This window comes from Rosa rugosa, chromosome 1, assembly GCF_958449725.1.
Source record: "Rosa rugosa chromosome 1, drRosRugo1.1, whole genome shotgun sequence".
In the NCBI taxonomy this organism is placed as follows: Eukaryota; Viridiplantae; Streptophyta; class Magnoliopsida; order Rosales; family Rosaceae; genus Rosa; species Rosa rugosa.
The window spans coordinates 30,801,311-30,873,399 of record NC_084820.1 but is presented as its reverse complement, the minus strand read 5'-3'; the positions used below and the strand labels follow the sequence as shown (position 1 = coordinate 30,873,399).

The 72,089-nt window shown below is 38.1% G+C and overlaps 5 protein-coding genes and 1 long non-coding RNA gene across 6 annotated transcripts in view; 3 read left to right on the top strand and 3 right to left on the bottom strand.

Moving 5' to 3' along the window:
• LOC133724626 (pyridoxal kinase) overlaps nucleotides 1–1,298 on the top strand; it is a 9,290-nt gene extending 7,992 nt beyond the window's left edge. Inside the window, exon 12 of the mRNA XM_062151391.1 lies at nucleotides 792–1,298. Within this exon, the coding sequence (XP_062007375.1) occupies nucleotides 792–932 (141 nt within the window). The 3' untranslated portion in view covers nucleotides 933–1,298. The remainder of the gene's footprint in view (nucleotides 1–791) is intronic.
• Nucleotides 1,299–7,354: 6,056 nt separating this feature from the next.
• On the top strand, nucleotides 7,355–8,393 carry LOC133718756 (uncharacterized). The gene is made up of 3 exons (XR_009850556.1): nucleotides 7,355–7,468; nucleotides 7,600–8,164; nucleotides 8,257–8,393. It is a non-coding gene; the product is annotated as an uncharacterized LOC133718756 (long non-coding RNA).
• A 22,330-nt stretch (nucleotides 8,394–30,723) lies between these two features.
• On the bottom strand, nucleotides 30,724–33,017 carry LOC133724625 (RNA polymerase II transcriptional coactivator KIWI-like). Its single transcript, XM_062151390.1, has 4 exons — nucleotides 32,775–33,017; nucleotides 32,557–32,662; nucleotides 31,078–31,100; nucleotides 30,724–31,002 (listed from the first exon to the last, which is right to left on the bottom strand). Exons 1-4 carry the CDS (start codon nucleotides 32,910–32,912, stop codon nucleotides 30,943–30,945), a joined length of 327 nt encoding a protein of 108 aa, XP_062007374.1. The 5' UTR covers nucleotides 32,913–33,017; the 3' UTR covers nucleotides 30,724–30,942.
• Nucleotides 33,018–33,686: 669 nt separating this feature from the next.
• On the bottom strand, nucleotides 33,687–37,104 carry LOC133724624 (probable aquaporin SIP2-1). Its single transcript, XM_062151389.1, has 3 exons — nucleotides 36,705–37,104; nucleotides 34,270–34,530; nucleotides 33,687–34,148 (listed from the first exon to the last, which is right to left on the bottom strand). Exons 1-3 carry the CDS (start codon nucleotides 36,987–36,989, stop codon nucleotides 33,996–33,998), a joined length of 699 nt encoding a protein of 232 aa, XP_062007373.1. The 5' UTR covers nucleotides 36,990–37,104; the 3' UTR covers nucleotides 33,687–33,995.
• A 1,073-nt stretch (nucleotides 37,105–38,177) lies between these two features.
• Nucleotides 38,178–44,057, bottom strand: LOC133724623 (farnesylcysteine lyase). The gene is made up of 5 exons (XM_062151388.1): nucleotides 43,461–44,057; nucleotides 43,198–43,371; nucleotides 40,379–40,738; nucleotides 40,085–40,260; nucleotides 38,178–38,715 (listed from the first exon to the last, which is right to left on the bottom strand). Exons 1-5 carry the CDS (start codon nucleotides 43,953–43,955, stop codon nucleotides 38,451–38,453), a joined length of 1,470 nt encoding a protein of 489 aa, XP_062007372.1. The 5' UTR covers nucleotides 43,956–44,057; the 3' UTR covers nucleotides 38,178–38,450.
• A 4,147-nt stretch (nucleotides 44,058–48,204) lies between these two features.
• On the top strand, nucleotides 48,205–52,740 carry LOC133726038 (mechanosensitive ion channel protein 1, mitochondrial-like). The gene is made up of 7 exons (XM_062153485.1): nucleotides 48,205–48,280; nucleotides 50,141–50,241; nucleotides 50,878–50,985; nucleotides 51,250–51,450; nucleotides 51,537–51,630; nucleotides 52,524–52,543; nucleotides 52,654–52,740. Exons 1-7 carry the CDS (start codon nucleotides 48,205–48,207, stop codon nucleotides 52,738–52,740), a joined length of 687 nt encoding a protein of 228 aa, XP_062009469.1.
• The last annotated feature ends 19,349 nt before the right edge of the window (nucleotides 52,741–72,089 follow it).

Genomic DNA, 72,089 nt, shown 5'->3' with positions numbered 1-72,089 from the left:
GAAAATTCAAAGTATTCTTGGGCTTCGTTGCTTCATCTTCAAGCCTTCTTATTTTCCAACGCAAAACACTTCATTTCTTTCATTTCTTTTCATAGTTGCGTTGGAAACTTCATTGGTAAGCTCTCCTCCAGTTCGCAGGATTTCCTGGTTGCACTAGGAAAGCTTGTTTATTCATTTCTGCTCAAATGTGTGGTTCAATGTTCTTCATTTTTGTTCCCCTTGACGTTCGCAAGCTCCTCTCTCCACTCGTGTGCTCATTTCCACTTTTTAGCTCGGAGGTCCTGAAAATAGAAACTAGTATGAGAAATAGAAACTTTCCTAATTTGAAAAATAGAAACTTACTAAAAAAATGAAAAATAGAAAGTTACTAAAAATGAAAAATAGAAACTTGCCAGAAATGAGAAATGAAAACTACAAGAATAGAAACTTTCTAAAAATGGAAAATAGAAACTAAGAAAAATGGAAACTTTCTACAAATAGGAACTTTCCCAATCAAAGAATGGAAACTTTCCAAAACAGAGTTTTACTAAGGAAATGACGCAAGAAATGTAAGGAAATGCAGTTAAAACGTCGCATTAAAATGTTCCTATCATATACTTATAACTTTATCTGGAGGACTAAGGGTATATATAGAATTACAATAGCTTGAGTGATTGTTGTAATTTGGACACACTGCCTGTGCACTCAACCTGGTGGTGAAAGAAACTGTTACTTGAATATACTTTCTAGTGGTTTAATCTTATTCCTGAATTGTCTTGTTGACCTATTATTATGTGTTCCAATACTTGCAGGCCCTTCTGCAGAGAACAGTAAATGATTATAAAACTGCTGGCCATGATCCCCAGTCAACCAGTTTAGAGATTCGATTAATACAAAGTCAAGATGACATTCGTCAACCTGAGATTAAATTCAGAGCTGAAAGATATGCCTAATATATGGAAAAGAAGTTTAAGAGAGAATTTGAAATTTGTTATCATTTGGAGCTAGAAATGGCAAGCAGTAATAACGATGTTAGATTAATGCTAACCATTTCTGTAAACTTTTGTAAGGGAAGTTTAATTTTGTTAGTATTTTTACAGAAACTATAAAAAAGTTTTAAAAATGAAAACAAATTGATTTAGGAATTAGAAAGAAGCCAAACTGTATCCAGGTGCTGATTGTTAAGTTTTCTTGGACTAATCTGTTTCTGTTGGTGTATTCTCTTGGGAAATTACAGTCATCTATAGTTCTATATCTTTCTTGGGCATCTTATTGCTTGAGAAGAAACTCTTGACCCAACAAATTTTATTTACCAGTAATAGTTGGCTTTATTCATGTGCATCCATAATGGATATTTAAGGGATAATGTGAAGATAGTTTTCTTTGGGTTTATCACTTGATTAGGTTCTGAAGCTTGTAAAGCTCTCTGAGCATCAAGTTTGATCGACAACCCAATTGGAAATGACTCTTGACGCTGCTAAAAGTTTTTGATAGGTTTCCATGAAAATTTAGAACCTTTAGTAGTGTGATTTAAGGACAATTGGATATTTAAAGGGCAAAAACATTCATTGGGACAATAAATCATTTGTTAGAAATACCGACTGTAAGAACTGGATCAATCCTAGAATTGTAAATAGTACGTTTAGAAATTTACAAATTTTAAAGATAAATCAAAGTTTACATATCAATATATGGACAATAAAGATATGGCTGCAGATATATAGTCTTTATATTATAGATATACAAAATTATTAAAGCACAATTCCAACATCATTTCCTCTAAAAGCACAATCTTGCAATGCAAGTCATATAGATGTATCTACCAAAGCTTTAACTCGTAATTCGGAAACTTGTAGAGAAGTGTAATTATGAAACATTCTTTCTATATGTTGAGATTGATTCATCAAATCCAAACATACTGTCTATATTTGAACAGATTTATAAAATTTTCCTTCATGATTCACCAAAGCACAACATTTTTCTCTAACTTTTTCCCAATTTCGAAACTCTTTAACGGTAAATACAGTCTATCCATAATTATTAAAGAGATAACAAGGTAGACAAAAAGGTTCATATTTTATTTTAAGCTTAATGCCCCCCATTTTAACCAATCAAGAGCAGACACATGTACAACAAAAGGAAAGTAATTTAAATAGAAAGGCTGACGTTTTTGATGGTCACAATTATTATTTTTTATTTATTTATTATTATTATTTTTTTTATCAATCCCAAAATGGGGTTCAATTTCATTCATCACAAGCCAAAGTGGTCATTACATATCCTTCTGCTGCTTTCTTTCCAGACAGATCAAGAAGTTGTGGTAGTACCCACGTTGGTACATAGAAATAGGTCCACTTATTATACATCGAATACGTAGACGTAGCGGGAATCCTTTTTTGGTACTACTCTAGAGGCGCTAGAGGTACATAGAGCGCATACAGGTGCATAGCTTCCTAAATACAAGGAAATTATTGTAATTAGACAAAAACTAGAAACATAGAGATGGGCCTAGGGCTAAAAGCCCTAGCCCAAAATTTTGCAGTCCAAAGTAGCCCAAGAGAAGGCCCGCTCAAGGCCCAACAGGCCTGGCTTGGCCCAAGTCCAACCTCCACCTCCAGACCACCAAACCTTCCAGCACAGCTTCACTCTTGTGACAGCACCGCCATGATCTCACCGCCCCAAGTCCAACACGACCTAAAGCACGATGAAACCATGCCGCCACAAGCTGCTTCACCACAAACTCGCCTCGATTTCAGCGTTCCCGATCCACGCCACTACTGATTTTGAATCGCGCCGTCAATCCAAGCCATCATCAACACGAGATCAGCCACCTCCCAGAGATCTCCTACCAGAAACCCGAAACCAAAGCTTCACCTGCCAGAAAGCTTGAGCAACCCATACACAAGGGGCTACTCGACAGACCCATTTAGTCCCCATCCGGCAGAAATACCGCGTGACATCAACGAGGCCAAGGCCAGCCGAGATGCTAGGGTCGTTGTCGGACGAGTGGTTTGCACAATTTGGCCGCCGCTGAGTTAGGGTTTCTCTCAAAGGGAGAGATAATATATTAGACTTAATTTGTGTATAATCATTAAGGAAGTTATTCTATCGGGACCTCCACATTTTCTCATTTGATATCTCTTCTTTTTTATTTATCATTTTCAACAAGCAGAGCTCTCTCTCTCTCTCCCCCCCTTGTGCTATCAAGACCACGATCGGCAAAAAAATTAAATATAAGTAGATGAACGCAAAGTTTACGACAATTTATAAAATTGAGTAAAAAAAATAGTATTGTTCATTCTAATATAGTCTAAACAAATATTTGTTGTGAATTTGGTAATACTAAAAACTAAAATACCGAATTTGGTAAAAATTATTGAATACTAAAAATTTTGGTTGGTAATTGGTAGCTTAATTTTGAAACCAAAAGCTTTGATTTTGAAGTTGGTAATGCTTATAACCGATTCGAACCAATGTCAGTTATACTTGTTATACTTGGGTGACTAATACACTAATACTATCATGATTATACATCTAGTCTCAAAGCTAACCTTTGTGGATCACTTACCAAGGTTGTGTGGTTTTGTTAAGTTTAGGCTAGTACATCTTGAGTATGAGATGTGTTTGAAGTGCAATGTTGAATATAATCTAAATTACTCTTCCTTAAAAAAAATGAATAAATTAAAATTAAAAAAGAAGAAGAAGTTAAAATACCAAAATAATATTATTCAAAGAAGTAGATGACATTGTCGTTTTATGCGAGGCTTTAGTTTAAAAAACTAGCAGTAGCTGGCAAAATGGCTCTTAAATCGTCTGCGTTCTCTGTGGTGCTCTGTTGCTGATTCTGGCAATGGCATCAGAGTGAATCAACAAACATGGCCAATTTCAGCTTCATTGAAATTGACTTTTTTATGTTGTTTCACTTCCAACTCTGCCCTCTCACGGTTGCTCGTCAAGCTTTCAAGCCCACTATTTGCCCACAAATCTCCGGTAAGTCATTTTCAATTTGTATCCGGATAACACACCCAGCATACCCATTACCTTTTAGGGTTTGAATTTATGTTTCATGTTTTCTTTTGGTTCATGGGTACTGTTTTGTTTTGCTTATTTTATTTGATTTTATGCTTTAACTCATATAATTGAATGTATTGAATGACTTGAATTTTCTTTTTATTGATTTACATTTGAGCCATGTGATAGGCCAAAAATAGGCATTCAATTTAAACCGTCTTACTTTAACTCGAAAGTAGGGATCGTTCTAAGCCGGAGATTGAGAGAGACACTTTAATTTCACGTTGGTACCTACAAAAACAAAACAAAGAAAAGCGTTAGAAACAAATCAAAACCCAAATTAACTAAATAAACTAAAACACACAAAAAAACAAAGAAAGAAAACAAACGAAATTAAATTGGGGGGTTTTAAGGTTTAAAAACGAAAATTAAAGTAAAAAGCTTTTGAAATATTTTTGAGATGATATGGATGAGAACATGAGATGAACGAGTTAAGGACAAATACAAATAAACCACCATTTATATATGCAACACTTATGAAAAAAGATATTAAAAACATTCAATTAACATGTGATTGACAACAAACAAGGATAACCAAACACATTAAAATTATTCTTATTACTTTTCCTTAAGTTATTTAACGCCGTGCACATTTCGTTGAAAACATTCTTAAACATAAAAACTAGCATTGAAACACAAGGACTAATAAGTTATGCAAGAATCATTAAGTTTTATGAAAGTTTATTCGTTGATTATATTAACGTTAGTTTGAACGCAATACATAAGGAGATATATAAGTAAATTTCAACTTCACCTTTGTCCAAAGTGATTACTATTTAGTGGAGAAAATAAACAAAACGATTAGGTGAATTGTCTCTTTAACCCTAGCTCTAATTACATGCAAATTAACTAAGTATGCATCCAAAGAAAATAAACATGCAAAAGTTACCTATAAACTGAATTGAAACGTACCATTCACAAAATCAATCAAATAGTTTCTAAGTTAAAAACATTATAAGCATGAACTTAAACGGGGCTTCATAGTGACGCCCCTAATTCATAGAAAGTTAGTTACACATAGTTTTAAAAACAAACATAAAAGTATAAAAATAGAGAAAAGGAAAAGAAGAAAAAGGTGGAGGTGGATGAACAAGAGAGAGAGAGAGATAGAAGAGAAAATGAAGGGTGTGGGTGTGTTATATTGTGAGATTAAATGGCTTTATATAGTACTTTTGCCTTACAAATCCTTCTATCAAACAACTAAGGAAATTCTAAACTACTTATAGAAAAACCTAGTCCATATTGGTTTTGAATAAATCTTTGATGTCTAGAACATGTTTCTAGGTCCTTTTTGAGTTTTCCTTATGCATTATCCAAATCAATACCTGAAGGCCGGAACATAAAAACCAATTCCTATAAATTTTAGGAAGTCTTTCTCCAAAGTAGCTTAGAAATCCTTGTCCAAATAGGCTTTGAAAAGTTAACAAAAACTTCCCTAAAAATTAGGAAAATTATTCCTTTAGGATACATTTTAGGAAAGTATTTTCCTAAAACTTAGGAGATTTGAACTTAACATCATCCCTTGCACATGACAAATTCGAAACACATTCATGCAATGTCACATGCCTTTATTAAAAACGCACATGACACTTGGCTAAAATTTAGAAATTTTAATTCTCACATGCAAAACATGTGACAAGCCTTCAAAAACGTCTCATGTGCCTAGCACACTATTTCACCTCCTCCCATTCTTGATGCCTTACTTTTGTGTAATCACATGTTTAACATATGTCATTTAATTCTTTTGTTCAATACATAGCTCTTATAGACCTATAAAAGTAAAACTAAGTTAAAAAACTATATAGTAAACGTAGAAGCAAAACAGAATATGAGAAATAAACATTATAAATCTCATTATATGCTCCTATCACCGTCACAATGTTTAGACTTAAATTTTCAAGATCTAGTCTTTAATTTTGCCATTGGATTCCACTCATTGAACATAGGAATTTGATTCTTCCACTCTGCCTGAGTGTTATATAAATTAGTGTTTTCAAAGGCAACCTTAGGTGTTTGTGATATACCAAGGAAAAACCATAGTGGAAAACAGCATCCTAGCAGAAACAAAAAGAGATATTTTTTTTGAGCTTAGGTTATGTATGTATGTTTCAATAGGGCTGTATTAGAGTTCTTTCTTTTTAGGGTTTATGTGTTGACACTTTTTCTGGTTTGGTTTATGGGTTTTGTGTTTCGGTCAGTTTTAAGAGTCTAATATTGTAATTGAAAATCTAATGCTTCATAAAATCAAATTACCAATTGAGAACCGTGTGGTTTTCTTAGACCTCGACAGATTTTATTGAAATGAAATCATAACATGCACAAGCATCAACTTAGATTAAATGTAGTAAAAGATAGTGTATTCGTGCATGCATGCACATTCTTTCAAGCAACACTTGAAAATGCAAATAGTTATATATTGGTTTAAGATATTGAAAGGCATGAAAATGATAATGTTAGAGTAAGTGTTGCTTTTGTTTTTTTCCTTTCCCTTTTAAGCAAAAGCAATCGAGTTAGGCCATGTTTAAGTCTAAGCTGAAGAACATGGAGTCTTCAGCATCTCTATAAAATATATAGCATTCGAGAGAGGGAAAGAGAAGAAAATAATTCATCTTTGTGTGTATGTGGTGGTTACCAGTCCTCAATATTGGTTATTAAATTCACTAAAAAATTTCATTTCTCCTCTTGAAAATATAGTAAAATGGCTAAACTTAAAATTTGATTTTGTCTTGGCATGTATCTTCACTAAGTGTGATATGGCTGAGATTTGGGACGCTATTGTAGGAGTTTTCTCTTGGTTCATTGGACTGGTGATTCCACTGATTCTGGGGGGAAACTCTATTATTTGCAGGAGGACGCGCTTTTAAGAAAGGGATGACAGTTGGCGTGTTCCTATTTTTTAAAAATTTCCTGGCCACTGTTGTATTAGCATCCGCTGCCGTCATTTCTAGGTGTCTATTCATAATATATTCTGCTTCAATACATTGTTATAATAGTTTATAATTGGTTTTTTTATTGACGTACGATAGGACTCCACTGCGGTGTGCAGGAGTCTTTTGAGTTCTTCATCTAGCTATTCATAATATATTCTGCTTCAATACATTGTTATAATAGTTTATAATTGGTTTTTTTATTGACGTACGATAGGACTCCACTGCGGTGTGCAGGAGTCTTTTGAGTTCTTCATCTAGCTATTCTTGAGTGAGTGTATAATCCACTATAATACATAATATTGATACAAAAAAGTAATTATGATTTAATAATATCACATATTATATTATATACTAATTATTCATTTTTCTAACAGCGTTGTGAGTCAGCTGTCTTCTTATACTGGTCTTCGATACACATTGGCCAGTTTTTCTTCGTCGTTGACTGCTTATGGTCCATTATTTATTTTTTTAGCAGCATGCATTTGTGGGTATGTTTCAAACTAATCTAAATTTTTGTTACAATCTGATAAAATTTGATGGATGAAAATGATTATTTTCCTCTTAAAACATGTGATATCTATTTTTTTTATATATGTAATCTTTATTGTTTTTGTGTCAGGATGGAGTATGTGCAGTGGACTGCGAGGAGTTTTCAGGCTAAAGTTTTAGGTATGATACTGATGGTGGGCGGAGGCTGTATCGTGGGATTTTTATCAGGGCCCCACCATCAGTATCATGCACTCTCCTGTTGTTAGCCACAGTGGGATGGATACACGAGAGCTTAGAGATGACTGGTTTCGTGGTCCACTTCTAGTTTTAGTTGCATTAGCTGCCTCGGTTTGGTATATTTTTCTTTATGCTTTTGTAATTATGAAGAATCTTTGATTATAATCTTCAGATTGTAAGTTTTTTCTTCTATCTTAAAATTTATATTAATACCGTTGTCGTTCTTTATGCTTTTGTAATTGGTTATTCTATCTAACAACATAATTTATGTTTTATTTTTCTTGTATCTTCAATAGAAGAATGTGGCAGCACAGTATGGATCAGCCATATGGTTGAGTTTCTACATAACTGTTGCGGGTACGCTCAAGACTTTGGCAGCAGCTGGGATGTTAGAGGTGAGATCTCCATTTGCATGGAAGATTATAGCAGACATCATATTGGTCTGCTATACATATTCGGTGAGTTCTATAAAAAAGAATAATAATGTATTTTGTTTTATGCATTACTTCTTTGTTTCAAATGATTTCTAATTTGAAACTTTTTTGTTCAGGGTGTCGTTGTTTCGGGTCTTGCTTCATTTCTCCAAATCACACTCGCTAGGATGAGAGATCTCGTCTTCGTAGCCGCATTGCCCAATCTCATTAGTCTTTGTTATGGTGATGAGTTTGGTAGCATTGAGGGATGTTATCAATGACTAAAATTTTGCCGAAAATATCGTTTTTTTTTTTTTTTTTTTTCCAGTCTCGAAACTTTCCTTACTTACCAACATAATATCGCTCGAATTTCTAAAATTTCGCTATATTTCGGGAAAGATATGATATTTTGAAGAATATTCCGCATCGATCTCTCACTGATAAATTAATACCACTCAAATTTATGCTAAAAAGCCAACAAAGTGGTTAACAAGGTTTAAACCTTGTTTGACCATGAAACACACAAACATCTCAACCAACTCTGCTGTTTGTGTGTTTAAGAGAGGACCTCCTTACTTTAAGAATTTGAGAACTTTCACTATTTTACACTAGTATATGAGTATATGACCTAATTTAATGATGTCAACCGTTGATCCTTTAGATTTCTATGCAAGAATGATGTCTATAAAAAATCAACCAAATTCATAATCATTTGGTCATTCAAAATCGTGTAAACAAATGTAGTTGGTTAGATAAAATTAAAACGAAAATTGTGCCAATCAAACGGTTAAACGTTTTCCGGTTTAGTTAATTTTTTGTAGGATTCATACTTATGTATGTAACTAGAGAATGAATGGTTTATATTATTAAACGACATGCTATAAATAAAAAAATCCTCACTTTTCAAGTTTAAGGAGGTCCTCTCTAGAGCCTCCCTATATATGAGACCCGTTTTAGAGAGGACCTCCTTACTTCAAGAATTTGAGGACTTTCACTATTTTACAGTAGTATGTGACCTAATTTAATGATTTCAACCGTTGGCGAAACTACACTATATATATATATATATATATATATCTATAAATATCTATATATATATATATTTATATATGCAAAACTATAAGGGCAAAAGTACTCATGTAATTTACGATTTGTACAAAAAATATGTATATATGCTTTGATGGCCTAGTCTCACATTGAGTTTCTACCATAAAAAAAAAAAATTTGAGATAACTTTTTAAGAATTGTAGCAATCCAGCATATACTATGTCACTTTAAATTACTACAACTCACTATGTAATAATGTTTATTCAAGATTTTCTTTTGAAATATAGTAGATAATTGATCAAATAAACATCTACAAAAGTTTCATTTAAAATTTCTATGTTTTTCTTCAAATTTTCATCATTTTTCTTGATCTTTTACCGATATCGATATATTCTCGATATTTCCATCGAAATTTCCACTTTTTGTACCATCGATATGTCCTCGACACTCGAAATTTTGGTCATTGGATCTTATACATCTGGGAAGGTAATTTTTTTTTTCTTCTGTTTAGCCATTTTGGTTTTAATACGAACTTATTATTTTGTTCATAACTAATGTTTCTAATTTTTCAATAAACTTGACATTTTGGGGGCGATTTCCATCATGGTTGGGATTTTCGTGTTTCTTGGGGAAAGGTGCATGATCCCACACGCCCGACATTCCTACCTGCACCGCACTCATCACCTCTATCAGCCGGAGCGACGACTGTACGAGAGGCAGATGAGTTATCTGTAATAGAGCCGGGAGAGTAAGAGTGACGATAGCAGCCAGAGGCATGTCAGTCACAAGAGAGGCCAGAGACAAAGTAGGCAGTGCTAGAGGCAGAGATACAGTTGTCAGAGCCAGAGGCAGAGCTGCCAGAGTTGGAGGCAAAGCAGCCAGAGTGGCCGAGAGAGGCAGAGGTGAGAGAGTAGCTAGAGCTGGAGTCATAGTCAGATCGGCTGAGAGAGGCAGAGCTGAGATAGCTAGAGGTAGACACTTCTACACAGGAGAGGATGGAGATAGAGGAGTCAGAGCAGCTAGAGGCTGACGAGTCCTCGGAGACACGGTTAGAGCGGTCGAGAGAGGCAGAGCTTAGAGAGGCAGAGCTGCTTGAACAGGATTCCATACAAGATAGGCTGGAGGCAGAGCAGCCAGTGTGAGAGAGTCAAGGTTGCCCAGACTAGAGCAGCTAGACGAGGAGAGGTTGGAGGCAGAGCAGCCAGGGCCGATAGAGCCAATAGAAGAGAGGCCGGAGGTAGATAAGTTAGATCCTGAGGCAGAGCAGTTAGAGCTAGTGACACCTGCACTTAAGCAGTTGCATCAGCCGCATGCATTCCATCGCCACACTAGTCACAGCAGTGCACTACTTTTGTCTTTGAAGAAATTGCAAGAGGAAGAAATAGTGAGTTGGCACAGAGAGTTTCTCATTCTAGAGAAAAGGACCTATATATGTAGAATTATATATTTGGGATTTACTTTCCTTGAAGGTTGCTCAATTTCCATTCGAGACAACTAGTATATTATGATAAGTTGATGTTAGTAGGTTAATGTGGTAATATTTTCCTATGAACTCCACTTGATGGTAGGTTAATGTGGTAATTGTGGTTCCATTCTTAATTTTACTCACTGCACGGGGCCTGCTTTATAGCTTGGTTTGGAATTACTTTCTTCATATTGCTAGAATACTTGCTTCCTAATGATATTTTTCAAAAAATATAGGGGATTATTCTTCCCTCGTAGTGGAGCTGATAAGCATATCTAAAATTTTACTCCAATGAGAATTTCCTTGTGAAGTCTGCTTATCTATCATTGTTCACAGGTACTGATAACTGGAAATGGGATCTTCCTCCCAAGGTTATAGCCTTCATATGGTCTCAGTGTTGGAGAAGAAAGATCCCACATTGGAAAAGTGACAAATAAAATATAACTTATAAGTGGGTGGATCTCACCCAATTGTACCGAGGCCTTTTGTGATTAAAAAACCCAACACCTAACGGGTGGTTAAGTTGAGACAGTATCAGTACAATGGTGGGCCACGGGCCACGCTTGTCGCTGTTTAACATGGTATCAGAGCGGGTCCTTCTCCAATTGCGTCTCCACGTAGACACGTATCATGAGCCCAAATTGGGGTTCCTTGTATTGCCATCGAAATTACCCAAGTGTCCAATGTGGACCTTGGATTGTATTGATCAAGTCTCCGATATGAGACTTGTGTCCCAATTTCCAATGTGGAAATTGGATTAATTAATTTCACGTGCTAACCTAGAGTCAGGTTGCACGTGAGGGGGCGTGTTGGAGAGGAAAGATCCCACATTGCAAAAGTGACAAATAAAATATAACTTATAAGTGGGTGGATCTCACCCAATTGTACCGAGGCCTTTTGTGATTAAAACCCAACACCTAACGGGTGGTTAAGTTGGGACAGTATCGGTACAATGGTGGGCCACGGGCCACGCTTGTCGCTGTTTAACACTCAGTTGTGTGGAAAAATTGTAACTAGCATTCATAGGTACAAAAAAAAGTCATCAAGCTAGTGATTAAATTGTTCCTTGACGATAGAATCATGTGGAATCACTGGGTCATCTGAGGATCTGTTCTCATCACGGGATTGATTTCTTCCTCCTTAACTCTCTTTCTCTACAATATTTATTCCAACAAAAGACTGATATGCGGTATGATTTCTCTCGTCTCAACCATCTCTTTTTAGATAGTAATTCTACGTTTTATCAAATGGTCCAAAGTTACCAAAAGAGTTGATAGAGCATGGTTGTAGCACAGATGAGTCTGTACAAGTCATGAAAATTTCAGAAATTAGAAGAGGATTTATAAGATTGCCCCAGTATTTGGACAGCTGTAATATCCATGTTTCAGAAATAGGCTCGTCTGACAGCTTCAGTACCTTCATAAACGTAACAGCATCAGCATGCACCAATTCCACCACTCTAAACAGTCCTGATTCCTTTTCTTTCCAAGCATTTTAAGACCACATAATCTCAGGTTTATGTTGATTTTGTGGAAATGTAGAAGTAGCACTTCAGCCTTAACCAAATGATACAGCACAATTTACTGTTTAACCCAAAATGAGTTCTTTCCAATGACCAAAATTTCGAGTATAGAGGAAATATTGATGGTCCGAACAGTAAAAATTTGGACAGAAATATCAATGATATATCGATATCGGTAAAAAATCAACAAAAATGATGGAAATTTGAAGGAAAACATGGAAAATTTAAATGAAACTTTTGGAGATGTTTATTTGATCAATTATGTACTATATTTCAAAAGAAAATCTTGAATAACATTATAATATAGTGAGTTGTAGCAATTTAAGGTGACATAGTATATGTTGAGTTTCTAACAATTCTTAAAAATTCACTTTAAACATCTCAATTTTTTTTTTATGGTAGAAACTCAATGGGAGACTAGGCCATCACGCCATATATACATATTTTTTGCACAAATCGTACACTAAACATTGAATTACATGAGTACTTTCACCGTTATAGTTTTGTGTGTGTGTGTGTGTGTGTATATATATTGTAGTTTTGCCAACGGTTGAAATCATTAAATTAGGTCATATACTAGTGTAAAATAGTGAAAATCCTCAAATTCTTAAAGTAAGGAGGTTCATCTCTAGAAAGGGTCTATAATATGGTTTAGAGGAGATTAGCTATGGGTTTTTGTGCTAATAGTTATTACAAACATTGCTCAATTTTGGCCATAACTATAAGGGTTTTTGTCCATTTACCCCAATTTTAGGGATTTTTTTTCCACTTACCCAATTAAGTTTTTTTAATTCCCCCTTACCCAAAACACCTCTAAGGAGCTCTTACTTAATACCCTTTTAAGTTTTTTTTTTTAGACTATTTTACCCTCACCCCTTTGTTACATAGACTGTCATAGAGAGAGAGAGAGAGAGAGAGAGAATGGAAGAGAGAGAAGACTTAGGAGACTTCGCCAGAGTCCCGTCACCAGCCGCGGGACTCCTGTCACCGGCAGCCAGATTCCGGTTAACGATCGCCATATTCCGATCGCCGGATTCCTGTCATCGGCCGCCGCCCACCGGATTCTCTGAAAACCTCGCCGGAGATCCCTAAAGAGGTAGTCAGAGATCTTATAGGTCGCCGGAAAGGTTTATTGCCCCCAAATAGACCTGTATTGCCTTCCCAATAGAGAGGCAATAAACCTTTATTGCCCCCCAATAAACCTTTATTGGGGGGCAATAGAGGTTTATGAAACCTCACCAGAAGTCCCCAAAGAGGTTGTCGGAGATCACATATGGGGCCGGAGAGGTTTATTGCCCTCCCAATAGACCTGTATTGCCCCCTCAATAGACATTTCGGTCCTACGGAATGAGAACTATTCTCTCTAAAATTAGACAAATAAAACTTTGATTAAGGAAAACAAGAGGAGATTACATCAATTCAAAACATTTATTGTCCCCCAATAGACGTCTATTGCCCCTTAATAGACCTTTAACAGACCTCTATTGCCCCCCAATAGCCCTTTATTGCCCTCCAATAGATTTTTTTTTTCCAGTTTTCTTTCCTTCTGGGCCTTCTGCCCCCATTTTACAAAAAAAGAAAAAGAAAAAAAAGCTTGTATTTTCAAAGCTGTGCATGTATAAAACAAGACAAAATTGTATAAAACTTTTTTTTTTTCGTTTTTCTTTCATTCTCGCCGTCCACAATTTACTAAAAAAAAAAAATGATTTGGCCACTCAGAAAATGCTCTGGCCACCAAATCGGATCAAACCACCCAGAAATCGGGTGCAGCTGAGGGATCCAAGCTTGGCCTCTGTTGCTGATATGCTTCTCCTCAATAATTTCATAATTTGGGGTTTTACATATATGATTCTCCTCGTCGGATAGACTGGTCTTATAGAGTGTGCAGACGCCATCGCAGGGCAGTTAGCCAACGTGAACTCATTCCATGATGCGAGAAAAATTAAATTAACCTGATGATGAAGCCTAACTCCTCCACGCAGCTTCCAACTCCAGTAGCTGAAACTTCAAAAAACCAAAACTACATTATTTCGTTTCGAAAAGATCCGAAGCCGAAAATCGAGTAACTCGAAAGAGAAGCACAGAGATACCTGAAATTCGAACGAGATTGGAAGGCGGAGATCGCAGGAGAACCGAGAGTCTGCAGAGATTGTCGGAAGCATGGCATCGTTGAAATGCAGAAGAAATTAACTGCGAAATTACCCGGTCAGTCGTCCGCCGTGGTGAATAATTTAGGGAGAGAGAGAGAGAGAGAAGTCGCCGTGCCGAGGAGAGGAGAGAGATCGATGATGATGATAGAGGCATATGTAATTCATTAATTAGGTCGAGGGCAGAATTGTCGTTTTACTTTAATCTGGGTATGTGGGAACAAAAATCTGTTGCTGGGGTAAGTTGGATAATTTTTACTTATTTTGGTGCTTTGGGTCAAGGATCTTAACTATAATCATATGTAGGTGTAAAATTTTGAAAGGTTTTTAAACTTTTTATAAATTTTTGAATCATTGAAAATTTAGAAATGTTGGTGAATTTTAAAAATTGCAAGCTAGTTATTGAATAGATCTTTCCCGAAATTTCAATACTTTCGCACGATATTATGTTGGTAAGTAAGGAAAATTTCGAGACTAAAAAAAAAAACAAAAGCCACTAATACATCTAGACGTAACAACATGCACACATGCCAAACACCAACTTAGCCTCAATTGCAAAGAAAGCATGTCATGCAATCTTAGAATAAGATTAACTAAAAGTCTTTCATAAGCTCAATGGAAAATAAATAAGAAAGCATGATAAGTAGTTAAGCTTTTCCAAATTGGCTGTTACTCAAGAATTAGACTTGTTACAGGAAAAGATATAGAAAGCAGATCACGTCTTAAACTTCAGAGCTCAATCATCACTGATATATTAATAATTAATGTTTTGATATCAACACAAATAATGCTATATACATGTTCAACAGAATGAGCAATATCACAAACACATATGAAAATCAGGTCAAAAATCTGTCCGGGCTATATTATCCGGGTGATTCGATGAACAAAAGTTGATTGTGATACCACAATTTGGTATACCATACCACTAGCTTTTTCTAATTTTCAAAAGCCATCTTTTGGAAATCCTATAAACCATGAATTTACTTCCCTAAACAAACAATTGTAAGAAGAGAAAGAACAAGGGGAAGAAGAAAGGAAAATATAAGAGAATACCCTCTAGGCATCTTCGGATGGCAAATGGAAACCACTCTCGGTATATTCCACATTAACCCAAACATAGATACCGATACAAAGTCTTTCTTTCGGAAAGGAAGCAGAAGTTTTTCTTCTTCTACGACAAATGATATGATTGCCAAATGGAGTAGCTCGAAGTGGAAGAATCATTGAAGGAATTCAAAATAGCTCCTCTGAATTGAACTTGTTCCAAGCTTCCTAGTACCGTGCCATAAAAGTCAGTTGAGTATGATTTCAAAAGATGAAATACAAGTTGTCAGACTTGTAGAGTAATACTGGTTCCATGCCAAAATACCCAGACATGTGCAGTAATAACAATGCTAAATCAATAGGTTATATGTTTGTAGCCTTATTAGTTGCAAATTTTCTAATGTAATTCTCAACAAGAATACAGCACAGAAAGAACAAAGGTTTAATGAAAAATAATTATGCTAAAGTAATCTGAGGATGAAGTTAAGAGAGAGAGTTGGGGGTAGTTCTAAAACAGATAAGAGAGAAACAAATGAAAGTATAAAAAGAGATATATATATATATATATATACAAACAAAGAGCAAAGACTAGAACATTCAGGATATTTTCAAAATTCATAGCATATATATCACCAGAATCTTTTAAAAAGTTCATATCAGGAACCACTTTGTAGCACACAAATACTTAATTGGTCGTCACAAATCAACCTGTTGAATCCCGTTCTAAATGAAAATGAAAACAGTGTATTTTGAAGTTCACGTCTTATGCAAACAATCCCAACGTATTTGCATCTTTCATTGAATATCATTCCTATACATGCAAACAATCCCTTGTAGTTTATACTTCCGTATTGAAAACTTAAAGCCCTGCACAATAACGTGTGTTCTGTGCGACAATGGTTGGGTTGATGACTTGATTCCACAACAAATATGGTTGAACATCATAGAGTTCAATATTCCTTTATTTTTCTTACCACATTTAGTATAATAATTTTCTAATTGTTTCTAATTCAAAAATAAGCATTTTTAATACACTTACAATTGCCTGGTGAGTGGTGACATACATTGATACAAAATGTAGACATGTAGTATCAGCTTGAGAGAAAGAGGGAGATAGAGAATAGTATAATACACTCACTAAGAAACAACAAACAATGAAAAGCTTCTGAACATAGAAGTAAGCACTCAAGCAATGAGATGTACACAATTACAAAGCCAAAAATGGATTAAATCTGTATATACGAAATTTTTTTAACAATATTACTTAAGAATAGGAAAAGTTCTGCTGCCTTTGCTTTCCCCATCCATAAACAAAAACTCAAAAATCTACCATAAAACTACTTAAGGATCTTGGCTTCAAGCACTATGAGAATCTATGCAATGCTGTAGTAGAGTAGTACCACAATAATCTATGCAAGGGTTTCATTTTCTCAACAGATTTTGGATCATTGATATCAGTTTTTTATAAATAACTAGAAAACAGAAAGATTAAGTAGTAATACAGACTTTGGCACAGTTTTAGGTTAACTACAACTTGACTGAAATCATTCCGCATATAAAAGAAATTTTTTTTTTAAAAAAAAACAAAGAATAAATTAAGTAATGGCAAACAAGAGTTACTTACATGTCTCTCAGCTTCTTCTATTTGGGCTTGAAGGTCTCGCTCGTTCTTTTCAGCTAGTGTTTCACTTGGAAAACAGAAACAGCAATCTCAACTTCTCAGTAACCATAACAAAAATTAACATGTCATAGGCAGTGAGCTAAAACCAGTTCCGAGTGAATAGAAAGGATAGATCTTTATTTTTTATGAAGGGGCCAAAAGTTTACAAATCTATTGAAAGAGACGCATACCGTACGCTCCTTGGTCCTTTGGTGATGGTAGGTTATAAACGTGGTAATTAGTAGTGTACCATTATGTGAAAAAAAAAAAAAAATATATATATATATATATATATATTATATGAATTTTGATCCCATGTTCATTCATCCCATGTTTTGGCCTTTTGGGTATGCATATCTAATTATATAGATTGTGGAATAAGTTCGATTGCATATATGTATCTCTATGCTTTTGAATAAAGTGGCCAGTATTGTAACATTGCATCTTAGAATTTGAATTGTATCGACACTAAAATGCTTGTCTCAGTTCTCTTTTTTTTTTTTTTTTTTTTTTTTTTTTTTTTTTTGAGAATGGCTTGTCTCAGTTCTAATTCCAATATATTTGTCCAATTGATTCAACAAATCATTCAACTAGAGTTTTCTTCACAAACATTATGCGGTTGGATTTTTCAAAAGTCATATGCTTCGGCTTTAGAGGGCAGTAATATACACATCAGACCATAGGCAACCTAATACTTTAGATAGTTGATCAAGTACTTGCACACATGGATGAGAAGTTCAAGTCCAATTCCAAGCATAATGTCATTGACCTCAATACAGTTATCAATTCTAGATAGATACAAAAGCATCACATATGGTTAATGTGTTGACAGCCTAAACAAAATTACCTTGCAGGCTAACATATTTTCTAGTTAAAGCACAAAAGATATTTCTAACCAGTCTCGTTAACAACCTTGTCAATCTCGTCCACATGACTCCGAAGAACATTCCACTGTACAAGAGAAACAATGATCAATAGGTAATTCTCTGAACAGGTATTGAAATGTAAGTACATCAAGATGCATACCTGATCCGCCGGTAGTGAGATTCCTGAAAACGAGGAAAAGAGTGTCATTCTATGCACCACATAATGACTACAATGCATACTCAGGAGATAAAAGAAGATTAATCATCATTCAAGCATTATAATCTCATAGCATTTTATTCATTTACTCATACAAGTCCTCCGAAAAACAGGCAATAAGAACTTGAGAGAATACAAAGTCACTAGGCTGGTAATACTCTTGCGAAGCTGCTAAACTATAATAATTATTTATCCCACATCAAGTGAAAAAGAAAAATGAAAATAACACTATTTGTTAATGTGTTGGGTAGACATATGCTGGAATTCTCTGAGAAAAATGGGGTGTGCACATAAGATGAGATATAGATTCTTATCTGTAGATAACTGAATATAAAGGCCAAGCAGAAAGAAAAGGTCAATCTATCGAGGCAATCCCCAATTCCCCATCTTACTATCGAAGTGCACTTACTAAATGGTTGGTACTATAGTTTGGAAGTATTTCCAGCTGGTGAGATGTAAATTGAATCATGTAAACGGGACCTATGAAGTCGAGATTACCAAGAAACATATCAGATTCAGAACATGCAGGATCAAGCACAATACTAGTGAACAATGAATTAATAATATAGAATTTTTCTGGTAAATTGTGCCAAATGGATGCTTTAAATAAGTTAAGAAGTATGAGCCATTCACACCTTAAGTGATCAAATGCGATCAGAGTAAGAACAATGCATACAAGGACCAATATTAGAAATTTACAGAGACGAAGTTACAAGGGATTTGTGTATGTGGGACAAAATACAGTAGACCTGAAATAAATTAATCTAAATGCACCAATGCTCTGTACCCAAAAAAATAGCGAAGAGATGTATTCGCAGTCCAATTCACTGATTCAAGTAATCTTGAACTGTAAATAGTTTCTAGAGGCAAGACAAATTTCTAAACAGATTAGTAGCAAGCATGACAAACACAATCTTATTAGGAGGATTAACAGTAGTGGAAAATAAGGTACACTAGATTATCGGAAACAATTATAGTAATGTAAATGTCACGCCCCGGATTTTGAATGATAAATTCAAATCCGAAACCTGAATAATTACAATTTCAAAAAAACCAAATCTCGAAACTTCGAGTTCATTATTACAATTCACTCTCACAATATATTATAAAGCTCAAATGAGCATAACACACCTCACAACTTACAATTGTTGTAAAACTCTAACAATTGCTCTAACCGCACGATCACCGTCCTGGTTCTCCTGTCCTGTAGGATTACCCGCTACACAATTTGAATAGTGTACCGGGAGTTGCAACAACACAAAACCCGGTAAGCTTTTTACAGCCAGTATGAGTAAACAAGAAAGAACTGTTGATTTATTAGATTTCAAGACTACCACAAACCCACGTTACTTTCTCACTCTCATATATATATATAGACACTTATGAGTTACTCTCAATTTAGCTCATAAGATCACTCACTCTCATATATATATGTAGACACTTATGAGTTACTCTCAATTTAGCTCATAAGATCACTCACTCTCATATATACATATAGACACTTATGAGTTACTCTCAAATTCGCTCATAAGATTTCCCAACATTTGGTAGACAGACTCATATATATATATAGACCCTTATGAGTTACTCTCAATTTCCCTCATAAGGTTACCATATATATATTGACACTTATGAGTTACTCTCAATTTCACTCATAAGGTCACTCCACATTTGGCAGACAGACTAGAGCTCTAACTGAACGTAACCACTCGTCCGGCCACAGACGTGATTACGATTTAATACTATTAATAACCACCAGCCCGGTACGAGAGCGTGATTCACTAATAGATGCCATGGTCACCTCGTGACCTAGTGATCTCCACAGATCACAACAATTTATTGTTCCTCAACAATAAAACTCAACACCTCTCACAATATATTGTTTCTCAACAATAAACTCAATACCTCTCACAATATATTGTTTCTCAACAATAAACTCAACACAACTCCAACAATACATATTATTTCACGTAATAATATATATACAGACATTCACACAGGAATGTCTAATACACCAACAATAGTTCATATGATTGCAAAATAAAGCAATTAAATATATTGGGTTCGTAATATGAACCACGTGAGGATTACTCACCTCTAATCCAGCTGCGTCTTCTTAACAGCTCCATTAACAATCTCACGAATCGTCCGCCAAATAAATCCATCGATCACCTAATCCAATAATGATCTTAACTTAGCCAACAACTCAAAAGCACACATATACGGAAATCCAACGGTCGGATTCTAATTTAATGATGATCCAACGGTCAGATCGAATTTATACGATGATCCAACGGTCGGATCCTCACGGATCGCCCTTAGGATCATCCTCCAAAATTATCATTAAAGACTCAGATCTTCTTGAATCACTCTAACAAACATCTCCATAAAATTATATGAAAATCCGACGGTCAGATTCTCACGAATCGCCTTCCGAATCACTATTTCTCAATTATACGAAGATCCAACGGTCGGATCTTCGCCCGTGACCTCACAAAGTCACCGGGACAGTCATACGATCAACATATCCAAAATTGAAGCAAAACCGATGGTCAGATCTTCACAGATCGTAAACCGAAGATAAACGTAAAAACGTTAAATAGTAACGTCAAAACGAAAATCCACTATTTATCAACTTTTTTTTAACATGACCATGTTATATATCAAAACGCTCGTATGGATGCATAGATCATCGCCTAGATAATGAAAACTCGAAATATGGTCTGATGCGCCGCCACAAGCGGTGGTCAGTGGGCGGTCAACGCGGCGGTCAACGCGGCGGTCAACGCCGGTCAACCACCTCAGATGGCAAAGTGACCAACTACAAACTGGTTCAAAATGAAAGGGTGGTCGACTTTCATACCTGGAGCTAAGCCTGGTTCGGCCTAGATCGTCCTAAATCAAGCGTTGAAGTTGGATTAATCTCGTGCGTCTGATCAGATTCCAGATTGAATCAGGGACGTCGAAATCTTCAACTCGTGATCTTTCACTCCACACTCCAAATCGTCAAGCAAGGCCTATATGGGGATGATCAGGGGGAGGAGGAGATCACGAAAATGGGGAGGATCGGCCCGTGCAACGCCGGCACGGCCAAGATCCGGTCGGGTCGAATGCTAAGCTCTGGGGGGCTTCGATCCACGTCTGGGGGCAGCGGCGGTGCAAGGGGAGGCCACCAGGCGGCTGGGCGTGGCACGGCGAGTCCGGAGAGGGCCGGGTCGTGGCCGGAGGACGCCGGAGGAGGGAGATGGGTCCGGGTCGGGTCAGTCGGGTCGGCTGCGTAGGGAGGAGAGAGAACGGAGGAAACCGGGGGCCAAAATGCAAAATTTGCATTTTTTTCGTCCTTAATGAATAAATCTGATATTTTTCCTATTTATAGAAAATTCCCAATTTTCAAATATTCATAACTTAATCATACGAACTCCGAATATTGCGTTCCACATGTCCACGAACTCGTATCGACGAGCTCTACAACTTTCATGAAGGGAGTTTTCCCAAATTTTGAACGTATAAAAAGTCAACTTTGTTGACCCCCTAAAAACGTTCGTTTTCGAAAATAAAATCGTTCGAACTAATTCCACAACTTCTCCAAGCTTCGTACTCGCTCCTACTATCGTGAAATCATTTCTAAAAATCCACGGAATTTAATTTGGATTTTCCGGGGTATTACAGTCTACCCTCCTTAAAGAAATTTCGTCCCGAAATTTGAGCGTAAGTCAATTCCTCTCGATTAAGGTTGACCTAACCATCGAATATCCATCTTTCCCAAAGCTGTAGTAATCTACAAAGCCTCAACCCTTGTATAAAAATACATTCCTATGGCCACTAAATCCTTTCATCACAAACGTAAACGCACAACACAATTGTTCAACATCAATCCACATCAATTACACAAAATCATCACATGGATCATCTCATAGATCCTCACATAGATCTTCACATAGATCATCACATAGATCTTCACATAGATCATCACTCTGTACTGGCATACAAGCACAGTAAACACTCTCACAAAGTGTTTCGCTACTCAATTAGCATCACGGTAAATCTCCATAGTAAAACTTAAGATGCATCACTCAAAACAAATCATCCCCAAAAGCACGCCAATAAATTATGTCATCCAATGATGATGACTTGGGCTTGCTCAATCCTTGGGTTAAGCACTAGGGCTGGCCAATTGGGCCTGAAGAAATCGGACCATCCACATTTCGAACCGGCCCAAACCACTTTGGGTTTAACATTTGGGCCTACTATTCGGGCCGAACAATTGGGCTTACCATTTGGGCCTACCATTCGGGCTTACTATTTGGGCTTACTATTTGGGCTTACTATTTGGGCTTACTATTTGGGCCTACCAATCGGCCCACCAACTTCCAGCTCGGCTACGGTATGAAATTGTACATACCGTATATACGTATGCATACCGTACAGATCGTATATACGTATGCATACCGTACAACTGTATATTCGTATGCATACCGTACAGACCGTATATACGTATGTATACCGTACATACCGTATATACGTCGTATATCAAGCATATACGAGATCCAAAAATATTTGTAAGAGGTAAGGTTCGAACTCCCGACCTCAAACACGAAGGTTTTGCTCCCAACCACTGAAGCAAGAGCTGCCTTCATTAATATATGCTCACGTGTTATATTTATTATGTCATAAGCGACATAAATAAAATAACGGGGGAGGCAAGGTTCGAAACCTTAACCTGCTGCACAAGGGCTTTGCCCACCAACCACTGGAGCACAAGCTGTGCTTAATATAATGTGTACAAATTTTATACTTATTATGTCATAAACGAACATAATAAAAATAAACAAGAGGCGAGGTTCGAACCTCAGACCTCTTGTACACGAACTGTACACTCAACCACTCGAGCACGGCTGCTCACGTTATTATCCATACCAATCCTTTTATTTAAACCAACTGTTTCAACTGTTTCAACAATTCGGCCCAAAACATCCAAGACTGTTGCAGAAACCCAGCCCAACGTATCCAAAACTGTTACAGAAATCCGGCCCAACTCATCCAAAACTGTTTCAGAAACTCGGCCCATCATGTCCAAAACTGTTTCTGAAACTCGGCCCATCAGGCCTCCACCCACAGCTACAGTGATGCCTTGATCCGAGACAGGCCCAAGTACGGCCCACTTGTGTCACGGCTTATCCCTTCCGTGATTTACGGCAGTCAAATCTGCTTTCGGCTACAGCTGTCTGCCACAGCGCCTCGAGATTCCCTCGGTCCCCTTACACGCTCTCCACGCGCCAACAGCTTTTCCGGGTTTCGGGGCGACTTTAATCCAACGCGTGGATTGAATCTCAGAGATCGTCCATCCAACGGTGGAGATCTGCTCACCTCGTTCTATAAATAGGTGCATCCTGGAGAAAAACTGTTCACACCAAAGAAAAGAAATTTTCCCCAGCCATTCTCTCTCAAACTCTGCAGCCTTCCTCTCAAAACTCAAATCCTTTCTTCATCAATTTCAATCCTTCTCTCTGATCTTCTCTCCCATCTAGTTGATTCAATCCCATCTTTCCTCTGAACTTTCAGATCTTCAATCTTTTCCTCCAAATCTTCAATCCTTCTTTCTCAGATCTTTTCTTCCATTTGAAGATTCGATCTCATCTTTCCTCTGAGAATCTCAGATCTCCAATCACCAGTTCAACAACTCCAATCCTTCTAACAAAATCTCCCTCAAACACTAAACCATGTATTCCTCGATTTCCACATCCTCTCACCCCATGACCCAAGAGCCACGAACTCTGCAACTAATGGAGCTCCAAACCCCGCAACAAATGGAACCACAACAACAGCAACCAACAGAGGAGGGAGGAAACACCCAAGCAGCTGGAAGTAGTGCCAACATGGATTTCTGGCGAAGCCGTACCAGGTGGATTCCTACTCCAGAACAAATAAGAATCCTCAAGGATCTTTACTATGTCAAGGGATTTAAGTGCCCAACTACAGAGCAGATTCACGAGATCTGTCTCCAGCTGAACCAGTATGGGTATGTTGAGGGTAAGAACATTTACTTTTGGTTCCAGAACGTCAGGGCTCGAGAGAAGCAGATGAATAGGTGTAATCAGGCTGCTCCAGTGCCCATGAGAACTAGTTCTCTTGGTACTGGTAGATCCATTGATCTCAATTTTGGGTCCACTGGTTCTACTGGTGCTGGTGGATCCATCGACATCAATTTTGGGCCAGCTGGTGGATCCATTGACATCAATTTTGGGTCCACTAGTTCTACTGATGATGGTAGATCCATTGATCTCAACTTTGGTTCCACCTATTCTACTGGTAATGAAGGATTTCTTGATTTAAATTCTGTTTCATATTCTTCCTCACACTTCAACACTAATACTAGTACAACTCTTTTGGCACAACAGGAGGACAAACATCCCTGCAACAACGAGGAGGAGATCACCAGGAGGTTCAAACTCTTCCTCTGTTCCCCGTGCACGGCGAGGACGTCTTTGGTAACCTGAAGGCTACTTCCGAGGAAGGTAGCGCTTTTGGTTACTATTCTGGTGGCTCAGGCGGTTACCACAGTGGCTCAAACGTTTCTCTTGAGCTCAGCCTCAACCCATCCGGAGCTACTGACTAGGCTTAGTATAGCATAGTCCTCGCTTTTTTTTTTTTTTTTTTTTTTTTTTTTTTTTTTGTAATATAAACTCAATAAGATGGTGTGCATGTTTTCTTTCCTGTTTGTTTAACCAACAACAACACCAAGGATCGAACCTTGGTCACCCAATACTGTTTTCAAAACCATAAACAACTCTACTGCACACATCTTTCATAATGATGCAATAAAAACAATCACTCAAAAAGAATCCAACAATCAATTAAGTCGCATCGAGGTCTAGCTAGTATCCTCTGAGTCAAACCAAACACAACAATTTCATCGATAGGATTAGGGATTTATAAAGCTAAACACATCCTGAGTTAGCTAGGAAAAACCCACATCTTTAGAGTTACACTTACAACTCTAAAAAAAATCTCGATCACTCCATCTATCAATTGCTTCAACAAGCAATATGTACCATCTTAGCATCCACTAATCGATACTGGTACCACACTCAGTATCTCACCCACGAATCACCTCACTGCTCATTTGGTGGTAAGTCAACATCTAGTGGGTCAAAATTCTGTGATTATAGCACTTCACACTAACCACGTCATAATCCATAATCTGTCCTCACAACAGTATCTGGCCTCATAAATTAGTTATACAACCCTAGCACTCCTAGAGTTGAAAACAACGTTATTACCTAAGCTCATACATCAACACAATGTCTCTTCACAGTCAATCCTATCACGAGGTCATATCAATCTTTCCATAAGTCAACCATACACAAAATCCATCATAGTAACAACGAATTATGCATTACTACTCAACAATAGTCAGTGAACCAGCACTCCACAATAATTTCCAATACCATCCGCAGATCTCAAACCACACCCCGACATTTAGCTAATATATAGTAGCTATCCTAAACACCAAACAACTGTGCATGAATGAATGCTCCATTATAACACAATTCCATCACTAAGCAACCAATAACTGCTAAGTATTCTTCAACTCAAAACATCTGCATATCCAACTAATGGAAAGTATCACAACTACTAGTCAAATACTCGTAACGACTTTAGATACAAGCATTGGTCAAACACCATGACCCCAACAACCAACGACTACAATGCACATAAGGATACTGTTTTTCGTGAAAACCATCCTCAATAACTCCACCAGAGTTTAATCCAAAGGTTCCCATTCCTCAAAGGTGATAACTCAAAGAAGCTACACAAGCTCCACCACTTCACTTACAAAGTCAACCTATGCCATGATCACTTGACATACTACCCTTATTAAAGGTAACATAAGTATCTCCCAAATTACATCACTACACTCGAACACCAATATAGTCTTGAGAATTCTGTCTCATAATCTCTCACACTCCTATCATCTTGAGTTGGTGAGATCAATTCTCTTTTCAACTATTCCTAGGGTCTCAATCTCTTTCACCATTTCAACCCAAGAATAACATCCATCACATCAACTACAGGTAGACTAGGCAACTCAACCTCTAATGCCTCCACCTCATCCTCAACTGTCTCCATAGAAAGGTCATGTCCCTACATCAGACTCGACCTCTACCTCACCGACTCATCAGAGTTAAATCCAGAGGTTCCTATTCCTCGAAGATCACAACTCGCGGAAACTAAACTTATTCTAATACGAACTTAGTAGACAACTCTACCGTCCTACGGACTTACACGTTGTCTAGACCCCATACTAAGACATACCCAATGATTTTACCAGTACCGAAGAGTATATGATGGGGATCCGCTGCAGACGGGCCATCACTCGGGAGGTACTGATTATCACCAAATATGTACCTTACGCTTTGATACCAAACTGTCACGCCCCGGATTTTGAATGATAAATTCAAATCCGAAACCTGAATAATTACAATTTCAAAAAAACCAAATCTCGAAACTTCGAGTTCATTATTACAATTCACTCTCACAATATATTATAAAGCTCAAATGAGCATAACACACCTCACAACTTACAATTGTTGTAAAACTCTAACAATTGCTCTAACCGCACGATCACCGTCCTGGTTCTCCTGTCCTGTAGGATTACCCGCTACACAATTTGAATAGTGTACCGGGAGTTGCAACAACACAAAACCCGGTAAGCTTTTTACAGCCAGTATGAGTAAACAAGAAAGAACTGTTGATTTATTAGATTTCAAGACTACCACAAACCCACGTTACTTTCTCACTCTCATATATATATATAGACACTTATGAGTTACTCTCAATTTAGCTCATAAGATCACTCACTCTCATATATATATGTAGACACTTATGAGTTACTCTCAATTTAGCTCATAAGATCACTCACTCTCATATATACATATAGACACTTATGAGTTACTCTCAAATTCGCTCATAAGATTTCCCAACATTTGGTAGACAGACTCATATATATATATAGACCCTTATGAGTTACTCTCAATTTCCCTCATAAGGTTACCATATATATATTGACACTTATGAGTTACTCTCAATTTCACTCATAAGGTCACTCCACATTTGGCAGACAGACTAGAGCTCTAACTGAACGTAACCACTCGTCCGGCCACAGACGTGATTACGATTTAATACTATTAATAACCACCAGCCCGGTACGAGAGCGTGATTCACTAATAGATGCCATGGTCACCTCGTGACCTAGTGATCTCCACAGATCACAACAATTTATTGTTCCTCAACAATAAAACTCAACACCTCTCACAATATATTGTTTCTCAACAATAAACTCAATACCTCTCACAATATATTGTTTCTCAACAATAAACTCAACACAACTCCAACAATACATATTATTTCACGTAATAATATATATACAGACATTCACACAGGAATGTCTAATACACCAACAATAGTTCATATGATTGCAAAATAAAGCAATTAAATATATTGGGTTCGTAATATGAACCACGTGAGGATTACTCACCTCTAATCCAGCTGCGTCTTCTTAACAGCTCCATTAACAATCTCACGAATCGTCCGCCAAATAAATCCATCGATCACCTAATCCAATAATGATCTTAACTTAGCCAACAACTCAAAAGCACACATATACGGAAATCCAACGGTCGGATTCTAATTTAATGATGATCCAACGGTCAGATCGAATTTATACGATGATCCAACGGTCGGATCCTCACGGATCGCCCTTAGGATCATCCTCCAAAATTATCATTAAAGACTCAGATCTTCTTGAATCACTCTAACAAACATCTCCATAAAATTATATGAAAATCCGACGGTCAGATTCTCACGAATCGCCTTCCGAATCACTATTTCTCAATTATACGAAGATCCAACGGTCGGATCTTCGCCCGTGACCTCACAAAGTCACCGGGACAGTCATACGATCAACATATCCAAAATTGAAGCAAAACCGATGGTCAGATCTTCACAGATCGTAAACCGAAGATAAACGTAAAAACGTTAAATAGTAACGTCAAAACGAAAATCCACTATTTATCAACTTTTTTTTAACATGACCATGTTATATATCAAAACGCTCGTATGGATGCATAGATCATCGCCTAGATAATGAAAACTCGAAATATGGTCTGATGCGCCGCCACAAGCGGTGGTCAGTGGGCGGTCAACGCCGGTCAACCACCTCAGATGGCAAAGTGACCAACTACAAACTGGTTCAAAATGAAAGGGTGGTCGACTTTCATACCTGGAGCTAAGCCTGGTTCGGCCTAGATCGTCCTAAATCAAGCGTTGAAGTTGGATTAATCTCGTGCGTCTGATCAGATTCCAGATTGAATCAGGGACGTCGAAATCTTCAACTCGTGATCTTTCACTCCACACTCCAAATCGTCAAGCAAGGCCTATATGGGGATGATCAGGGGGAGGAGGAGATCACGAAAATGGGGAGGATCGGCCCGTGCAACGCCGGCACGGCCAAGATCCGGTCGGGTCGAATGCTAAGCTCTGGGGGGCTTCGATCCACGTCTGGGGGCAGCGGCGGTGCAAGGGGAGGCCACCAGGCGGCTGGGCGTGGCACGGCGAGTCCGGAGAGGGCCGGGTCGTGGCCGGAGGACGCCGGAGGAGGGAGATGGGTCCGGGTCGGGTCAGTCGGGTCGGCTGCGTAGGGAGGAGAGAGAACGGAGGAAACCGGGGGCCAAAATGCAAAATTTGCATTTTTTTCGTCCTTAATGAATAAATCTGATATTTTTCCTATTTATAGAAAATTCCCAATTTTCAAATATTCATAACTTAATCATACGAACTCCGAATATTGCGTTCCACATGTCCACGAACTCGTATCGACGAGCTCTACAACTTTCATGAAGGGAGTTTTCCCAAATTTTGAACGTATAAAAAGTCAACTTTGTTGACCCCCTAAAAACGTTCGTTTTCGAAAATAAAATCGTTCGAACTAATTCCACAACTTCTCCAAGCTTCGTACTCGCTCCTACTATCGTGAAATCATTTCTAAAAATCCACGGAATTTAATTTGGATTTTCCGGGGTATTACAGTACGTACGTAGCTGGTGTATTAGTTTGTTACTTTTGTACAGAATCTTACAAGGACGATTAACAGTAGTGGACAATAAGGTGCCTAGATAATCTGACACAATATATAATGGTATATACATAAATAGTTTGAGTAAGTTGAGGTGCAAGAAGCAGTTTTCATACAATGAAAAGATTATTCTGCAGATACAATGGCTGCAGTGGGAATCCTTAACAGAAACCTTGAATCTGTGGATTTGAAAGGTTGATGAAGGACTAAGACCAAATCTGTCAAAGGATGCTGGTGCACACTCTTAATTTAGAACTTGAGTAGTTTATTCCCTTGGAGGCCTAGGATTTAATGTGCCAAAGTAAATAGGGTTAGGTTTAGCCGTTTAGGGATGATGTACATATTAATCCATTTCAGAAATTCGGACTACTAAGTTTCTCTTGGGTTTCTTGCCCTACAACTCTTTATTCTCAGTTGCATCTTTGTTTCTGCTGGGATCCTGTTTTCCACTATAGTTTTTCTCTGGTATATCACTGACGCCTAATGACGGTAGGTAAATCATTGTTGTGGTAATTACTAGTGTCCCATTGAAAAATATTATATGAATTTTGATAGGGTTCGGCTATTGATTTCTTTTCACACCCTACAATCCTACATTCAGTACTTTTGTCATATACCATCAATTTTACCCTCTTTTTTACAATTAGAAAACAAAAGGTAAAAATTCAACTAATAATAAAATTTTAAAAAGCAAAGAAAACTGGGAACGATGTATCATCTCCAATACCCTCCCAACATATCGATGACCTCCTCCCTCTTCCCTCTTTCCTTATTCTATTTCTCTCTCTCTTCCTTGTCTCACATTATCTGCCTCTTCTTTCAAGTTGAAAAGTTATATAGCAATTAAACCAGACGTTGAATCCATCTGCGTGGCTTGAAAGCTCAAGGGATGAGGTACCGATTAATAATACATCACACACAAAAAAAAAAATATATGGTGTGACTGGTATTCGACACAATATTGCTATACCGGACGTGCATATGTCAAAAGGTAATCTGACCAACAAAATCTGAAGGATATCGACGGCTTTCATCCAGTTGTACATATTCTCTTGGTAACAAGTACAAAGAACATGGGATGAAGAGTACACATCAAGGTCGGGCAGATCCAGCCGTGTTTTGATTGTGGAACAAGTTCAAATTGCATATGCATCTATATTCTTTTGAATTTAGTGGACAATATTGTAGCATTGCATCGACACTAAAATGTTGGTCTCAGTTCTAAATCCTACATATTTGTGCAATTGATTCAACAAATCACTCACGTAGAGTTTCCTTCACAAACATTGTGCGGTTGGATTTTTTGAATTTAGTGGACAATATTGTAGCATTGCATCGACACTAAAATGCTGGTCTCAGTTCTAAATCCTACATATTTGTGCAATTGATTCAACAAATCACTCGCGTAGAGTTTCCTTCACAAACGTTATGCGGTTGGATTTTATGAAAGTAATATGCGTCAGCTTTAGATGGCAGCAATATATATACACATCAGACCATAGGCAAACCTAATACTTATAGATAGTTGATCAAGTACTTGCATACATGGATGAGAAGTTCAAGTCCAATTCCAAGCATAATGTCATTGACCTCAATACAGTTATCAATTCTAGATAGATACAAAAGCATCACACATGGTTAATGTGTTGACAGCCTAAACAAAATTACCTTGCAGGCTCAGGCTCACATACTTTCTAGTTAAAGAACAAAAGATATTTCTAACCAGTCTCGTTAACAACCTTGTCAATCTCGTCCACATGACTCCGAAGAACATTCCACTGCACAAGTGAAACAATGATCAATAGGTAATTCTGTGAACAGGTATTGAAATGTAAGTACATCAAGATGCATACCTGATCCATCGGTAGTGAGATTCCTGAAAACGAGGGAAAGAGTGTCATTCTATGCACCAAATAATGAATACAAAGCACAGTCATAATAAATAATCTCATGGCATTTTATCCAGTTTCTCATACAAGTCCTCGAAAAAACAAGCAATAAGAACTTAAAAAGAGAATACAAAGTCACTAGGCTGGTGATACTATCGTGAAGCTGCTAAAGTATAATAATCATTTATGCCACATCAAAGTGAAAAGAAAAATGAAAATAACACTAAAGCTGCTGGGTTGCTGGTCATACCACATGAAGCTGGAGAAGTTATCTGGCAAGTAAGGATGAAGGATTAGAGCTATTGTGTGCGGGTCTGGGTCATGGCCTGGGACCAGGAAAGGAAGGGAGATTAAACTAGACTATCATTGCGTAAGTTTTTGCTTTCCTCCACCTTCCTGCACACTCCTTCATCCTCTGCTCGCTGGCTTTCCTACTCATTCTTCTGGGGCCAGGCTAAATGGAGTTTGAACTTTGTACATGGTTTAAGCAAATTAGATGTCCATGAGGTATACATCTCTTCGAAATGGCACGATTGGAGGCACACACGTGTCCCATAAAGCTATGCCTTGGGTTGTGTGATGCAAGAGCATCCGAGAGACTTAATTTAGAACTTTAGTAGTTTATCTATCTCAGAGGCCTAGGATTTAATGTGCCTAAGTATTATACGGTTAGGTCAGCTGCCGTACATATCATCTATCCATTTTATTCATAAATTCAGACTACCAAGATTCTCAGAGGCCTACCAAGATTCTCTTTATTCTCAGTTTTGTTTGGATTTAATGCTCATCTCTCTTTTCTTCATTGTTTCTGCTGGGATCCTGTTTTCCACTATGGTTTTTCCCTGGTATATCACAAACGCCTAAGGCTTCTGCCCTGCATCAATGCGCCTCAAGGTCGTCTTTCAAAACACTAATTTATATAACACCAATTGAATTATAGTTCTCATAAAACAATAGAATGATCACCTAATTACCACTAGCTTTCTGAAAAACAGCTTAGTTATTATCCACTCTGTAACCATTTGACTTTTTTCTATTTCCTCTCTCATAAATATGTTTCCTCTCACTATAACTTTGCTTATCTTAGTCTACTACACATTTTGTAGAAATTGCTCAAAATTTCATGCTCTTGAATTTAGAACTCGATTGCTTTTGCTTACAACACCTTAAAGGGAAAGGAAAACCACAAAAACAACACTTAATTTTGCATTATCATTTTCACGCCCTTCAATAGCTGAAACCAAAATATAATGATCTGAAGCATGGTTCTCAACTGGTATATTGATTCTATGAAGCATTAGATTTTCAATTAACTGACCGAAACACAAAAAGCCATCAATCAACCAAATCAGAAAAAGAATCAGCAGATAAACCCTAAAAAGCAAAAACTCTAAGCCAAGCGAATATAAGCTCAAAAAAACAGAAAAAGAAAAAGCAAACTACCTTTCTTTCCAGGCAATTGCTTGCCCTCCTTGACATAGAACTCGCGAATGTCCACAATAACCTTGCCGTTCCAGTTCCTGACCGTCACCCTCCTGTTCTTTGATATCTGCAATTTCCCAAAAACCCTAGAAATCACACACTGATTTTCATGAATTTATACATGTAGCAGCAGAGAACAGTAAAAAAGAGAGAGAAGAGAGAGAGAGAGAGGCGGTGACCTCGCAGACGACGATGTCCTCGGCTGAGTCGTCGGAGGAGTCTCTTTTGGCGGTCTTTTTGGGGGGCGCGTGGCCCTCAGAGTCGCCGTCGGACGCGTGGTCCTCCTCGTCCTTTCGCTTTCCTCTCCAAGCCGACATTCTCTTCGCTCTTCTTGATCGCTGACTTCGGAATTTGAATCTCGGCGCTTCCCTGCTGCTCTCTGTTTCTCACACCACTTGAGACTCTCAGACTCGCACTCGAATATATATGCCTCTGTCTTTGACCGCGATTACTCGACGTTTGAGCCTAAATTTTTTTTTTTTTTTTTTTTGCCCTTTTTGGGCTTTTCAGAAATGTTTTTTCTATCGACACCTCTACATTTTTAGATAATACAAGTGTCTGAGACTTATATTAGAGTAAAGTTCAAGGTAAATTACTAACATGATTTTTATACCTCTTTTTTTTTTTTGATTCAAGGTAAAGTTCGATTTCAATATAACATGTCAGTATTTTGAATATATGAAAATTTTCAATGAAAGTTTTGAGTGTGGATAGAAAACTTCGATAAATATCAGTTAATATTAGTACTTAAATACTAATTTCAAAAATATTTTCGAGATTAGTCGAATTAAAGAATTTCAATACCTTCAAATAAATTTGAACCATGAACAAATTTCTTCCTAATGAGATCTCGGCTGGCCTCTACTACGGCGAGGTAAGGTAGCTCATAAAGCTGCTGAGGTCACTCTCCTGTTTTCCAAACGCCTAATAAATTGCTTGAAATGGAGGATTGCCGGGAATGAGATTGATGCAATGTTGCACCGGACCAGAGGAGCTGCATGCACTGAACCACTGACTATGCAGTATTTGTTCTTGTGGATTTGGTCTTTAGATCTTCAATTAAAAAAAAAAAAGGAATAAAGAATCATAGATGCAAGTCTAAAACCCCAGAACGAGGAACTATGATATTTCTAGTCTGAAAGTTGGTATGCAGTCCGTAGGTCATCATTTTTGGAAAAGCAACCAACGAGCAATACAGGGACTAAAATGCACCATATGAACAGAAATTACATATGCAATGCTACAATGATTTCATTCATATACAGTAGAAACTTGCGTGGTTACGAGCATGACCAGCTTCTATCAGCGAAAAAACAGCAGTTACCAGCTTCTTCAGTGCGACCAGGTTAGATCATCCGTTTGACTGACTGAAAACAGATGACAAATCAGTTGAAATCACTTCATTCTGCTTTAGCTTTCTTGTCCTCTTTTGGTGGAAATAGCAACCTAAATGTCCATACTGCCAGTAGAGTTGCCTCTATTGGGGCAAGCCAATAAACAAGAATATGTTCCTTGGTTATATGGTCTCCGCGAGCATAAGCCCATCCCATCACCTACATACAAGTCAATAAGGTTTGGTAAATTAATGCATTCAACTTCTCCAAATCCATTATGAGAAATTAAGGCAACACTGAGAGTACAAATATACAGTGCTTGATTGTTATAGGTACTTACAGAAGCTGGGTTCATGCAACCACCAGTCAGATCAGAGCCAAGAATATGAAGAGTTAACTTGGAAACACTTGAGATCCATGTCTTCATGAAAAAGTTCCCCGGGATTTTTCTGTAAAGACCAAGTGAGATAGTAACGATTGCAAATGTCAGCAATCCTTCTGTAAGGGCCCCTCGATGGATGTCAACAGTCAAACGTGGCCCGAGACCTATTCCAGGAAAGATCTCCATTATGAGCTTAACCCCAGCAACAGAGCCAATAACCTGGAGATACAAATGACACATTTGACACTAATTAAGTGGTTGTCCCTGTAAAAGAAGAAACTGTGAAACTAGCTAAATCTTTTCCTGTACATCCCAAGAGTGATAATACATCAAGTGAGTTACCATAGGTCACATGGAATAAATTCAAGAGCAACTGGGATTCACACTCATATTCAGAATTTAGCAGATATCCGGTGGTCCAAAATCACCATTATCGCTACAAGAGATAAGGCAACCACCGTGATTAGGTGAACACCATGGTGGTTTCTTTCAAGAACCCAACAACTGTCATGATAAGTTACAAGAATGAGAGAGTAAAAAATCTTAGAAAAATGGCAACAACAATCCTATGTAGAGTCAGTATCAAGAATGATCATCAGATTTATCATAAATGGGACAATGAGATCACTTACCCTCAATTTGAAGGGATCAGGTGTTCTGAACCCATATGGCAATCAAAATGGGATTATTTTGTGTGTGTATCCAGACCATCACACATGCCGCAATAGAGGAAGCTATGTCTACGACTTTGATAAGAAAAAGGCATCAACGATAGCCACCGACCGAAGAGAGAGCCATGGTCAGGATTGTATCGCCTTCCAACCGCATGAAGCAAGGAGTGACCCCAACGATGTCACCCAACCAGTAACAGTGTGACTGGCCAAAGGAGCACCCCTTTTCCAGAAGGTTGCATTTCTAGCCAAACCCTCTATGACTGGCTGGTCACCTAGGATGACAGGTCATCTATATGACTGACTGCATTATGTACTCAGCCCACGTTAGAAGAGAGGCCACCAGATTTATCAAAAGGAATATCCTCCTGCAGCTTGGGGACACACCTGAACAATTGTCAGCCCTTCTGATGGGAGGTAACCCTAATTCAGGGGAGTCAGAATTTTGAAGGGCAGAAAATGTGGAAAATCCCACGTCAGGAAATAGGACGATCAGACCCAAGCTCCTATAAATAGGGAAATAATTCCCAGAGGTGCTGCCTCTGACCTTTGCATTTCACTCTGGTAAAGTTGTCACTCAACTGCATAACAGAATCATTGGACTCCCTTTGGAAGGTACCATCACAGTACTCTCAATTGCCGTTTATTCTCACAACACCTCTCTGTCTTAGACCTTTGGCCACATATATACTACCTGTTCCTATGAAATTCATAAGCATAACTTGATCTCTTGTGGTGTGCATGCCGGTTAGGTCTGAACCAGTATAAATATAGGTCCCCTAAGTTACAAGACAGTGCTAAAGGTTTTTGCACTAACGAAGACACTAATGCAGGCTTGACTGGTGTAAGTCGGCTTCTTTTGATATCTCTGACTGATTCCTACCTTGCTTGACCTATCAGAGCCAAATAGGTACCGCAGAGAGAGAGAGAGAGAGAGAGAGAGAGAGAGAGAGAGCCGATTCAGTATCACCTCCTAACCACATGAAGCCAGGAGTAACCACTCCTGACCAGCTAAAGGAACAAGTCTTGTCCAGAAGTTCCCAATCCCAGGGGAGTAGGGGACCCTCTAAAACTGGCCGGTCACCGAGGATGACTGGTCAGCTCGGCATATGTCAGAAGAGGGGCCAGTTGACTTTATACAGAAGAGGGGCCTATGTCAGAAGATATCACTCATAGAGTCACAGGAATAAGCCAAGAATTTAGATGAAAACCAAGACAAATTGGAGGGAGTTGAGAACTGATACATGACAATGTCCCAGCTCGAAAACGTCAAATTAAGCTAACATCCTTACTTTTAGGCTAACAAGGAACCATTAAGATAAGATCCCATAAAGAAGTCATTAGCTGAAAACATAGAATCGGCCTTAACTTAGGACAAATGTCTAATGTTCAACCAAATATGTGTAACAGGACATGAACAAAAGCTGCAAAATAAGGGATTCACGGCCTAGGATCACAAAACATTATACTTAATTAGACGAAAACCTATAGAATATAGCATTTTCTTTTTTCATAGACAGATAATAAGTAGTCGAGAATTCATTTCCTATCAACTCCTGTAATTTCACCATTGATTCGTACATAAATGCTGCATTTTCACACGTAATATACATATTCTAAACATTCAAGCAAGCATTCAATTCAACAGAAACCAACCAATTATTTGAAACCCAATTAAAATTTCAGATTAAAAAAAAAAAAGAAAAAAAAAAAAGGGGTGACCTGAGCAGGGATTCTGGCAGCAACAGTGAAAAGGAAACGGCTGAAATCGCCGGTGATTGCGTCAGAGAAAACGGTGAGAGGATTGTAGGTGCCACCCTTGGTAATCTTAGCCAAGAAAGCAAAGAAAAACATGTTGATGATTGAGAGGGCGAAGTAGAGGATATCACCACTGGGTTCGTGACCCAACCCCGAAACATTGTGGATAAATTTCTTGATTAAAACTCCTGACAAGACCCACATGAATGAGATTACCAAATCCGATGCGAGCAAAGCAACCCTCCCCATTTCTGAATCAATCGCAATCTGGGTCAATCTCTCTTTATCTCTAGTCGTAATTCTGTCTGTCTGTCGTTGAGGTATTCGACAATTTAAACGAAACTTCGCTGTGTTCTTGCCATTGTCATAAACAGCATTTTTTTTTTTTTTTTAGGTGAAAAAAATTAAAAATTAAAAATATGAAGACTGTCTTGAGCTAAAATTAAAAATTTAAAACTCGGAGACAATCTTGAGCTATACGAGGGTATTTATATCAATCTTCGGCATGCCTCACGCACAAGATCCCCACGGGCCTGAGAGGACTGCTCGATGCTTTGCCATCATGATAATTTTGTTGCAAATTTTACTTGAATTTACAAATGCACAAAAGTTTAATAAATTGGAGATTCAACACTAATGACAGGTTTACTTGGAATTCAGATATAGATAAATCGGATTTCAAGTCGATGGGAGATGAAATAACTAATTTGCTACCCTAGGTTATATTTCAGTCAATTTGCTACCATAGGTTTTCACAATTAGCCAATTTACTACCCTAAATATTATTTCTGCCAAATTGCTTCCTTATGTTTTTAAAATTAGCCAATTTGCTACCTTGTCGTCATATGAATTTGTCCAATTCTTCGTCCAAACATGGATTAATTTTGAACATCTAAGGTAGCAAATGGCTAATTTTGAAAATTCAAAGAAGTAAATTGCTAACCAAATTGAAGGATTAAGATGTCGTTGATTTTCAATAGTAAATTATTGATACGAAAGTACAGAACATGCATATATTTTCGCACGTGTTAAAATTGATATATATATTTTTTGTTTGAAAAGAACTGACCAATCTTTATTAAGGCTGGTTTGAAACTTCAATTGGGCAAACCTTCTTCTTCTTTTTTTCCTGAGGAAAACAATCATTATTCAATGTACGGTAATCTTATGAAAACCCACCATGTGAAATGACACACCAAAAGAGCTCCCCCTTATGTTCCCCACAGGCTTTTAGAGCGGTTCTGTTTGATGTTGTTAACACTGTTTAGTTTTGCTGTATCCCCAATGTGTACTGTAACACTTGCATACAGCTAGCACCTCAGAAACACAATCAAAAGTAAATAAAGTCCCAAGGTACACAGCAAAACTAAACAAGTTGATATATATTGGAGCCAGACAGGTCCTTCAGATCCAAGACTCCTGTTCACCAAATTTAAACAATGGGAAAACGAAAGTTTTGCTCCTTCATTGCAATACAAAGTGGATGGAGGAAGAACCAGTACGGGATTACATTGATTAAATAGGTACATGAAAATGTAATGCCGTTTTTATTGGTTTCCAAGGACTACACTTCTGGCTAAAAGTTCTCACAGTTTATAACAAATTTCTTTGAGTGGTTCTGACTTTTGCAAGAAATTACAATGTCCTACATTTGTGTCACACTGTCACCTAATCTTAATTACAAGCAAGTTTGAGATAGCGTAAACCAATTCACAGATCTACATGAACGCCTCCCCCACTGGAACCAGAGCTCGAATAATCCAAACTCAAAGGCACACCACTAAAATATCTTGACAAGATGAGTCTTGCTACATTCTCAGCCGCAACAGCGCTCGTCTCCATTGTGCTTGCTGCATTCTCAAAAGCATTCACATAGTACAAGTGCTGGCCATCCAAGATAAACGGTGCAAATACTTCAGGAGCAGTATAATGAGGGTATGCAGCCCAATTTATTCGAATTGTCTCCGTCCTCGCACTAAATGTTGAAGCAAAACTATTATTATGAGTTTATACGATGGTTATTGACAAAAATATGGCTAATTAAGAGCATTATAGCACCTCAACAATATATCAGACCATTAAAAAAATAATAATAATAAAATAATAAAAAAACAATATTGATTGTTATTAAGAACAGCCAAGTCAAAAAATTCGTCCGAGCAAAAAACCAAATATGAACATTACCTATCAATTGTGACATAATTTAGCTTCTCAGACATAGAATATGTTTCCAAAATCCTTCCGAAAGTACTAATTAGCTACTTGGCTCAGAAGTAGTAAGCAAGTTAGCTACTGGACATGTGAACCCATGTTAGCTAACTTCAACTTTTCATTTCTTATTGAAGTAATATTTCCAAAAGTAGACTTTGACAACTGCCTAGTGCTCTACTAGCGAAGAACTTAGAAATAAACAGGACCGGGGAGCATAGGTGCCATAACTTTAAGCCTCAGAGTTTGCTAGATGTTTCCTTTTTAACCTAGGCTAATGTCAAAAATGTCGACCCCAAAATTTTGAAGTTGTTACTATATCAACCTCTTAACTCCTAAGCAATAGTTTAGCAGTACACCACTATGACAAGTGAAAACCATGTATACAAGAAATAATTTGTGCAGTCATTTATACAACAACAACGTGGCATGTAACAGACATGCATACTTCCTTTCATACACTAAACTTTATCTCTTACCTACAACAATATTTCTTTGCCTAAGAAAAATGTAACAACTAGTCTACATAAGCTAATATAAATAATTTTTTAGAACAGTTTTAAGACCAAAGGCTATAGACCAAGTGGTACTGGGCTGAGTAAGACAATTTTGGCACTCAGGCATGCATGGCAACATTGTAATAGGCAGCATTGTGGAAGGTCCAGGTTGCAAAGTATCATAAAAGGATCGACCATGGATAGACAAGAATAAGGGGAGGGCAGGAGAAAAATGAACTAGCCTTTATTTGTTGGTCAGGCGATACCAATGGAACAGATCAATAAGGATGAAGTATGGGTTTGATGATTTTTCTGAGTATATAGGATGATGATGGTTGAATTCAAAGGTGGACAAAAACTATAAGCCCTATAAATACACAAGAAATCTAATGTACTATGTTATTCAACTTTAATCTCCTCCCTGCTTACAATTTTGTTATTCTGTTTATATAATGATGTTGAAAGAAAGACTTAGTACTATGACAATTAAATCAAGGTTCACATTCAGGACAGTGGACAATAGGAGAAAACTAAGAGAAGTGAACAAAACTATGATGGTAGAAGTATATGCCACCATCATATTCTCTCTACCTGTTGATTCCAAACGAGTGCTAGCTGGTAGAAACTTAAGAGTATTACCTGAAGATACTATCTAGAAGTGCCTCCGCCATTGGTTGTCGAGAAAATATCTTGTAAGTGATATCATTCCCGGCATGTTGCTTGAGAACAGAGATGCTTGTGAATGGAAGATCAGGATCCTCAAGCGTGGCAACCAGTTCTGGGAGTTCTGACACTGAATTCACGCCAAAATATACCTTTTCGAAAAAACAAATAAACAATTAATGGTTGGGATGCCATACAAATTATACTCAAACACACTTGATACACATGCATACAAGTCACACATTATTTCTAACAATGCTAGATACTTACAGGATTTAGAAGGCCTCTAACCAAAGTTGCATGTGTATGTTGTAACTCTCTTTTAGGAATTGAAACTGAAGGAGTAAATTCAACATTCAACTCATCTAGAGGTGTAGCAACTACAGCAACATCACATGTATAACTATTCCCCATGGTAGAGTTAAGTTCGTAGTAGTCCCCAATTGAAGAAATAGATTCTATCTCTTCATGAAGATGCAATGCAACATCTGAACGATTGATCAATCCAGAAGCCATCTGCCAGTTCCCTCCTTTGATAGACCATAGTCCTCCACCAGATCCTGCCAATGATACCGCACCTCCAAGTCCACTCATACTGACATTTTGGCCATAATTGATTCTTGTGATGACCTGAAGAATAAGAATTTAGCAGAGTACTAACTTCTAATGAAATTTCAAGACCTTCAATGACTGCCATACTTATTAGCAAACTTCAGAGTTCAGTATATAGAATTTCAACAAACCAAGATTCTTCCTGAAAGTTGAAAGTTAAGGCACCATCCAGACAAAGGAGATAGATATATACATATACATACATAATTACATATATATACATATATTCCATGAAGTCTTATACACTGGTGGAAAGGAAAGCTGAAAAACTAAAACTCCTATGTTCTGAGCATAAAATAACTGCAATAAAATTGCAGGATAAGGATGATAAATGCCCTACCTCCAATAAAATGTAAAACTATTACAATTCTCTCATTTTGATCAAAAGAAAATTCTTTTGTACACGAATAAAAAAATACATCGAGCTTTCAAACTTAAAGCTAGGCCAATACAATAGGATAACCAGGGTCTCAATGCTCATTTTTCATTTGAAGTCACATAAATAATCAAATGTTCATATATGGTATAAGGTGTACTTACATATAAAAGGAGATCTATAAACTATGAAGGTGAAGGGTGGCTGTCTATTCTCAACTATGCAACAGTAAAATACCAGGAAAAAATAATCGACTAAAAGAAGTGGACTGCGATAAATGTATAGGGAAAAGTTCAAAACAGATTATAACTTTGTAAAAGCTCAGGGCAGTAGTTTCACTAATTAATTGACTGAGCATTCCTTTTTGCTTATAGCCATCTTTAAATAGCTAATGATTGACTAAAAAAAGTGGGGCTGCAATAAATGTATACGGAGAAGTTCAAAACAGATTATAACGTTGTAAAAGCTCCTAGCAGTAGTTTCACTAGCCAAATGACTGAGAGCATTCCTTTTTGCTTATGGCTATCTTTAAATAGCCAAGACTTCAGATCAAAAAGAATTTCTAGTTACTTTTTCATTGGCCATGACAACTCTTCCCAAGTGCCCAGCTCCAGCGTAAGGATGAACTGGGTTATGTTGGAAATGCATAAGCATATTAGACTATACAGTCCATTAGCAAAATTGTTCCAAATCATAAATTCATGACAGGTCCAACTGAACACACTTTTTAAAGTGGTGATCGATCACCACCTAGAAATACTTATTCCTACATAAAATCATATTACCTAGGTATGCAAAATCAATTTATATGATCACTGACTTTAAGGTTTTATATGGAAGTGAAAGGAAATTTCTTTAAGAAAAAAAAAATGTTACAGGTGTTTGCACAAGATCCTAAGACCAACAAGTAATGAACGGATATATAATACAAAAATTTTCTTCTTATCATCACATCTGTCTTATAAAATTCGAGCAATCGAGCAAAAGGATACTTACATGTTTTATGCATAAATTGTTCACAACTATAATTTTAAACACTGGTTTGGCCACTGAGAAAGCTGTTCCAAGTAGGTAATGCACTCTCAGCAGTGGCATATGTGTGGTTTTTTGTTGTTTATGACTTTATGATTCATTAAAGCTATGCAGTGAAGTAGTGAACGCACCAGCTCAAATGTTCGGCAGTAGAGAGGAAAGATAAGCTTGCACCATAGTGTAACGACCTAACCTAGGGATATTGCAATCTACATACTCAATTTGACTGAATCAAGGCAGAGATGAATCAGGAATATAAATGGGTATCTCAGTGGGAAGGACATAGTAACAGATAAGGTAGTGATAAAAAGAGAAGGATTCCAGGATCTAAGCTGTTTTCAGCCATATATGATATATCATCAATGCTAGAAACTCACAGTTGAGCAGTCAAAATAAACTCCAAAAGACATATAAGAAGGCATCCAATTCTTTGGAGCCGACTCAAACAAAGTCAAAAGAAGATTCAAAAGAAGGTCAAGGTGAATTTTTGTGGGCGTATGTATATGTCCCCAATCTTATCTTCTTTTCTGGTCTCTTTCTTTTAGTCATTTCCCTCTACAGATGCTTCTTAAAAGAACAAATGCACAAACTAACGGTGCACCCTTTGCAGCAAGGTGATTCATATTGACTGGGATTCTATTACTGTTCATCTTTTAGAGAGATGGTTGATCACCCCACAGCACATTTCTCAATCTAAAAAACCCAGTAAAACCATGTCTCTGACAGAATCCTCCTTTCTACTATATATACAAGCTCCACAGGCTCCAGTACACTTCAATAACATGAATTCAGATCTTGAAACACTTCTAAAGACATACAAGCTACACACATGGGGAGATATCTGTAATCGATACTAATTAACTATCTGTAACCACACCATCATAACAGACCCAAACGAATCCAACCAAAGTGAAACTACTAATAAAGGGCAATGCATAAAGCATCATACATTCATACCCTACCGGACTGCCCCAAACAATCAAAAGAACTAAAGCATTCCATCATTTAATACTCGAGGAAGTTAAACGAAACAGCTTCAAAAAATTCTTGTGTGGAGAAAAGTTCTTACAGTGACAAGCTCTTGTATCAACAAGGGACACAAGCCAGCATCAGCCAGCTCCTCAGACAAAGTCCTCGCCGTGAGATTGTGCAAACCAGCCCATTCAAGCATCTCATCCACCGACTCGAAAACAGGCCTTGTCTTTAAGCTCTCATAATACTTCAAGAAACTGTTCACAGTAGTCTGCACCAGAAAAACCAAATCACAATCCAACTACTAGTCCAAATCACAAATCACACATCCGAAACACGCTAGGCACAAAGTAGAAGTACATCTACGAATCTATTCATTCTGATGAGCGAGTAGCCGTATCGGACGAACAGCAGCAGCGAATTCGCCAGCGAAACAATCCTGTCCACAAACGGAAGCTTGGACTTCACGCTCAGAGTCTTGAAGATGAACTTCTCCCCATCCCAAATTCCAAAACCCTCGGAATCATCGGACGGACTGTTGACGGTGAGGTTCAGCAGCCTGGTGTAGTTGACGGCGTAGAAGTTCTTGGGGTGGAGAATCGAGGCGCCGGCCTCGAAGAACTCGCCGGAGACGTTGACCGTGGCCATGCGTCCCCCGACGACGCCGTTTCGCTCGAACATTCGGATCGTGAGGTTGAGAGTGGAGGGAGAGTATTCGCGGAGGAAGTGGGCCACGGAAGCGCCGCCGATGCCGGCGCCGACGATGCAGACTGTGTCATGAGCTTGGGAAAGTGCGGAGAGGAGGAGCAAGAGAGAGATTAGGGTGAGGGCGGGAATTGCCGACGACGACGACATGTCGTTGAGATTGGACTTGAAACCCAGCTCAGTTTTTCAAACGCATACCTTCGAAAGAGGATGAAGAAGATTTCTAAGAGTGACGTGTGATATTTTAACCAAAATTAAAAATAGACGCATTGCATGTTACTCTACTTTACATATATTATTATTTCAAGTCAATCTAAAAAACTATACTTTTTTATTTTTCCACGGCAACATTATTGAATTAAGACTTTATGTTTCCATGACCAGCTTGTAACGTACCATGCATGTGACTATCAATAGAAAGTAGAGGAACCTAATTATTCTTTGGATAGGTGGTTGATTAATGTATTGTATTTATTAATAATTGAATCCATGTGAACCAGCTGGAGCTTTCACATTACAGAAACAAGCAGCTTGCTAATGGTATGGCTACCAAGATGAAGGTAATGCAGCCTGAGGGGGCAGTCGACAAGAAGAAGAAGGCCAAGCTGGACAATTTTGATGATGCATCAAGCTCGAGTTCCCGGGGAAAGGAGCTAGCCCTTTTTTTTTTTTTTTTTTTTTTTTTTTTAGTAGGTGATGTGCCTCATATAGCAGGAGTAGCTTTTATAGGAGCTTTCTGAGATGTGTCTAGCTTCGTATTTGTACTACAATTGTGAGTTGGCAAGTGAGGGCTAGATGAATGTTTTTGCCTTAGGGAGCGATGTTTTTCTTTTGTTAGACTAGGCTTACTTAAATGCGAGCATCCCTTTATACCATAATGAGTTTTTCGCATACGCTTAGATAGGATTTATTGAGTTTTTTCGGATTTTTGTGTAAGCGGTTTGTAAGACTCTAGCCATTTGTTTGTAAGACTCTAGCCATTTCTACGGCTATTGATTTTATGATATCAATCCTTTCAAAAAAAAAAAATGTTTTTTTTATTACAAAAGAAGGCATTAGTTTTGGGCTTATTACCGGTCAGTACACTTTCAGTAATGTATTTACCAGTAACTACGATTTTTATCATGAAGAGACAATTATGCCCTTGTCTTTTGAAGAAATTATTTTCTTGTCCTGCAGACTAATTACTGCTTTGTCTTTTTCTTGCTTATTACTGACAAACAAAATTCTGGAATTGTTGCTGCTCTATCTTCATCTTCTTTTTGTCTCTACTTCTATTGCTACTCTTCTCTATCTTCATCCTTTTGGCAATGTTAATCTCTTTAACCTTCCATCATGTTCTCCAAATTGAGTGCCTTCATCGTCTAACAGATTTTCCCAATCTGTATCTTCTACATCCTCTGCTTCTATTCTTCTGAGTCTTTCTAAGCCGCCAACATGCAGTTATATACTTCTTTTGAGGATTCACACTATTTGACATTAGATTGTTGTTTGGGGCTGTTTACTTGCCTTTTGGAGTAGAGTTTGATATATTTTGTTTGAAGAAGTAGGTTGAGATGGCTATTATTCCAAATCTCATGATGACATTTTAATCAAAACTTGAAATATATGTTTTTTTTTTTTTTTAAATGCATCCCTTCCAAAGAGGATGAAAAATACTTTTAAGAGCGATGACTGAAGAGTATGTGTGATATTTTAACCAACACTAAAAATAGACACATTGCATATCAGTGCCTCTACTTTACACATATTTCAACATTGCTCATGAATTAATGTATTTTTTAGGGCTCAGGCCAAGACTATCCTATTTAGTATTTACACCACCGAGAGTTTTTAATTCTCAGCTACCCAATTCAAGTGTTAAATGACAATTATGCCCTCAACCAAATTAATAAACTACCTCATGCCATCGATCTCTCTCCCCCTCTCTCCTCATCAGAGTTGGACAAATGAGGTCGCTCGGTTGGATCTTCGTGCTAGACGATGGCCTCCCGAAGAAGGATAGCTCCGATCTAGTACTCGACACATGAAATTCAATTGGTACTCTGTCGCTTATGAAGCTTTTTCCGAGCACCACCACCAGTGTTTGGTCGCCGTTTCTTGAAGATTTATTTGCATTGAGTTTCGATGAGGTCGAATCCTAAAGTCGATGACCTTGAACTCTCAGTTCTGATCATCCGATCTCCGCCCCGCATTCGACGTCCGTGACGCCGACCTCAACATATAAATCGAGGTCGTTTGCTCTAGGTATTTAGTCCTCTTAACCGCGTCGACGAGCTTCCCGTCATCGAGAATAGCCTTGTGCACACTTCTGTGGCTTCCTTTGCCCAAAAAGCTCTCGACGGAAAACCCATTCATGGCGGTAATGAAGTCGTCATAGGGAAACTCCTTCATCTAGATGAGCTTATTGGGTTTTCTTGTGCGAGGCTATTTTGGAGGATGTTGTCTCTCCTGCTGAGATTGTTGGAAAGCGCACCAGATATCTGTTGATGTATCAAAGATATTGAAGGTGTTTTTGGATCCTAAGGAGCAAAACAACACATAATACAAGCTGGAGTTTATCAGAAGCTGTCAGGCAAAGATGTGTTTGAGTATTCAATTACTGAGCTTAGAAGTATTATGTAATATGGGACCATTAAGTATCCTTTCCTTTTGTTTTTGTTATCTGAAAACTGCATTTCATTAGAGACAGTTTAAAATTTTGATATCAAAAGTGGTCTTGCATGTGCTACTAGAAAGGTTTTGCTCTTTACTATCATGTTCAAGTTACTTTTTTATCTCTTTTTTGAATCAACAAATCAGTTCTCATTCAACTCAAGCCAAAATGGCACGGATACATACATTCCCTTGCCATCTCTATGGGCAAGTCTAGGACGTGGCATGCTAACACCACTCATTAGACAACCAATGCTCACTTATTCAAAAGCAAGCCTATAACTATGAAAAAACTAGGACAGAGTAAATAGGCATTCAATACAAAATTAGATTTTCTCCATGCCTTCCAAGCTAGGGCTAGGAGGTTTAGGCGAGTTCATCCTCCTGGATCCCAAATCCGAAACCCCATAGACCTTGAGCCTAAAACTTGAAGTCCCACAGCAGGATTGAATTGGGGCACCCAACTTTGTTTGGACCCTTAAGAAGGTTTGGGCACCCCAAACAGAATTGGGCCTCCAACGTAAATTGGGCCACAAAACTGATTTGGGCACCCAACCCACATTGGGTTTGCCCTTTACTGCAACATTCACGATCGTGGCCTCCAAACCTTGGTTCTGCCGATTGACATTCGGCTTCACCTCCCTCCAGAAGCAACTTGGCTTCTCCGGATCCCCGCCGCTCAAGGTCGCGAGTCCAAACATCGCCGTAGCGAGTTCTGTCATGTTCCCCCTCATCGGTAACACACCCAAAACAGGGCATCGAACAATCGTTGAAGGCACAACACCGCCGCCCTCAATTTTCAGCCATAGTCGCACCAGAAGCACACCTCTCTCCACCGCCCTTAGATTTAACACCATACGCAGGACGCACCGTTTATTACATGCCCCAGACGACTTGAACCCAACTGCCGCATCACCTTCTAGAGATTGACCGAACCATTTTCGATATGAGTCTTTTAACCTGGCTCTACATTGGCGGAGATTCCATCCTAACCTGGTGAATCCCTCAGTCACTGGAAACTCGCTCCCAACACATGACAGGACCTGCCCCTAATTTCACCCTAAAATCCGAGGTGGCCCTGTGGGGCCCACCTTAGAAATAACTCTACCGAAAATTCGGTAGAGTCAGCCCTAAAAATGGACTACCCAAAAACCTGTAGAAAACACATCCACATTTCTAACAATTCAACCATATTCTCCTAGTGCCACCCTGCTCCCCAAATCACAACAACTCCGCAATAAACTGAATCCGAAAATACAACATATTCCAAATACACGAGTGTAACTCCCAAATTTTAAAACATTTGTCTCGCAGGTTATCAGAGCAATCTAAGATAGGGAAAGAATTCATGTTCAATAAATAACCTACAATATAGAAAACAACAGTAGCAGATGCTATGCCCTGAATCCTAGTATGCCGAATCAGCTACTCTGCAATATAGGCATTTGAAACCGAAGGGCCTAGGGGGAAAGCACATAAAAACGTTAGCGTGAGTGGACAAAAATTAATAATTGTAAAGAAGAGGGATTTTTATACTTTCCCACGTTTATTCCTCTAAAAGCCCGATGCATGCAACAATTAAGGAAAACAATCCGAATGATGTTCAACTCAAGAAAATCGACTAGCCCCGCTAGTCACAAACAACCAAGTAAAAAGACTGAAACTCCGATACTCAAGAAAATAAGACAAGCCCCGCTAGTTAAACAAGATCGGACTAGTCCCACTAGTCAAGTAACAGAAAGGTATGGGGAAGAAAATATCACCATGCAATGAAGAGAGCCTCCCAGGCTCTATCCTCGACTTCGACCCACAAACACAAAGTAAGTGAGAAGGAGTCTCAACTGCAACTCACGTGAGGAGGAGAACTAAATAAATCGACCCAGATATGGTGAATGAAACATTTGAAAACCAGTAAATCAGTAAATCCATAAAACTTCCCCAAAATCTCGCAAAAAAAAACATGAGCACAATTCCCAGCCGTACTCAGTAAATCTCATGATAATTCAATTAAATCACGACGTGTCCCATACGTCAAAATAATCTCAAATCAATAACAAATAAGCGAGACCAAATTAAGAATCATAAATAAAAAACAAAACCAAATATGAAATCATCGCTACGGCATTCCCAATGCCAAATCAAAAGTCGATAAGTAAACAAGAAATATAATACCATCGAAATGTCATTTCGAAAATCTTTCAGAAATCTCAAATTGACGAATAGAAATATATTTAATTATGAAAATCCCATAGGAGAATAATTCATTGAAAATTGTCATAAATCATAAATTCAAAACCGAGCATAGAAAAACTCATATCCGAAATTCATAATGGAAAACCAATTAATGCCAATATTATAATCCAAAACCAAATAATGTGCTCGATAGATAAAATGATAATTAAATAAATCAATAATTCAGAAAATATTCGCACACATCATTTAAAATCAAAGGTCCACTCACAGTATACCACTAACGCGGCCAAGTGTATGGATCCTCGTCGAGTGATGGGTCAGTACCTCGTCACTATGCCAAAAAGTCCATCAGACGACACACTTCAGACGACATAAAAATTGTTTTCTGTCGTCTGAGTTTTTCAGACGACATATAAATTAAATGTGTTGTCTGAATACACGGAGAAACCATACTTGTTTCATTTTGAAAATATGATTAGATACAGACAACACTTATATGTTGTTGTAAAATATGGGGATATTTCAGATCTAACCCTAAGAAAATATTTGGAATTCCCTCCAAGAAGTTCTAGTCCTTTCCCTCTCAAAATGCCGAGACCCTAGCTGACTAGTCAATGGGGGTGATACTCAGACAACACAATTGTGTTGTGTGAAGAAGGTGAGTTTCACTTTTTTTTTTCCAAGTCTTTTTTGGCATTACATTTACTCCTTCCCATCTCGGCTCACTCTTTCAGCCACACAAAATCCCCATTTTCTCTCTCCACCTCTCGTTTGCTTCCCCGAAACCCAAAATCCCTAGAATCTCTCTCAATTAAATTCTCTTCGAAAATCATGTTCAAATCCAGTCCCCGGAACCGGAAGACTTCTCTTCCAAAGACAATGGTTTCAATTTGGGCGTTTAGTGTTCTTCTACCTTTGGGGTTTGTCTGATTTCTCACATTTTGCTCATGATTTTTCTTCTTGTAGATTGATATTGGTTCCTCATGCAGACTTTGAAATAGATAAACCCTAAATCATTATGTCCCAACAGGGGAGATATGAACCCCTATCTCCTTCTCCGGGCGTATGCAGTTCCACGCCAGTTCTCATAAGCCAAACCACAGCGAAAACCTTCTCTAGTCTATCACTCCTGACGGCTGGTTCGCTCTCTCCGGCTCTAATGACGGTGAGCTTCGTCTCCTAAAGATGGAAGCTTTCACCGAATCTTGGGTTTCTTCTTCAATCCAAGAAAAACCCAAATGGTTTCACCGAATCTTGACTACAACCCGTCAAATTAATTTGTTGTTCTCCACAGAGCCTACTGCCCTCCAAGTAAAGATTGTTGTTGGTTTCTTTAGATTACACCTGAAGGTTAAGTCACACCTAAAATTCCTTTGTTAGATTGATTTTCTTGGGATTCATCCTTTAGCCAATCAATACTGTCAAATGATATCCAGAACCTGATCTTATTAAGATCTGACATTTTCTGCCCTGCATGTTTTATGCAGGAGTTGCTACTGCTTTCGCTGCCAGAGATGTCCTTGGCAATGTGCTGAATGGTTTATCTATGCAATTTACAAAGCCCTTTTCACTAGGTGATACAATAAAGGTATGTTGCTATGCATTCATGCAGTGTGTTTGTTGATGCATTTTAGTTAATCCCATTCAATCTATTAGATTGGCAAAATGTTTCATAAGCATAGGTTTCTTGTGATTCTAGTTAGAGAACATGCTGTGAGTGATATTTTTTTATCGCAGTACCAGAGTGAGATAAGAGAAACATTCAAGGTTTATACCGTATCTCGATGTCTGCTTAAGTCACAGCCATCCCCAAATACCCAAAGTAGATTTTTTTTATTTGTTGACTGGTTTTCAATTATCTTAAGAGATCAATCCAAGTATTGTGCATCTGGCAGGCAGCCCTTATTTAGTGACGTTGTGCAATGATCTCAAACTAAAATTGAATAAATTTACACTTGTTTCTTAATGGTTAGCCATTCAAGATATGAAGATCTCATTTATATGTCAAATTGCTATTCAACCAAATAGTGTTACCGTTAATGTTTATAACTTCCTATGAAGATGTGAAATTATTATTCAAGCATGATCAGTGTCTTATTTATAATAAGATCTGTCATTTATTGGGCACAACTTATTTTTGTGTATTTGTTCAAAATCTACTTGCTGGTTGTTGTACATCTTTTCTTCACGATGTTAAACTTAAAAGTCATTGTTTATTGTGCAGGCTGGGTCCATAGAAGGTCAAGTGGTGGATATGGGACTTACAACCACTTCATTACTGAATGCTGAGAAGTTCCCAGTGATAGTTCCCAATTCCCTCTTTTCTAGTCAGGTGAGTACTTTTCTCTTTTTCACTTCTTTCTTTTGTTCCTTCTGGCTTCTGATACTCATCATGTGCTTTAGTAAACAACACTTGCAAATGGGCACCCAGTATACTCAAAAACCAACAATCATGCTTAAATCACCAAAGTATATTCTACACGTAGGACCTGGGCATGGCTTAATATTAAGACGGTGGCTTGATTGTTTTAGCTACTTTATACTTTGGAATGTTTATTGCAATATATCCAAGAATATTTTCTGTAAAATTTGGTAGGTGATTGTGAACAAGTCACGTGCTCAATGGCGTGGTGTCGTCACCAGAATTCCCCTGCAAATCAATGATGATTTGGATAAGGTTCCCCAGATATCAGATGATATAAAAAGCATGCTTAGATCACACCCGAAGGTTTTCTTGGGAAAGGAGGTGCCTTATTGTTTCCTTTCTCGTCTAGAGAGCTCATTTGGAGAACAGATGGTAATCCCTGCGTCCCTACTACTTCCAGTATTCTTGTTATAGCTACTACTTTAGCATCTGTTTTAATGTTCATTTTGTAATTACAGAGCAAGGATGAGTTATTCTCTACAGAAGAAGATATCCTTTTGCGGTCGATCAAGATAATTAAGAGGCATGGCGCCAAGTTGGGCAGCACCTATGGTGATATGACCACTACATAGTCACGCAACTTACAAGTTGGAACTCTGCATTTTGGTGTCTCTTTGAAGATATACTTTCCTGACTGCTAACCATACAGAAAAGAGTTTTTGGTGAATGTGAGTTGCTGCATACTTGACCAGTTTGTCATGGTTTTGTTTTAACAAATAGCAAGGGAGCTAAATAGGATCATGGGTGGAAATTGACTCTGGCATTGAATTATTTGTTTCCTTTATTAATTTACTTACCTTTCTGGTTATATGAATCAAAGTGTGACATTACTGACTTGGCTGTGAGTTCAAACAATACTTTGGTCACATCTGCTTCATTTTAATTGGATAGTTATCTTTACTTGCAGTGGCGTTTGCCAGATGGATATCCCATTTTGGTTCTGCAGGGCCATACTAGAACTGTGACTGCTATTGCATTTAGTTCAATGCTTAGTGCAATTTACCAAATTTTATCATAAGCCCCATTCTAAGATTTATTGCTCTCTGATGTTGCTTCCCTCTACTTGGTTGTTCTCTATGTGTGAAATGATTCCACTAAATAGCATGATTTGGAAACATTTTCGTGTAAAGTAAATCCCTAATACTATGCAGTTTGCAACTCTTATCAAGTTTTCAGAAACAATTATTTGAAACATGTTGGTTGTGGTTGTTATTTTATCACTTGGCATTTATCGAAACAGTACTTGAAATCCCTTTGCTGTTACTTTGTCCTCAATCCCATTTGTAGGTCATCAGATGATGAGACTTGTCGAATTTGGGATGGTAGGTCCTCCAATGCCCTCCACGAATATTCATGCCAAAACCTTCAGACCGTATAACAGGTTAGATGATGCTGCCTAGAGTGTTGCTGAATTGATTACATACAACTTGTTTTGATAATTGCAGATGGTCATTTACACGAGAAGGTAACTTTCATTTTCTTTCTCTTTTGACTGACCAACAAGCTATTATTGCTGCCTATATTATTCAACTTCAATGTTTCTTTATTTCACTGTTAAAAATTTCATCTGTGCAGGAGAGGTTGAAATGTTGTCTTAGGAATGCCTTGGCTAAGAACCGGATGGTTGCATTTTTGCTTGTTGATAACCCACAGAACCCATAGAATTCCGTGATGAACAGCACCTAATAATTAGTGCATAGATATGTGCTTTTGGACATGCATCATCCATATCCTAGATTAGTATAATTGCTCTAGATAGTAGGTTTTTGCCTTAGGATTAGTATAGTTTTGGATGCATGTACTTTGGCTGCAATGACAGATTGAATATTGGTATTTTTGTACTTGGATTCCAGATTTGGTGAATATATGGTATTTTGCAATTTTCAGATTACATGTTTTTCACACAACAAGAATACAAATATGTTTCATCTGAAATACGAGGCAACCACAAAATCAAAGCCAAATATGTTGTTGGATCAACTTAACAACCACAGAAATCAGGAAAAATTTGTTGTTGGGAATCCATTCAGACAACAAAAATATGTCTTGCAAATATGCTTCACACAATAGTATTTAAAAAAGACTGGTTGTTTTGTTTATTAGACAATACAATACTGTTGTGTGAATGCTTTTAAAGATACAGATCACAATGTTCCTAAAATGCAAAACTCATCAGACAACACAAGACTTTTATTTTTTTATGTCGTCTGATTTTTCAGACGACAGAACACTTCTGTTGTCTGATGCCCCCAAAAGACGACACCGTACTAGACGACATATTTTAGTTCGTTCAGACGACAGAACTGTTCTGTCGTCTGAAGGCCTTTTTGGCATAGTGCGTCCTGTACAAAATTATATTCCGTAAACGACAATTCGACAATTAAATACGAGTCTAAAACGAAACCCGAAAACCCCTCGTAAACCAATATCTCCATTTCTTTCTGGATTCAACCTAAACTTCACCACTAATATCAATCCATAAACAAGTATTTCATAGCGGAAACAAGGGAAATCCGAATGTCGGATTCCCATAATCGACACCGTCTCTCCAAACTTCGGAAATTCACAATCGATAATAAGCTTCTCCAATTTCCACCAACACGCACCACCATAGTGGCCCACGCGCCGCCGACGAACTTCACCTCCAGTCACCAAATTTCAGCAACACCATCTTTTCAACAAGCCCAACACTTTTCTCAAATACCACCAAGTCAGAAAATTCCTAGAATGGCCGGAAAGCAAGCTCAACAGTAAATCCTCGATTTTGAACAGTGAGAAATTCAAACATTCAATTCTTCCTCCACATTCCGATTTGCTGCAAAAGGCTTGGAGGGCTTCAAGTGCATGCCACGGCACTTCTACTAGTACAAGTTTGGTCGCCAAAGGTGGCCAGATTTGGGAGAAATAGGCGTTGACCTCCAAACTGCAACAGTGATGTTCTTGGCCTTGATTCACAGTTTTCTGGCCAAATTGCCGTGAACCACCACTATGGGCGTGTGCGGGAGGAGGAGGCGGTTCTATGAACACTGGTGACGCGCCAATTGATGGCCGGACGAAGAAGAAACGCCGGAAATGCCCCAAGACCCAAAATTGTCAGGGAGAAAGAAAGAAAATGCGAGGAGGAGAGAGAGAGAGTTACCCGGGTAGATTCTGACCTACCACAGTAACATATATACACAAAATTACCATGAACAATAACTTTAGTTTTTCAGCCATAACTTTCGCATACGAACTCCGATTTTAGCGTACCACATATGCACTGACTCGGTTTAATGTCCTCTACGATTTTCATGAAGAATTTTTTCTCAAAAAGTCAACTTTTAGGGTCACTAAAAGTATCTAAACAAAGTAAAAGGTGAATGTAATTGTCGTTTACCGTCTAAATACTAGTAAACTGGTAAATTTAGGTTCGGGACGTTACAACACAAGTGCATGTAGAGTAACGAGATTCAACAACCAAGAGGACAAATGTTGAAAAGGGTTGGATATTTGCCGAAACAAACCAACCATGGATTGTTGTGGCAATGCAATTAGAGGCGAATAGAGCAACTCCATCGGAGATTGCCATTGCTCTCCGTTGATAGGACCAAAAGCCAAGGCGGCTAGGGTTTAGGAGGAGTCGAAACTTCATTTTGCATTATTAGGCTGGAATTATTTGAAACAATGAACTTAGTAACGAATTTTTGTATCTCTTAAACACACGATGGCGATGGCATCAATTATTCAAAAACAGAAAAAACAAAACTACTATTATGTATTAATTTTCTTCCATGCAGATTCTCTGCACATTGAGTTGGGTTTTGACAATGATACCCATACTAGACCACTCTGGAATATGGTAACCATTCATATATAATATAGTCAATACATGTTAATCCAAAGTTCTTTCCTTATGTACAACGTGTCTACTCTAATTAGTTCTCCACCGTCAGTGATAGGACCCGCCCAAGATTTTACTATGAAATTCGAAGTGGTCATGCGGGACCCACTTTAGAAAAAATTCTACAGAAAATTCGTCAGAATCTCCCATAAAATTGGACTACGTACCCAAACCTGCAAGACAAACAACCACTTCTAACAACACAAGTCCAATCCTCAAACTTCCGAAGAGACCAAAGCCAAGACTCAACTATGGTGAAGAGACGGTCATTTTCCGTCTAGTGCGGCAGCCAGGAATGGCCATACGGTGGAGAACCCACCGGACCCGAGTTTCGGGGCGGGTAAGGGGATCGGGCTGAGCTCCCTCACTTTCTATTCATATACAACTCGATCATAGGCTCCCCCCCCAAAACTGCAAGGTACCACCTATTTATAGTAATTACCAAAAAAGTCAATTTTGCCCCCTGAACTCTGACGAAATACTTAAACTTCTGTAGACCATATTTGTAGTATATTTCGGTTTCTCTCTTCTATATTGCTTTGATTACCTATTTATTGTTATGAAATTGGGAGTTGTATTTGTATATTTGGAGATATGCTAAATTTCGGATATTCAATTGACTATTGTAGAAGTGTCGGACTCGTGATACTTGTTATGGAGTATGGTGTGTTTATGAAGTTAGTCATGATTGTGCAGAGCATGTAGTTTCTATGAGTTGAGGATGGTGGTTGATTTAAAAAATGTACATTGCTTTTCTACAGGTTTTGGGTAGTCCATCTTTATGGGTAATTTTGTTGAATTTTCAGTAGAGTTCTTCCTAAAGTGAGCCCCACAAGGCCACCTCGGATGAAATCCAGGATAAAATAATTGAGTTATATTATTTTAGGTTTATTTTTGTTCAGAGCTTAATTTGTATGAAAAATAAGATAGTTTTGAAAACTCATGTGATACTTCAGAAAATTGAGATACTAGTCCAAAAAAATGTTGATAAAAATACTTTGCAGAAGAAAAGGGCCAAAAATTTTCCTTTGCCCGGATCCGTATGTAAGTGGAGACCTGGGTACAGTGAAAAACAAAAACCGACCCAATCATATTGATAATCTTTGTTGTCAAACTAAATCCTCAAATGATTAAAAAAAAAATGATTAAATTGTATTATAAGTGTACTCGTGTGATTAACCAAAAAACAAAATTCTAAGTGTACTTGTGATATCTTTCAATTTGTTGATTCTGAACAAACATTTCAAGCAGTACCCTTCTTTTTGTTTTTCACAATGGATAGTACTAACTACTAAGAATCACATTATCCCCAGCCAGCAGAGTTGTTTAATAGTATATGTATGTACCAACAATGATTACACACCTCAACCAACAGTGATGTACTACTTTAAAAAAGAAACTCTAACAGTAGTAACCATTGAAATGTATATGGGTTGTGCCATAACAAACACTAACCCAGAAAACTGTATAAGAAGTAATAGTTGAACCCAATCTCGAGTTTCTCAAAGGAAGTCAGGTTTCTAGCTGATGTTATCCCCCTCCAGCAGTAGAATGAAACTTTAGAACTAAGACTCATAAAGGCTGTCAACTCAAGGAACAAATGCTTGTTTATCTCCTTTGCTAAAAATGGATCATCGAGGCAGTCCTGCACAGAAAACTTGTTGGCAGGGTTTATGGTCAACATTCCTTGCCAACATATTTAAACGCTAGGATGATATGAGCTATTAAGAACAAACATGATACTTGGCTAGTTAAATGGTTACTTACCGAAATGAGACGCACAGTCTCTTGTGGGAAAATATTGCTCAAATTCTGTGGTGGATATTTTCTGTACCAACTAGGTGGAAACAAGCTCCAGTCTGGTAGTAATTGTAGGTCCCCCAAGTTCTCCATTGTGGGAGTTCCAAGAACTCTGCATCAACCAATAGCATTTAAATAAAAGAAATTTTAGCAAAATCTTGGACTACCTGCATGCAACATTAAGTTATATGCTTACCTGAAAATAGAAACCATCTGCTCAAACTTAGAATTTTCAGTGAACATGACTTTTCCCAACAGCAGCTCAGTTGCAGAAATGAAAAACCAAAATAAGCGAACATCTTTAATAGATGGATCTGCTTCAGTGTCTTGAATATGGTAAGTTCCCTGTATGAGAGATTCTCTCTCCACAATTATAATTTCTTTAACATCTAGCTTCTATGTAGAAGCAAACAAATTTTCCCTTCTGTCACTTATAGTTCTATCTATTCTAAGATTAGCCATCTTGCCCTGCCAGAATTTCAACTAGCAAAGAGAGAAATAAGCCCTTGACATATGGATAGAAACCAAGTTGTGGGCAAAATCCATTACACAATTCACATTCCTAGGACCTATATTCTAAACTTGCATTGGAAGCCAGACACCACATTCATAAGGAACACATTTTCAGCTTTAGCAGAAGCAACAAAGAAAGAGATGTATTTCAGCTTTACCAGATACAACAAATAAAGAGATGAAGAAAACTTTCTACAAATCACTATGGTATCCAATAATAAACTGACCAAATATACTTGAGATCATAATGGCAGATGGCCATAGATCCTGTTAACACTAAAGGAATATATGCAATTATGCATGGAACATCATGCATACATATATACGTATGAACCAGCTTTCACATCTATTATGCATTTTAGATATACTCAACAAATATTCTAGGAACGCCAACTTTCTTTTTTATCTCATCTATCAATTGTAGGACATGGAAACAATTACAGACATATCAAAGAAACTTTACCAAGTTATTCACACAAGACAACACCAAAAATGTATTAGCAACACCTAATCACAAGTAGCAGACTTTCAAAGCTCTAACAAACCATGCATTATAATTATAATCAAATCGACACCAACAGAGAAAAATATGCATTGAATGACATTAATTTGGAACAACATAAACATGTACTAGCAAGACCTTACCAAAGATACAGCCAATAGACCATATATCAGATGCAACATTATTAGGGGTGTCACCTGATAGGAGTAATATTTGCTATGATATTAACGTTATTCTCTCTACATTTTACTTAGTTATTTCCTTGAAATTATCATTTCTAACTTAGTTTTCGTCTTTAGGTACTTTTGAGTCCATAAATGGAAGGGAAGGAGTAAATGCCGCAAGCGCAGAAATGACAAGAAATGGAGGAATGAAGTTTTTCCAATTCTACTAGGAGAAGGAATCCTAGTTGAAGTAGGAATCTTGAGTCAACTAGGAGTGAGCTCATGGAAATGATGACATAAATGAGAAATGACAGAATTTCAGTTAGACAAGGAATCATTCCTACCAGAAAAAGGAAAAAAGGAAACCTAACATGACTAGGAGTCCTTGTTACACAAGGAGAGCTCAGGAAGGTTCTAGAACATCTCAAAAATGAAGAGTTCTAACTGGACTAGGAAAGCTGTTGGCATTAGGAGTCTTGATGATAATAGGATACCTGGGCAGGCTAGGAGATGCTGTAGCTTCAAGATGACTCAAGATTGTGCAGTAATGTTTTAGAAGAAGCGAAATGGCGTCACAAATTGAAGAATGGGCTTTGAAACGTCCAAGTAAATAAGCCTGGCCCAAAGATTGAAGCATGTGACTTGCATGTGAGTTTCTAGAATAGTCTTGACGTCTTGGAGGAATCCTACTCCCATATCTATTGTTGTTGCCGTGAGAATTAAAGGAAAAGAAGAAAAGTTTTCGGCAAAGGCATAAAAATGGAGAGTTTGGAAGAATATCTACTTCGTGTGAATTATGGAAAAGAAAATAAAAAAGAATAAATATCAATTTAGGTTTCCAGATTGCATAAGAGTTGAATGAAGACCAAATTGAGAGAAAGTGCATGATAATTTCTGCAAATAAGATTACAATGAAGAATCAAGATTGTTCTCTACTTCTCATGCAATATTTTGATTGATTGAGACGTTGAGTGATGTCATTGAAGTAGAAATTAATCAAGACTCATTGATATGCCATACACTTTATATAGGGAGTATTGTGAGGAGTTTTTCACCAACACAAAATTCAGAATCAAAGTCACAAATTCGTCCCCTTCTTCTCTCTACATTTCTGCAATCTTCCATTCTTCCAAGTTCAAGACCGTGAAGCATCATCCTCTCCATTCAAGCATATTTTCCGTGATCCTCATCCATTCTACCACCTTTGAAGCGTCTTGCGTTCTTGAAGATTTCAAAAGTATAACCATGAACACCTATTTTTGTTTTCGGTTTTGTTTCTTGTATAAAGCAATTTCAGTTTCTGTTTTTGTTTTCTTGAACTGGAATTTGCGATTTCATGTGAGATTGAAGTGTTGATTTTAGATGTTTAGTTTTCGAATACTATGAAGCATGTTTTATATTAGGTTTTAGGTTTTCAAAGTGAAAGTTGTGATTTCAATGATGTTATGCATGATTATAGGTTTTGTGCGAATAACTCATCGTTTATGTGTTAATTGATCTTAGGATGCATATTTTGATTGATGAGCATGTAATTGAATCCATATTAAGATATGCTAGCGTTACGTTTTAGGTCTTAATAATTGAAGTGTAAAACCTATAATTCCTTAGGTAAATCAACAATGAGTTTTGCATGATAAGATTAGCGTTCTAACTTAATTGTTATCTTTGCTTGAATTGATCAAACTTTTTTATGTGCTTAATGCGTTGATTGTGTTCTTGTTAGTGATTAGCTACCACTAGTAATTGCATACTTAATAGAGTTAACTATGGTGCGTTCATCTTAGGCCTGGCAGCGTCCGGGTATCGTGTAGGTACCGTGTGGGTTTTTAATGGGCCGGGTTCTTAATGGGTCGACACGGTAAGAACCTGTTAGCTTAACGGGTTTTAGCGGGCTAAACCCGACGGGTTTGCGGGTTACTCGTTTGAACCTGTTAAGATCCGTGAACATAATTTTTATTTTTTATTTTTGCCAAACCTTTTTTCAAAACTATTGAAACCCATTAAGACTTATATATATAATTTTCTTTCTTTCTCAAATCATTTGATAACAACTTATCGATACTAAACCCTATCCTCATCGATACTAACTATAAACAGACAATAAACAGATAAGAGTTGCAAAACAAAGTCAAAAGTCACAAACATACATAGTAATTATAAGATGAGAAGCTAACTGAAATTAACTTCCACATCTAAATTTCAACCCCATTTATCTTCCTTAACAACTGAAGTCAATGATTTAACATCACATACAACACAACCAAACTATCAAGTTCCAAGGTCAAAATTACCATGCAAAACACTGAATTGGGTACTACAATTCCAAATTTCCAATGATTGTATTGGGTACTCTAAGAAACAAAAACTAATAACCAAGAACTGGGTACTGACTACTCAGTAAATCTTACCCCAAGTGAAAAAATAATGAAACTTCAACCCAAAAAGCTAGAATTTGAATCAGAAAGCTAAGAGCTTTGTAAAAGCTGGTGTAAAAGATTCCAAGATACGACGATGACTGTTTCTCTGTCCTTTCAACCTAGTGCTTCTCCGATACCCCTTTACTCCTTCAGGTCCGAGATACGATGCCGGCTATTTCTTTGTCCTTTCCACCTAGTGCTTAGATATGAAGAGATGAAGAGGAGAGGGATAGAGGCTGCTGCTCCCGTCGTTGTTGGTTCCCGAAAGAAAGAGAGGACAATCAGAAATCATTTCTAATTTTTTATGAAGGTTTTGGGTTAACAAGTTACAGCGGGTTCCAATGGATTTAGCATGGCACGACCCGTTAATTTGCAGGTTTTTGGCGTGCGGGCTTTGCTCAACACGGTTTGATGATAATCGAGCGGGTTCGTGTGGGCTTTTGGCTTGTAGGTATCATGCGGGTTTGCGGGTTATGGGTTTGATTGTCAGGCCTAGCTCATCTAGTTAATTTAATTAAGGAAAGTAAAAAGGACTTTGTATGCGTTCATCTTTGTTCTTGATCGATTCCTTGCTATAACATGTTTTGATTCATAATTTGGAGTTTGAAACCTTGCCAACGTGTTAATAGTGGTTGACTACATCTATATTTCGTTCCATCCATAATTATCTACTTGATTCTGTGTTTTGGTGTGTCACTTGTATATTATTTAGTTGTTAATTTAGAAATTAAAAAACCTAAATCCCCTTTCTTTCGTAAATCATAAATCTCATGTATATATTTTTGTTTTTCTTTTGTCTAACGTTTTGTTTTGCAGGAATAAATGAAGCCCTAATCCCCGGTTGAGAACGATACCCTAATGCTCTTACTACATTGGTGCAGTCATCACCGATCGAGAAGCAGCTCAGGGGATTGGTAAGATAGAAAACTGGCTGGAAAACGGATATCTGGATCCAATGGCACCCCTAAATGGCGAGCAATGTCAAATTCACCGATATGTAAAACTCCAGTCCTATGATCTACCATTAGGTTTTCTGGTCGAATGTCTCCATGTAAAACTCCATGGGAGTGACAATATGCCACTCCTATTAAGAGTCGGTACAGAATCGAATATATAGTTCCAATATCTTATCTGTAGCGGATGAAACTTTTCAAACATTTGGTTGATTGATACTCAAAACAACATGGAAACCCCTGCTATTACTACTGACATCCCAATCAATCCACTCCTCTAATGATACTATGTTAGTATGTGGAGGAAGAGCATGAAGACACGACAGTCCGCGAGCAGCATTCAGTATCATAATCCGATCTTTATCCATAAATCGAAGATTATAAGCCAATCTCAGGCTATAATTCCTAATCAATTGAATATGAACGGTGTCATCCAATTTCGCCTTGTCCTCTGGATTCATTAAAAAATATGGATGATGTAAGCATAATTCCAATGGGATTCTTTCAGTTGGATTCACATATAACAAGTTAGAACGCTAATCTTATCATGCAACACTTGATGACAAAGGCTTTGATGAGTGGATAAGTGAGGAAAGGTAGAGAATCAACCATTAATCACAATAAAATAAAGGTTAAACTAAGAATCAAGTTTCTACCGGAGCCGTTTTTTAGGCCAAACTTTGAGTCAACTTGTGTCATTTATTAATCTCAAATACGAAATTAGATCTACGCGTCAATGAAAAAGACAGCAAAGAGATTATATTCAAAACACCATACCTATACATGAATCACAGAAAAAGTATAACTAAGAAACAAGGCAACATTATAATAATCACTACTAGAAATCTGTTCATAGACATCGCATGTTTTAAATCGGTCATACTTGCACACGATGTAAAAAAGTAATCTAACATCGTTTTACGAAAATACCGATTTAAATGTATGTCATTAACATCAGTTCTTAAAATGACCGGTGTTAAAAGTTTTGTTCGAAAATTTACGGGAACCTATTTTTGCAAAAAGCGCTAAGTGTTTAAATGAATTGAAGGAAGCGGGTTCTAAAACTTAAAATTCTCACACTTAGAAAAAAAAGCGCCCAGCCCCAAAACTGAAACAGAAACCCTAACTCGAGCTCTATCTTGACTCTCGACCTCCTTTCTGAACCATACTCGAGCTCCTCCCAAACTCGAGCTCCTCCTCCTCAGTCGCCGCCATTGTTACCCTCATCGCCTCCTTCATCTACCTCATCGGCTTCGTCTAGTCCTTCATCTCACGCGCCTCCCACTACGACGACGAGGTGCTCATCAATTGCCGCTGCTGCCCTCCCCCAGCCAGACCCAAATTCGTCCACACCGACCCCTCATTGTGCTTCGAGGAGGACGAGGACATCATCCAAGCCGTTATAAATGGCGGCGTTCCTTCTTAGTCTCTCGAATCGAAGCTCGGCGACTGCAATATCACAGCAGCGATTCGGTGTGAGTGGCTTCAGAGAACGACTGGGAGGTCACTGCAGGGTTTACCTCTGGAAGGTTTCGATTACGACTCCATTCTTGGACAGTGCTGCAAGTCGCCGGTCGGAGACGAAGTAATCTTTATAGGTATGATTGTTTTTATGGGCTATTGTTTTCATTTGGGCGAAATTATTGTATGGATTTGTGGGCTATTGTTGAAGTATGATTGTTTTTGTTTAGAGTTTAAGAAGCTCGAGTTTGTGGGTGGGTTGAAGAACTGTGAATTTTTGGAGAAAGTCAAGTCCAGCTTGGGTATGTGCTCTCTTGCTTGCTTCCAATCTTTTTACCAATTGAAATTTTGAGCTATGCAATTTTGGTTTTAATTGCTTTATTCTATGATTTGTATGGTCACCTTGAGTTTGAACTGTTGATTTTGTTATGCTTTAGAGATTGGGTGGTCTGGAGTTGACGAGGAAAAGAGTTTGGAGTTAATTGCTCCAAAAGTTCAGAACTTAGGGTATATGTTCTTTGCTTTACTAAGAGTCCAAGTAGTTTAGATTGAAAGGATTTGGTTTTGCCACTCTGGGTAGTAATGGGTTCCTAGTATTTGATCGAAAATCTTGTTGGGTCCAACAAGTTTGTGCTGAGTTTGTTCTGATGACCAGTTTGTTTTGTGTTTTATGACTATCTAATGTTGGTTCTTATTGCAATATGCCTCGTGCAGTTCTCAGTTTGCACTCAATTTATACATTCTTTTCCATGAGTTGGTGGGTCGACCGGCTTCCTTGTTGTACGGAGAGGAAAAAGTAAGAACTTTGTCCCTGCCTTTTGAACTGTTTTCTTCTCATGTTTGTTGAGATTTTGTTTTATCGTATTGATTGTTATGCAATTGTTCTGAGCCAAATTGTTGTTGATTACAGGTGAGGGTATTTTATGTTGTTAGGGTCTTTCTTGGTCTCATCTCTGTTATTACTGAAACCATTCTGGTTTATGCTCTGTCAAGAAAGTATGGAAAATGTCTTGCCTCGTATACTTGCCATGCTATGCTTAACCAGCGGTTGTTTCTTTGCAAGTACAAGTACGTGGCTCTTTTTCTTCTTGCCCAGCTTTTTGTTTTTGTTTTTTCCGAGTGTTGTTTCACTTGCTTGTCTTGAGGTAGTTGTTCAATGAAATAATGATTCTTTCTATTGCCAGGTTTCTTGCCAAGTTCGTTCTCTATGTATGCTGTGACTGGTAAGTGAACTCTGCTCATAACTAGTTACAGTTTCTTATCGAACCTTTGTTAAAGTAACAAAGATTAAATCCAGAAAAACCTTTTTTTTTTTTTGGGTACTTACAAGTTACAATTGGGTAATGGGTTCTGAAATCTTTTTGTGATAATAGGTTTCTGGTCTCAATTTCGTCCTTCTTTTTAATTTCTTTACTCTTCATTAAAGTATACAGAATATTGATGTTAGTCATGTTACTCATAATTAGTAAAAGATGCAGATCTACAAATTCACAGAAGTAATTTTAGTGTAAATACTTAAGTTCTGGATGCTCAAACTCACCCCAAACTGGATCTCCTCCCAAACTCAACCTCAATTAGTTGTTTGGGGTTTAAACTGTTGTTTTTTGGGCTTGGCAGAATATGTTGCAAACTGGGTTGATTGTTGGAGGCTGGGATAAGTATGAAGGGGGAAAGATTTATGGAGTTCTGCTTGGCGGCACAGTCATAAAGGCGCCATTTGCCATTGGAGGTATGCACGCTAAAGCTTTTTTATGACCTAGTTCTACAATTTCCGTTTCAATATAGGGAGTAGACATTGTGTGAGTGAATTTGTCTTTGTTTGCTTTGGGTGTGTAAAATCTAGTACTTGTGCAAAACAGTACAGCATATTGTTAATTGGTTGGAATTAGATGCTTAGTGAGTTATGGTCTCAAGTTAGAATACTTGTGAACTTTATGGATTATCATAATCTTGGATTTGGCTAGTATACGTCTGGATTACATGCCAGGAATTCATCTTGTGGTTAATGATATTAGCTTGTATCTACTGCATTGAAGGCTCAGATCAGGATGTCATAGCCTTGTTCTCTTTATATCGTGAGAACTGATTTCAATAGCATGCTTTGGTTCTAACTGGATATGATTTTCACTTTATGAGGGAGGTTCAATTAATGCGATACTTTTGCCTGTGGTTTGACTTGACATATTTTTCTGTGTTATAGGTTTTGGCTCCAGTTACTTGTATGGATTCTTTGATCAAGCATGGAGAGAAGGAATGACCAAGGATGAAGCGGAGGTATGAGTCTCTTGATGTTTGAAGTTTATTTGTTCAGTAATTAGCTCGAAACAAATTGGTCATGAAAAGTACTTGAGTTTCATGGGACTTGACTTGGTTTTATTTTAATCCCCTAAATGACTGGAATGCTTTACATAGAAAAAAATTAAAGGAGATTCTAAACTTTTTCATTTTTATGGATCTGATACACTACATTTAGGTAGTGATGATATCTTTCAAGCTTCTGCTGTGATAGCTAATGTTCAGTAGTTAATTAAGCTAATGGAAAAAAAGGATTGATTTCTTTATGGTCCTTCTGCATTTTGTTAACAGCTCTTTTGTGCCTTATTGCAGAAGTTGGTTGTGAAGGCAGTTTTCCCTAGCCATTGCACGGGATGGAGCTAGTGGTGGTGTTGTCCGCACTGTTGTGGTATGTTTTCTATGAAACACTAATTGTGATTAAGCACGTCCTAGCATATTTGTTTGCAACATAATGACCATGATCGAATTGACCATAGTTCCATCTTCACTTCACTTCTATTCTGTGTAATGAAGATGGAACTATGTCTAAATGTGAATCCCAACTCAGTTGCTTACATTTCTGACAGTACATGGTGACATGCATATTCTAGACATTGCTGTGGATTTGCCTTCTGTGACTGAAATTTTTGGGTCAAAATATTCAACTACTCTTCCTCTGCAGTACTCGACTAAGATGTCAGGTATGGTTTCTGGTTCAACAAATGTATCTTTTTTGGAGAAAAGTTGATGGTATTCGGGGCTATACCTGTTAGAAAAGTCGTGCAGAAGTTTCAGATAATTATGCATTTTGTGGTATTGAGGCTTGCTTATGTTACCCATAATCCGAAAGTTGATTTCAGCATCTGTGTTTGTGTGTTGTGTGTGTGTGTGGAGACTAATTGTTTTAGATAGATCGTTTGGTGTGTATGGTTAACATGAGCTGTAGTATTACAGCGGTGGGCACTTGAGCGGCTCAACTGACAGTGGCACTAATGACGCAAAGAAAATTGGTGCTGAAGAAGATTTTGAGAATTTTCTTGGTCGCTTCAAAGATACGAATATGCAAGCCCAAGGTGTGGATCCCAAGAGGGGTTGGGGATTTCGTGGTGTGCACAAGGTATTTTTACTCAGTTGAATGTTATAGTTTCCATGTGTATGTGGACGCATATGTTTGCAAATACATCTGCATTGTGTCATAACGTGTAAAGATTATTAGGGTAATCTGACCACAGGTGGGTCCCTCATTCTTCCCACAGGTGGCCATGGAGGTGATGTGGTGATATATGCTGATGAGGAGGAAGATACATTGCTGGAGTTTCACAAGAAAGGGAGGTACAATGCGAAGCGCGGCGGAAATGTGGCTGCTATGGGGGGTTTGACCTCCCAATTGAGAGATGGAGTTGCTGCCCCAACTCTGCGCATTCCTGTGCCTGTAGGTTTGTGGAAGAATAGAATTCGGAAACTTTGTTTATTGAAGAATTTTGGTTTTATTCTTAGTTGATATGTTCTGTAGTGTCATTAGTAATTAGTGGAACTATGTTGATAGGATGGTGAATGTGATTAATGTGCATTTGGCTTATATATGAATTTGTGCTCGTGTTAGGTACTGTTGTGAAGCGGAAACGAGGGACGCTGTTGCGTGATCTAGCCCAGCCAGGTGATGAAATCCTTGTAGCGAGGGGTGGACAAGGAGGGGTGAGGCATCATGCATCTTAATTGGAGTGGAAATTTTCAGTGATTTTGGCAAGCCTGATAAGGTGATCTAGTCACATTGATCTGGTTACCGCTGTTAACTTCACTTCATGTGAACCTTTAGCTTAATACATATTTCTCTTGCACTTGACTACCAAGATGAATTTTGAGCAAGGCTAGTTTTTGCTTTGAAGCAAAGTTTGGTGTTGAAATTTTGTAGATTGTTGCTCATATGTTTCTAGGCTATCCTTTGTAGGTTTTGGGGTTTTCTTTTGTGACATATGTTCAATCATGAATTTGGAAAGAAAATTAATGGAAAGCCCCAATTTTTGGATGATTATGAAATGCATTTCTTTTCCTAGCAGCAGCTAGATGCAAACTTAGCTCATCACGCTTGTCAAAATGAAGTGAAGTATATAAAAGCATAACAAAACAGTAATGCCAAGGAAAACGAAGTCACTTGAGAGATTAGAAGTCAGTATCAAAATGAAAATCGATGTCTTAATTGTTAATGTATCGAGTTGTGTCCGCAGAACCGATGTACTCAAAACCAGTGCACATCGATTTTACAAAACAAAAGCGATGTCTACAATGAAACAACACATCGGTTCTAGAAAAAGCAAGCGATGTACATAAAACCATTGAACATCGTTTTGCTTAAATGAAAACGATGTGCTGTGTTAAATGAAACATCAGTCCTTAAAAAAAAACCGATGACGCCTAAAGATACAGACATCGTTCCTCAGAAAATAATGTGCCAAGCTACATGTAAAAATGGCCACGAACAAACAATACTCATGGCAACTGATGTCTACAAGTGTACTGGACATCGCTTCTAGAATAGAAATCGATGCAAATGTTCACGTAGGTATTGTTCGACATATACTTTATTAAGCATAAAATGTGAAAATATGAAGAATTAGACATACCTAACATACAAAAATATGATGTTTATAACGATTATACATCGATTTGTTTTTTAGAATCGATGTTGGTTGTTGTTTGGGACATCGGTTAAAAATGCGCTTATACTGATGTCTATATCTTTCTCTACACCCACTAAGACATCGGTCGAAAATTAGTTTAACATCGGTTCTGGACTGATGTCTATGAACAAAATTCTAGTAGTGAATTAATAATAACTTACATCGATCTATATGGATAAAAGGTTCATTAATTCTCCTTACTAGTTTGAGACTGTCTTTCTTTAAAGCCATTTTAACCAAACGATTTGGGAAGAACAATTCTTAGGTTCACCCATTGGGTGAATGAGCATATTCACCCTCTATTTTTTTTTTATTTTTTTTTTTAAAGGGTTTGGAACCCAGCCAAGCTGGGAGGCTCAGCCCCACGCCCGGTTCCGTTTATTACAATAAAAAGAAAACAAAGATAGGGAATGGGGGACTAGACCAAAACCATTCCCTAGAACCAAAAAGAACAATAACAGAACAAAGAATACAAGATGAGAACTCATGAATGAAAACCATAAGTCGTCTAGATTAAGCAAATCTATATGATGGGCGACCAGAGAAATCACCACCCAGAGCCGAATGCAGGAACTGAGGCACCACCTCCCACCAGACAAAATCTCCATGCGAGGCACCATAATTAGCAAGCTTATCAGCCACTGAATTCCCCTCCCTATATATGTGTGAAAAATGAATATTCAACTGTCTAGACAAATGCAAACAGTTCCTCCATTGTGTGCGCAGACGCCAAGGTACCTTAAGAGGATCATTAATAAAACTGAGCAGTATCAAAGAGTCCACCTCTACCCACAAATTCAACCACCCTTGTAAACAGGCCAGGCGAATCGCCTCAATTACAGCAATCAACTCTGCGTCAAGAGCACAAGGGACAATTACCTTTTTAGTAAAAGCACCTAAAAAGGAGGCCTCACTACCCCTAAAAACACCTCCACACCCTGCTTGAAGCTGATCACGGTATGATCCATCTGTATTTACTTTAACCCAAAGAGGAGGAGGTGGGGACCACATTACCTGGATAATTTTTGGAGCCGTAGGCCGCAGTTGAGACAAACCTAAAAGCCCAAAAATTGGAACAGATTGTGGAACAGAGGATGAGCTAAAGATTAATCTAGCAGATTCACCAATTGAAAGAATCACCTTCTGTTTAAACCTGTAGGGCTCAAAAACCCCCCCATCATGCTTGAGACTATTTCTCTCAGTCCAGACACACCAAAAAATATTGCAAACTGATAAGAACCATAGCAGCTTAGTGGAGACAGAGAAGGTAGAAATGAAATCCTCATGAAAAAACTCACTGGTCTCATAGGCTGGATTGAAGTGAAGCCTGAATAGTGGGAAGATCCAATCCCATATTCCAGCAGCTGCTGAACAGTTCACAAAAAGGTGATGCAGGGATTCTGTCGCCGCCGTGCATAAGTGGCACCGAGAGCAAAGGGCCCTGCCTCGTCGCTGCATTTGCACATCAGTTGGAATTTTTCCCAGCATAATTTTCCAGGCTACCAAACTCTTACGGGGCTGAATAGCAGGGTGCCAAATTTTTTTAGCCCAAGCTGGCCTAGGCTGCTGCATAGATAGAAAACCATAAGCTGCCTTGGTGGTGAGAGTACCTGAACTTTCAGTAGCCCATACCGGTCTATCACTGCACTCTTCAGATGGGATTGGCAAAACCGAAATGTCGTTAGCCACCTCAGGGAAAGACCTCTGAAAACTCATGGAATTTTCCACTCTCTATTTTCAATAAAAGCACACACTTTGTCATTAAGAAAAGGGTGAAACAAAGGGTCACAATTGGTAGACTCGAAAAGCACATGACCCAGCCAATTATCCTTCCAAAACCGCACCACTTTACCATCCCCAACTACCCATTGCAGGTTTGCAATTAGTGAGGGCCATAGTTTCTTGAGACCGAGCCAAATGGACGACTTTTTGTAGGAAGTGATGCAATGAAGCCCATCCGTGAGGAATCTGTCATGCAATAACAGAGCAGAAGGTGACCCTCTCTCAACTACCTCCCAACACCTCTTCAGAAGCAAGGATTTGTTAAGCGTAAATAAGTTTTTCAATCCCAATCCACCTTCTTCCTTTAGTCTACAGCAAGTTTTCCAGGCCACCAAAGCATAGCCATCCTTCAAAGGATCTCCATTCCAGAAAAAATTACAAGTCCAACGTTGCACCTTCAACAGTAGCGCACGTGGCCACTCATAAATTTGGAAGCTGTAAATGAGGTGACTTTGAATAACCGAAGAAATCAGCTGCAGCCTACCTGCCTGTGAAAGCTGCTTACCTTTCCAAGAGCTCAACTTACATCTGATCTTGTCAGCAATGGGGAGGAAATATTCAGATTTGGCCCTGCCAATAAAAATTGGTACTCCCAGGTAGGTAAATGGGAGACTGCCAATATTCACCCCCAGAATTCTTTTGATACGACGTTGTCTTGGAATCGCAAATTTACCCAGATAGACATTGGACTTTGCCTTGTTCACAACTTGGCCCGAATTCATGGCATACTCCTCCAAGAAGGACATTAAATTTTTTAAATGCCTTGAACCTCCCTGTAGAAAAACCATGACATCGTATAATAACTTTATAATTTTATAATTTTCTAATCCAACCATTCATGTTGTATAACGTAATACAAAGATTAGCTCTGTAAAAAATCAATTAAATTGAAGACATTTTAGTTATTCATTTTTATGAAATACATGAACGGTTCATTATAATAGTAGTAAATGTTGTTAGAACCATCCATTTGTTTGATTCAATTCGATAACTAAATGATTTGTGATTCGGTTGATTTTTTTACAAAGATAATCTTTAAAGCCTAATTTAAGATGGACCGTTGGATTATAAATTTATTAAGTAAAAGTATGTTAATCGACAATGGAGGTTAATATGCTCGTTCACCCTAGGGGTGAACCTAAGAATTGTCCATTTGAGAAAGTCATTTTTTTTTTCCATTTGATCAATTGCTCACAAGGTTAGGAGACTCATTTTCAAAAGTAGGTATCAATATATTTCAAGTGCATGGATCAACTAATTATATATAAAAAGCAGCTCCTTTATTCGGGCCTCTGTACTGGTGCCGAATCACAACAACGTGACGGAGAATCAGTTGGGGAAAGAATTGGAGGTACAGGAGGCTTTGGAATCTGCTCCCTTTATTCGGGCAGCGGATGCTTCGGTGATTGCTCCCATTGTCTTAGGAGACTCTATGATTACACTGGGAGAGGTGCAGGCGGGCCCAGTTTTGGCTCCAACTAGTCAGGATACATCTTCTTCCATGGCTTCAGTTCCCCCTGGTTTCTCAAAGGTGCACTCACCACAAGCACCCGCAGATAGCCTGGCCTCCACCTCTGTGGAACAGACTGGGGCTTCGAAGGATATGTTACTGGAGGAGCATGAGGAGGGTGAATTTACTCCAGTCATATCTAAAAAGTCCATGAAGCTTCAAAAGTCTGCTGTAAAAGCTAAAGTAAAGAAAAAGCAGGGTATTTCTGATCACAGTATCAAGCGGGGACTCGTGCAGAAGGGTGCTAAGCACAAGGCTTTCTAATGAAAGTTTTATTTTGGAATGCTCGTGGTGTTGCAAATTGTGACACGCAACGGGCTTTAATAAATATGGTACGTGCACACAAACCTTTATTTTTTTGTATTTCCGAGCCTTTTATTTTAGTAGATTCTATTCCAATTGCTTTATGGAGATCACTGGGTCTTCGCCTTGTAACTACCAATGACAGGGGGGAACTGGACCCCAACCTCTGTTTTTTCTGTCATGAAGCCCTCAAGGTTCAGGTCCTTTCAGTGTCCTCTCAGCAAATTACTGTGTCCTGTAACCTTGACGGAGTCTGCAGCTTATACACTTGCGTCTATGCTAAAACCAATCTGGCTGGAAGAAAGCAGCTCTGGTCTGAGCTTGTAGATATCAGTGCAAGTCTTGTTCATGGGCCTTGGGTAGTCTTTGGTGACTTTAATTGTGTGTTGGGCGCTCATGAAAAACGGGGTGGAAACCCACCAAGTGCAAGTTCTTGTCGTGACTTTCAACAAATGTGCTCTGCTTGTGACTTGATTGACATTCCCACTAAAGGCCTGGCTTATACATGGACTAATCGGCGTACCGATGTGCGGTTGGATAGAGCTCTTGGAAACTTGAGTTGGTTTAATTCATGGGCAGTTATGGAGTGTTGCACCCTTACTAGAGCAACCTCGGATCATTGTCCAATTTTGTTGACCTGCTTGAAGCTTGGCAGAGTACTTAGAGCTCCCTTTCGTTTCCAAAGTTTCTGGCTACAGGTGCCCAATTTCCTTGATCTGGTCAGAGAGTTTTGGGCGACATTACAGTTCTTTGGTTTCCTTGCTTCCAAACTCA

Excerpts from the sequence above, each read along its gene's own strand:
- LOC133724624 (XM_062151389.1), bottom strand. The coding sequence starts at position 36,989 with ATGGGGAGGGTTGCTTTGCTCGCATCGGATTTGGTAATCTCATTCATG. Across the intron at positions 34,531-36,704 it reads CTGCCAGAATCCCTGCTCAG|GTTATTGGCTCTGTTGCTGG; the intron begins GTCACCCCTTTT and ends TTGTATCTCCAG. Across the intron at positions 34,149-34,269 it reads GTTGCATGAACCCAGCTTCT|GTGATGGGATGGGCTTATGC; the intron begins GTAAGTACCTAT and ends ACTTGTATGTAG.
- LOC133724623 (XM_062151388.1), bottom strand. The coding sequence starts at position 43,955 with ATGTCGTCGTCGTCGGCAATTCCCGCCCTCACCCTAATCTCTCTCTTG. Across the intron at positions 40,739-43,197 it reads TGATACAAGAGCTTGTCACT|GTCATCACAAGAATCAATTA; the intron begins GTAAGAACTTTT and ends CTTATTCTTCAG. Across the intron at positions 38,716-40,084 it reads CTTCTAGATAGTATCTTCAG|TGCGAGGACGGAGACAATTC; the intron begins GTAATACTCTTA and ends TTCAACATTTAG.
- LOC133726038 (XM_062153485.1), top strand. The coding sequence starts at position 48,205 with ATGGGGAAGAAAATATCACCATGCAATGAAGAGAGCCTCCCAGGCTCT. Across the intron at positions 50,986-51,249 it reads ATTCCCTCTTTTCTAGTCAG|GTGATTGTGAACAAGTCACG; the intron begins GTGAGTACTTTT and ends AAAATTTGGTAG. Across the intron at positions 52,544-52,653 it reads ATGGTCATTTACACGAGAAG|GAGAGGTTGAAATGTTGTCT; the intron begins GTAACTTTCATT and ends TCATCTGTGCAG.
- LOC133724625 (XM_062151390.1), bottom strand. The coding sequence starts at position 32,912 with ATGTCGGCTTGGAGAGGAAAGCGAAAGGACGAGGAGGACCACGCGTCC. Across the intron at positions 32,663-32,774 it reads AGGACATCGTCGTCTGCGAG|ATATCAAAGAACAGGAGGGT; the intron begins GTCACCGCCTCT and ends GGGAAATTGCAG. Across the intron at positions 31,101-32,556 it reads GCAATTGCCTGGAAAGAAAG|GAATCTCACTACCGATGGAT; the intron begins GTAGTTTGCTTT and ends CCTCGTTTTCAG.